The sequence below is a fragment of the Haliotis rubra genome, unplaced genomic scaffold (assembly GCF_003918875.1).
Source record: "Haliotis rubra isolate DU_JTF1 unplaced genomic scaffold, ASM391887v1 Scf4, whole genome shotgun sequence".
Taxonomy (NCBI): Eukaryota; Metazoa; Mollusca; class Gastropoda; order Lepetellida; family Haliotidae; genus Haliotis; species Haliotis rubra.
Genome location: NW_025767079.1, coordinates 1,821,510 through 1,893,598, shown reverse-complemented (window position 1 = coordinate 1,893,598; position 72,089 = coordinate 1,821,510). Strand labels below are relative to the sequence as shown.

General features: G+C 43.8%; 4 protein-coding genes and 1 long non-coding RNA gene across 5 annotated transcripts in view; 4 read left to right on the top strand and 1 right to left on the bottom strand.

Annotated features, from left to right (window-relative positions):
- Window positions 1-19,597, bottom strand: part of LOC124287075 (trifunctional purine biosynthetic protein adenosine-3-like) — a 48,632-nt gene extending 29,035 nt beyond the window's left edge. Inside the window, 8 exon segments of the mRNA XM_046723554.1 lie at window positions 9,905-10,030; window positions 10,374-10,442; window positions 11,235-11,294; window positions 11,296-11,350; window positions 12,247-12,394; window positions 13,691-13,813; window positions 15,761-15,905; window positions 19,383-19,597. Coding sequence (XP_046579510.1) covers window positions 9,905-10,030; window positions 10,374-10,442; window positions 11,235-11,294; window positions 11,296-11,350; window positions 12,247-12,394; window positions 13,691-13,813; window positions 15,761-15,905; window positions 19,383-19,385 — 729 coding nt within the window. The 5' untranslated portion in view covers window positions 19,386-19,597.
- On the top strand, window positions 15,959-17,606 carry LOC124287167. The gene is made up of 3 exons (XR_006901198.1): window positions 15,959-16,713; window positions 17,217-17,275; window positions 17,569-17,606. It is a non-coding gene; the product is annotated as an uncharacterized LOC124287167 (long non-coding RNA).
- A 4,550-nt stretch (window positions 19,598-24,147) lies between the features above and the next one.
- LOC124287074 lies at window positions 24,148-43,715 on the top strand. Its single transcript, XM_046723553.1, has 11 exons — window positions 24,148-24,266; window positions 26,291-26,483; window positions 27,837-27,973; window positions 30,173-30,236; window positions 31,691-31,920; window positions 33,641-33,821; window positions 34,649-35,040; window positions 36,182-36,391; window positions 36,817-36,901; window positions 38,311-39,906; window positions 40,063-43,715. Exons 1-11 carry the CDS (start codon window positions 24,231-24,233, stop codon window positions 41,685-41,687), a joined length of 4,749 nt encoding a protein of 1,582 aa, XP_046579509.1. The 5' UTR covers window positions 24,148-24,230; the 3' UTR covers window positions 41,688-43,715.
- A 4,506-nt stretch (window positions 43,716-48,221) lies between these two features.
- LOC124287073 (AT-rich interactive domain-containing protein 1A-like) lies at window positions 48,222-53,244 on the top strand. Its single transcript, XM_046723552.1, has 4 exons — window positions 48,222-48,264; window positions 49,244-51,073; window positions 51,808-52,026; window positions 53,101-53,244. Exons 1-3 carry the CDS (start codon window positions 48,222-48,224, stop codon window positions 52,017-52,019), a joined length of 2,085 nt encoding a protein of 694 aa, XP_046579508.1. The 3' UTR covers window positions 52,020-52,026; window positions 53,101-53,244.
- Window positions 53,245-61,985: 8,741 nt separating this feature from the next.
- LOC124287072 (AAC-rich mRNA clone AAC11 protein-like) lies at window positions 61,986-65,720 on the top strand. Its single transcript, XM_046723551.1, has 3 exons — window positions 61,986-63,206; window positions 64,342-64,504; window positions 65,497-65,720. Exons 1-3 carry the CDS (start codon window positions 62,061-62,063, stop codon window positions 65,718-65,720), a joined length of 1,533 nt encoding a protein of 510 aa, XP_046579507.1. The 5' UTR covers window positions 61,986-62,060.
- Window positions 65,721-72,089: the final 6,369 nt, after the last annotated feature.

Genomic DNA, 72,089 nt, shown 5'->3' with positions numbered 1-72,089 from the left:
TTGGGGTATGGAAAGACCCCCTCACTGCCCTGCACTACATTGGGGTATGGACAGACCCCCTCGCTGTCCTGCACTACCTTGGGGTATGGACAGACCCCCTCGCTGTCCTGCACTACCTTGGGGTATGGACAAACCCCCCTCATTGTCCTGCACTACCTTTGGGGATGGACAGACCCCCTCGCTGTCCTGCACTACCTTGGGTTATGGACAGACCCCCTCACTGTCCTGCACTACCTTGGGGTATGGACAGACCCCCTCACTGTCCTGCACTACCTTGGGGTATGGACAGACCCCCTTGTTGTCCTGCACTACTTTGGGGTATGGACAGACCCCCCTCAATGTCATGCACTACCTTGGGGTATGGACAAACCCCCCTCAATGTCATGCACTACCTTGGGGTATGGACAAACCCCCCTCATTGTCCTGCACTACCTTGGGGTATGGACAGACCCCCTCGCTGTCCTGCACTACCTTGGGGTATGGACAGACCCCCTCACTGTCCTGCACTACCTTGGGGTATGGACAGAACCCCCTCAATGTCATGCACTACCTTGGGGTATGGACAGACCCCCTCACTGTTCTGCACTACCTTGGGGTATGGACAGACCCCCTCACTGTCCTGCACTGCCTTGGGGTATGGACAGACCCCCTTGTTGTCCTACACTACCTTGGGGTATGGACAGACCCCCTCACTGTCCTGCACTACCTTGGGTTATGGACAAATGCCCAGACCCCCTTGCTGTCCTGCACTACCTTGGGGTATGGACAAATGCCCAGACCCCCTCGCTGCCCTGCACTACCTTGGGGTATGGACATACCCCTCACTGTCCTGCACTACCTTGGGGTATGGACAGACCCCCTCGCTTGTCCTGCACTACCTTGGGGTATGGACAGACCCCTCACTGTCCTGCACTACCTTGGGTTATGGACAGACCCCCTCACTGTCCTGCACTACCTTGGGGTATGGACAGACCCCCTCGCTGTCCTGCACTACCTTGGGGTATACAGACCCCCTCGCTGTCCTGCACTACCTTGGGGTATGGACAGACCCCCTCACTGTTCTGCACTACCTTGGGGTATGGACAGAACCCACACTGGACCCCCCTCACTGTCTGGTATGGACTGACCCCAGATCCCCTAGCTGTCCTGCACTACCTTGGGGTATGGAAAGACCCCCTCACTGCCCTGCACTACATTGGGGTATGAGCAGACCCCCTCACTGACCTGCACTACCTTGGGGTATGGACAGATCCCCTAGCTGTCCTGCACTACCTTGGGATATGGACAGACCCCCTCGCTGTCCTGCACTACCTTGGGGTATGGACAGACCCCCTCACTGTCCTGCACTACCTTGGGGTATGGACAGACCCCCTCGCTGTCCTGCACTACCTTGGGGTATGGACAGACCCTCACTGTCCTGCACTACCTTGGGGTATGGACAGATCCCCTAGCTGTCCTGCACTACCTTGGGGTATACAGACCCCCTCACTGTCCTGCACTACCTTGGGGTATGGACAGACCCCCTCACTGTCCTGCACTACTTTGGGGTATGGACAGACCCACTTGTTGTCCTGCACTACCTTGGGGTATGGACAGACCCCCTCACTGTCCTGCACTACCTTGGGTTATGGACAAATGCCCAGACCCCCTTGCTGTCCTGCACTACCTTGGGGTATGGACAAATGCCCAGACCCCCTCGCTGCCCTGCACTACCTTGGGGTATGGACATACCCCCTCACTGTCCTGCACTACCTTGGGGTATGGACAGACCCCCTCGCTGTCCTGCACTACCTTGGGGTATGGACAGACCCCTTCACTCTCCTGCACTACCTTGGGTTATGGACAGACCCCCTCACTGTCCTGCACTACCTTGGGGTATGGACAGACCCCTCAGCTGTCCTGCACTACCTTGGGGTATACAGACCCCCAGCTGTCCTGCACTACCTTGGGGTATGGACAGACCCCCTCACTGTTCTGCACTACCTTGGGGTATGGACAGAACCCACACTGGACCCCCCTCACTGTCTGGTATGGACTGACCCCAGATCCCCTAGCTGTCCTGCACTACCTTGGGGTATGGAAAGACCCCCTCACTGCCCTGCACTACATTGGGGTATGAGCAGACCCCTCACTGACCTGCACTACCTTGGGGTATGGACAGATCCCCTAGCTGTCCTGCACTACCTTGGGATATGGACAGACCCCTCGCTGTCCTGCACTACCTTGGGGTATGGACAGACCCCTCACTGTCCTGCACTACCTTGGGGTCTGGACAGACCTCCTCGCTGTCCTGCACTACCTTGGGGTATGGACAGACCCCCTCAGCTGTCCTGCACTACATTGGGGTATGGACAGACCCTCACTGTCCTGCACTACCTTGGGGTCTGGACAGATCCCCTAGCTGTCCTGCACTACCTTGGGGTATACAGACCCCCTCACTGTCCTGCACTACCTTTGGGGTATGGACAGACCCCTCACTGTCCTGCACTACTTTGGGGTATGGACAGACCCACTTGTTGTCCTGCACTACCTTGGGGTATGGACAGACCCCTCACTGTCCTGCACTACCTTGGGGTATGGACAGACCCCTCGCTGTCCTGCACTACCTTGGGGTATGGACAGACCCCCAGCTGTCCTGCACTACCTTGGGGTATGGACAAACCCCCTCATTGTCCTGCACTACCTTTGGGGATGGACAGACCCCTCGCTGTCCTGCACTACCTTGGGCTATGGACAGACCCCCTCACTGTCCTGTACTACCTTGGGGTATGGACAGACCCCCTCACTGTCCTGCACTACCTTGGGGTATGGACAGAACCCCCTCAATGTCATGCACTACCTTGGGGTATGGACAGACCCCCTCACTGTTCTGCACTACCTTGGGGTATGGACAGACCCCCTCACTGTCCTGCACTGCCTTGGGTTATGGACAGACCCCCTTGTTGTCCTACACTACCTTGGGGTATGGACAGACCCCCTCACTGTCCTGCACTACCTTGGGTTATGGACAAATGCCCAGACCCCCTTGCTGTCCTGCACTACCTTGGGGTATGGACAAATGCCCAGACCCCTCGCTGCCCTGCACTACCTTTGGGGTATGGACATACCCCTCACTGTCCTGCACTACCTTGGGGTATGGACAGACCCCCTCAGCTGTCCTGCACTACCTTGGGGTATGGACAGACCCCCTCACTGTCCTGCACTACCTTGGGTTATGGACAGACCCCTCACTGTCCTGCACTACCTTGGGGGTATGGACAGACCCTCGCTGTCCTGCACTACCTTGGGGTATACAGACCCCCTCAGCTGTCCTGCACTACCTTGGGGTATGGACAGACCCCCTCACTGTTCTGCACTACCTTGGGGTATGGACAGAACCCACACTGGACCCCCTCACTGTCTGGTATGGACTGACCCCAGATCCCCTAGCTGTCCTGCACTACCTTTGGGGTATGGAAAGACCCCCTCACTGCCCTGCACTACATTGGGGTATGAGCAGACCCCCTCACTGACCTGCACTACCTTGGGGTATGGACAGATCCCTAGCTGTCCTGCACTACCTTGGGATATGGACAGACCCTCGCTGTCCTGCACTACCTTTGGGGTATGGACAGACCCCCTCACTGTCCTGCACTACCTTTGGGGTCTGGACAGACCTCCTCGCTGTCCTGCACTACCTTGGGGTATGGACAGACCCCTGCTGTCCTGCACTACCTTGGGGTATGGACAGACCCTCACTGTCCTGCACTACCTTGGGGTCTGGACAGATCCCCTAGCTGTCCTGCACTACCTTGGGGTATACAGACCCCCTCACTATCCTGCACTACCTTGGGGTATGGACAGACCCCCTCACTGTCCTGCACTACTTTGGGGTATGGACAGACCCCCTCACTGTCCTGCACTACATTGGGGTATGGACAGACCCCCCGCTGTCCTGCACTACCTTGGGGTATGGACAGACCCCCTCACTGTCCTGCACTACCTTGGGTTATGGACAGACCCCTCACTGTCCTGCACTGCACCTTGGGTATGGACAGATCCCCTCGCTGTCCTGCACTGCACCTTGGGGTATACAGACCCTCCCTGTCCTGCACTACCTTGGGGTATGGACAGACCCCCTCACTGTTCTGCACTACCTTGGGGTATGGACAGAACCCACACTGGACCCCCTCACTGTCTGGTATGGACTGACCCCTAGATCCCCTAGCTGTCCTGCACTACCTTGGGGTATGGAAAGACCCCTCACTGCCCTGCACTACATTGGGGTATGAGCAGACCCCCTCACTGACCTGCACTACCTTGGGGTATGGACAGATCCCCTAGCTGTCCTGCACTACCTTGGGATATGGACAGACCCCCTCGCTGTCCTGCACTACCTTGGGGTATTGACAGACCCCCTCACTGTCCTGCACTACCTTGGGGTCTGGACAGACCTCCTCCCCTGTCCTGCACTACCTTGGGGTATGGACAGACTGTCCTTGCACTACCTTGGGGCTGACCTGCACTGTCCTGCACTGGCCTTGGGGTATGGACAGACCCTCACTGTCCTGCACTACCTTGGGGTCTGGACAGATCCTAGCTGTCCTTGCACTACCTTGGGGTATACAGACCCCCTCACTGTCCTGCACTACCTTGGGGTATGGACAGACACTATTTTGGGGTATGGACAGACCCTCACTGTCCTGCACTACCTTGGGGTATGACAGACCCCCTCACTGTCCTGCACTACCCCCCTGCACTGCCTGGGGGTTATGGACAGACCCCTCACTGTCCTGCACTACCTTGGGGTTATGGACAGACCCCTCACTGTCCTGCACTACCTGGGGTATGGACAGACCCCCTCACTGTCCTGCACTACCTTGGTTATGGACAGACCCCCTCACTGTCCTGCACTACCTTGGGGTATGGACAGACCCCCTGTTCCCACCTACCTGGACAGACCCTCGCTGACCCTCACTGTCTGGGTATGGGGTATGGACAGATCCCTAGCTGTCCTGCACTACCTTGGGGTATGGACAGAACCCTCACTGGACCCCTGCACTGTTGGGTATGGACAGACCCCTCTAGCTGTCCTGCACTACCTTGGGTATGGACAGACTCCTACTGGACTTCTGCACTCACATACGGTATGGACGGTAGACCCCTCATGTCCTGCACTACCTTGGGGTATGGACAGACCCCCTCACTGTCCTGCACTACCTTGGGGTATGGATAAGACCCCTCTGTCCTGCACTACCTTTGGGGATGGACAGACCCCTGCTGTCCTGCACTACCTTGGATTATGGCACTACCTTGGGGTATGGACCACCCTCACTTGGGGTCTGGACAGACCCCCAGCTGTCCTGCACTACCTTTTGGGGTATGGACAGACCCCCCACTGTCCTGCACTCAACCTTGGGGTATGGACAGACCCCTCACTGTCCTGCACTACCTTGGGGTATGGACAAATCCCCACATTGTCTCCTGTACACTACCTTGGGGTATGGACAGACCCTCCCCTCACCTGTCATGCACTACCTTGGGGTACTGGGACAAATGCCTTGGGGATGGACCCCTTGTTGCTACCTGGCACAGACTCACTGTCCTGCACTACCTTGGGACATGGACAAATGGACAGACCCCCTTGCTGTCCTGCACTACCTTGGGTATGGACAAATGGACAGACCCCTCAGCTGCCCTGCACTACCTTTTTGGGTGTATGGACATACCCCCTCACTGTCCTGCACTACCTTGGGGTATGGACAGACCCCTCACTGTCCTGCACTACCTTGGGGTATGGACAGACCCCTCACTGTCCTGCACTACCTTGGGTTATGGACAGACCCCTCACTGTCCTGCACTACCTTGGGGTATGGCACTGCACTACCTTGGGGTATACAGACCCCTCAGCTGTCCTGCACTACCTTGGGGTATGGACAGACCCCTCACTGTTCTGCACTACCTTGGGGTATGGACAGAACCCACACTGGACCCCCTCACTGTCTGGTGGTATGGACTGACCCCAGATCCCCTAGCTGTCCTGCACTACCTTGGGGTATGGAAAGACCCCTCACTGCCCTGCACTACATTGGGGTATGGACAGACCCCTGCGGCTGTCCTGCACTACCTTGGGGTATGGACAGACCCCTCGCTGTCCTGCACTACCTTGGGGTATGGACAAACCCCTCATTGTCCTGCACTACCTTTGGGGATGGACAGACCCCCCTCAGCTGTCCTGCACTACCTTGGATTATGGACAGACCCCTCACTGTCCTGCACTACCTTGGGGTATGGACAGACCCCCTCACTGTCCTGCACTACCTTGGGGTATGGACAGACCCCTTGTTGTCCTGCACTACTTTGGGGTATGGACAGACCCCCTCAATGTCATGCACTACCTTGGGGTATGGACAAACCCCCTCAATGTCATGCACTGCTTGGGGTATGGACAAAACCCCTCATTGTCCTGCACTACCTTGGGGTATGGACAGACCCCTCGCTGTCCTGCACTACCTTGGGGTATGGACAGACCCCTCACTGTCCTGCACTACCTTGGGGTATGGACAGAACCCCTCAATGTCATGCACTACCTTGGGGTATGGACAGACCCCTCACTGGTCTGCACTACCTTGGGGTATGGACAGACCCCTCACTGTCCTGCACTGCCTTGGGGTATGGACAGACCCCCTTGTTGTCCTACACTACCTTGGGGTATGGACAGACCCCTCACTGTCCTGCACTACCTTGGGTTATGGACAAATGCCCAGACCCCCTTGCTGTCCTGCACTACCTTGGGGTATGGACAAATGCCCAGACCCTCGCTGCCCTGCACTACCTTGGGGTATGGACATACCCCTCACTGTCCTGCACTACCTTGGGGTATGGACAGACCCCTCAGCTGTCCTGCACTACCTTGGGGTATGGACAGACCCCCTCACTGTCCTGCACTACCTTGGGTTATGGACAGACCCCCTCACTGTCCTGCACTACCTTGGGGGTATGGACAGAGACCCTCGCTGTCCTGCACTACCTTGGGGTATACAGACCCCTCGCTGTCCTGCACTACCTTGGGGTATGGACAGACCCCCTCACTGTTCTGCACTACCTTGGGGTATGGACAGAACCCACACTGGACCCCCTCACTGTCTGGTATGGACTGACCCCAGATCCCCTAGCTGTCCTGCACTACCTTTGGGGTATGGAAAGACCCCCTCACTGCCCTGCACTACATTGGGGTATGGACAGACCCCTCGGCTGTCCTGCACTACCTTGGGGTATGGACAGACCCCTCGCTGTCCTGCACTACCTTGGGGCATGGACAAACCCCCCTCATTGTCCTGCACTACCTTTGGGGATGGACAGACCCCCCGCTGTCCTGCACTACCTTGGGGTATGGACAGACCCCCTTGTTGTCCTGCACTACTTTGGGGTATGGACAGACCCCCCTCAATGTCATGCACTACCTTGGGGTATGGACAAACCCCCCTCAATGTCATGCACTACCTTGGGGTATGGACAAACCCCCCTCATTGTCCTGCACTACCTTGGGGTATGGACAGACCCCCTCGCTGTCCTGCACTACCTTGGGGTATGGACAGACCCCCTCACTGTCCTGCACTACCTTGGGGTATGGACAGAACCCCCTCAATGTCATGCACTACCTTGGGGTATGGACAGACCCCCCTCACTGTTCTGCACTACCTTGGGAATGGACAGACCCCCTCACTGTCCCTGCACTGCCTTGGGGTATGGACAGACCCCCTTGTTGTCCTACACTACCTTGGGGTATGGACAGACCCCTCACTGTCCTGCACTACCTTGGGTTATGGACAAATGCCCAGACCCCCTTGCTGTCCTGCACTACCTTGGGGTATGGACAAATGCCCAGACCCCTCGCTGCCCTGCACTACCTTGGGGTATGGACATACCCCCTCACTGTCCTGCACTACCTTGGGGTATGGACAGACCCCCTCGGTGTCCTGCACTACCTTGGGGTATGGACAGACCCCCTCACTGTCCTGCACTACCTTGGGTTATGGACAGACCCCCTCACTGTCCTGCACTACCTTGGGGTATGGACAGACCCCCTCGCTGTCCTGCACTACCTTGGGGTATACAGACCCCCTCGCTGTCCTGCACTACCTTGGGGTATGGACAGACCCCCTCACTGTTCTGCACTACCTTGGGGTATGAACAGAACCCACACTGGACCCCCCTCACTGTCTGGTATGGACTGACCCCAGATCCCCTAGCTGTCCTGCACTACCTTGGGGTATGGAAAGACCCCCTCACTGCCCTGCACTACATTGGGGTATGAGCAGACCCCTCACTGACCTGCACTACCTTGGGGTATGGACAGATCCCTAGCTGTCCTGCACTACCTTGGGATATGGACAGACCCCTGGCTGTCCTGCACTACCTTGGGGTATGGACAGACCCCTCACTGTCCTGCACTACCTTGGGGGTATGGACAGACCCCTCGCTGTCCTGCACTACCTTGGGGTATGGACAGACCCTCACTGTCCTGCACTACCTTGGGGTCTGGACAGATCCCCTAGCTGTCCTGCACTACCTTGGGGTATACAGACCCCCTCACTGTCCTGCACTACCTTGGGGTATGGACAGACCCCCTCACTGTCCTGCACTACTTTGGGGTATGGACAGACCCACTTGTTGTCCTGCACTACCTTGGGGTATGGACAGACCCCCTCACTGTCCTGCACTACCTTGGGTTATGGACAAATGCCCAGACCCCCTTGCTGTCCTGCACTACCTTGGGGTATGGACAAATGCCCAGACCCCCTCGCTGCCCTGCACTACCTTGGGGTATGGACATACCCCCTCACTGTCCTGCACTACCTTGGGGTATGGACAGACCCCCTCGCTGTCCTGCACTACCTTGGGGTATGGACAGACCCCCTCACTGTCCTGCACTACCTTGGGTTATGGACAGACCCCCTCACTGTCCTGCACTACCTTGGGGTATGGACAGACCCCCTCGCTGTCCTGCACTACCTTGGGGTATACAGACCCCCTCGCTGTCCTGCACTACCTTGGGGTATGGACAAACCCCCCTCATTGTCCTGCACTACCTTTGGGGATGGACAGACCCCCTCGCTGTCCTGCACTACCTTGGGTTATGGACAGACCCCCTCACTGTCCTGTACTACCTTGGGGTATGGACAGACCCCCTCACTGTCCTGCACTACCTTGGGGTATGGACAGACCCCTTGTTGTCCTGCACTACTTTGGGGTATGGACAGACCCCCTCAATGTCATGCACTACCTTGGGGTATGGACAAACCCCCCTCAATGTCATGCACTACCTTGGGGTATGGACAAACCCCCTCATTGTCCTGCACTACCTTGGGGTATGGACAGACCCCCTCGCTGTCCTGCACTACCTTGGGGTATGGACAGACCCCCTCACTGTCCTGCACTACCTTGGGGTATGGACAGAACCCCCTCAATGTCATGCACTACCTTGGGGTATGGACAGACCCCCTCAGTTCTGCACTACCTTGGGGTATGGACAGACCCCCTCACTGTCCTGCACTGCCTTGGGGTATGGACAGACCCCCTTGTTGTCCTACACTACCTTGGGGTATGGACAGACCCCCTCACTGTCCTGCACTACCTTGGGGTATGGACAGACCCCCTTGTTGTCCTACACATCTTTGGGGTTCAGACAGATCCCCCAGATCCCCTTGCTGTCCTGCACTACCTTGGGGTACAGACAGACTCTCCCAACCTCCTTGCTATTATTCATTACCTCGGGGAACTGACAGACTGCCCCCAGACGTCTTGCATAACACTAGGGAATGGATAGAGTACCCAAAACCCCCTGCTGTCCTGCATAGCCTTAGGGTGGGGACAGACTGCTCCAGACCCCTCCCCCCAAAAAGCCCTAGTTGTCCTGCCTTACCTTGGGGTAAGGACAGAGAGCCCCCATGCCTCCTGTGTTGGGTCCACCGTCCCCGTCCTCCAACTGCTTGTGGTCCTGTGCCGGTGGCATCACACACACATTCTCACCATCAGTGAAGGCCAACACCTGTCACAATACATATATACACACGTCAGTCCAAACATCCTGCCTGGGTGAATAAACTCTGTAATATCAGCCTAACAAACACATATCTTAACATGTTAATAAAACATGTTTAAATCAAAAATAACAACGATTATCATTCTGACTAATACTAATTGCTTATCTCTTCTCATTGCATTTATTGCTGAAACTGTACACACTACTTCTATTTTCTTCACACATGATCTGAAGAACGACAAACCAATAGATGGCACCAAGTTACTTCATCTTTGTATGGTACATAATGAAAACTTAGCATGCAGTTACTCATGTTCCCTTGCTGACTAGTTATACATTACCAACTTACCGACACCTCGTCCCCCTTGAGGAACTCCTCAACCACTACAGTATCCCCTGCATCTCCATACTTCCTCGCCTGGTGGATAAAAAATAGTAAGGAAGATCCAACACTCAATTACCCCCCAAACATATCGCACAAAATGTTTCCCACATTACAAAAATATTGATAATTATTTCTGAACTTCTCATGAATTCCCCCAAAATGGATGTATTTAAACAAAGATGAAAATGTTCTGACAGTGATCAAAATGGCAGTATACAGGCAGGGTTTTACATGACACATGATTCCTGCGTATTTGATGCAACAATTTTGTAAACGACTCTCAAAATATCATCATATATGAGTCAAGCTTGACGCAAGTCTTATGAATGGCACTGACAATTCAGTTCAATAAAATCGATTTGATAAGCAAAAAATGATATTATTCGATGATAGTTTGACTTTTACAGAGCTGTCAGATTAATCCAGAGTACTCAGAGGAGACAGTGATCCTGGCTCTTTGCTCTTTGAATTGAACAATGCTGTAGTTTGATTTGGTGGTGTGACATACACAGTTACATACCGAGAATGATTAACATAAAGAAATATTAAAATTTTCATGACTCCCAAGTATTGAAAATGACTCCCAAAAATAAATATTGTGAGTCACCATGACTCCCATTTTCAAAAGTCTGTGTAAAAAACTGATACAAGTTTACATGGAATTAACAATTAATTGAAATGACATAATTATTGTCATGTTTTATGTCTGGATAATCAAAAGGTACAGGCAGAGTTAATTTCAGCAGAAGAAAATCTGTCACACTTTGAAAAATGGAGAGTACATGTCGCGCCATACTGAACCATGCTCTGCTCTTGCAAGATTACCTGCATGATGGTATTAACTGCATCACAAGCTTCCTTCTTGGAGGCAGCAACCACAACCCCCCTTTCCCGCCGCCAGCCCGCTCGCCTTCACCACAACAGCTTCACCTAGCTCACCCCTGTAAGAGTGAGTGAGTTTAGTTTTACACAGCTTTTAGCAATATTCAGCATTGGGCTTCACACATTATACCCATGTGGGGAATCAAACACGAGTCTTTGGCATGACAAGCGAACGCTTTAACCACTAAGCTATCAAACAACCCCCACCCCTGTAAGAAAAATGTGGAGAAAAATGTGGAGATGACTGGTGACAAGGAAATACATTCATAAAAGTTGGATAATTTGACACATTTGCAGTCCCATCTTTTTCCATATTTCTGAATCATTTCATGATTTAGCACACATCGCCTTAAATCCTGTAATCATTTTAATATTCCGTCATATATTTAATATATAATAGGGAGAGAGTAAGAGATTATCAGCCTTGATCTGTTGGCCATTACAACCCTTAAGTGTGCATGTAAGCTATCAACACCTTCAATCTGTGACAGTGATTATCTCCCTTGGGCTGTAAAATTATGTGTCTATTTATATAGTGCCAAACTCCACACCAGGTATGTTCATAGTGTTAACAATGAATAGCACAGCACATTATTACTCTGGATAACCGAAGAGTTGTCACTTGTGAGTGAGTGAGACTGCTTTTAGCAATATTCCAGCAGCGGACACCAGAAATGGGCTTCACACAGGCAAATCGAACACGGGCCTTCAACATGACGAGCAAACGCTTTAACCATGAGGCTACGCCACCGCCCTGATTACAGTTAGGGAACTTTTATGACAACTGCCGCCGCCTTGGGACATCAACCTTCGTACTCCTGTATATTCAGCCTTCCTACTTGTTTTACATCTCATCTAGAAACCTTGGGTTCATGTTAAATGGATGATAACCATATTCTATTTTCAGAGTCTGGGCTAACAATCACTTAGAAGACCAACCATTTGAATAACTTACTTATTTATGTATTCACAAGCCTCATCTGCAGAGTTGAAAGTCTTGTACTGAGCTGTAGGAATTCCTTGACGGGTCATGAAGTCTTTGGCAAAAGCCTTGCTGGCCTCAATCTCAGCTGCTTTTGCTGATGGTCCAAAACATGCTATACCTGAGGAACCAACAAGATCCAAGTAACAATAATGATCATTTATGTAATCTGAGTAAAAATGTGAAAAAGGAAATAGAACTGAACTTGGATCATGGAACATTTAGGTTAAGGTTAGGTGAGAACAACAATGGAATAAATAAAAAATAACAACAACAGTGCGGTTTCATAAACACAGGCCAAAGTAAAAATGGGTTCCAAGTTAATTATGTCAGAAACAGTAGATGTATGCTTATACCTCCAGCAATACATCACTTAAACCTTTCCTACCCTGATACGTGATGAGCTAGAATCAAATGTAAAGTTCTATTTTCATTTCCTAAGTTTTGATTATTTTTCATGTTTTGCATTTGTGAGGTGAGGTGAAATTGGGTTTAACGTCGTGCTTGAGAATATTTCGCTCACATGACGACGTGCATGCATGTGTATGTGTATGTGGGGCTGCTTGTACTAGCCCAGACTGAAGCTGGTTTTATAGTGCTAGCCCACTCAGATACCATGCCGCAGTGAAGCATGAATACCCCACTCGCACACATTATACTGACTCCGAGCCGACCAGTCCTTGTTGTAACCATTAATGCTGAGCGCCAGGCAGGGACCAACAAATACCATATTTTAACGTCTTTTTGGTATGATGCGGTCGGGGATCGAACCTGCGACCTTCCGCTCTCCCGGGCAGATGCTCTAACCACTACACCACGGAGGCGGTGTTTTGCATCTGTAAAGGTATCAGTACCATATCAGCTTTAACACATAATTTTCAAACTTAGGCTATTCCTATTAATGACAACCCATACTTCCCATCAAAAGTTTAGACTCACTTAAAACATTCACTACATGTTATGTATGTATATATGGTTACAGCGAAGATGAATTTCTCCACTAACTTGGGGAAACAACTGCAAACCTTATGCAGATTAATTGCACGAGGATCATGCATCAAACTGCTAAAATGTATATGCAAATATCGTGCATGTGAACAGCTGCGTTTGGGGTAAAGTTTTGATAAGAATTCACCATTTTTAACCAAGTTTCATCATTTATTGAACGCATGACAATAATCTTTTCAACATTATGAATTTGTTTACAATTCATCAGTTCATGTATAAACAGCACCTTTAAACAGTATGGAATATTTTTCAAAATTTAGAACAGTTGCCTGAAGTAAGTGGCTACATGTACACTAGTGAGTCTAAACTTTTGATGGGGAGTATATGTACACATTTAGAAACAGAATGATAACTCACAGTATCTTGAAAGTGTAAAATATAACTAAGTATCACATGTTACTATTGTTACCATTTGAATTGAGCGTGTCTGCAATTCCTGCAGCCAATGGATCCTCAGGACCTACTATCACAAGCTCCACACTGTGCTCCTTACACCATGCACACACTGCAGAGAAGTCTTTCACATTTACATCTGAAACATTGCATTAAAATATTAATATACCAAACAGTCTCAAAGACTTGAACCCTAAAAACAGGTAAACTGTCTTTTTCAATCTACAATCTACAATCTGAAGCAATAATAACCTGAGGTGTCTGTGTGTCATCCATGTCTACCTCGGCCACTTATATTAGTCTGAGCCCACCTATGGTCTGGGGATGATGTAGCATGAGGTTGGTATTCAATGAAAAGCCGGTGTGGCATTTTAAAAATATATTTTAAACAAAGCGGTCCTCAGATGTTCTCCTATCTTGCCTGACATTTTACACAAAGACAGATTCACAGAATACCTGGAAGAAGTTGATGATTTTCCCTCCTACAACACTTAACATCTGAGCCCAATTTCTAATCATACAGTGAGAAAATGCTGCATGACCCCTCTCATGCACCTCAATCCAGACAGCTAACAAAGTGTACTGATGATAATTTGGGCTCCCAACACTGAATTAATGTCCTAAGAGTTACAAAAATGAGTCACATGTAAATAAGATCCTTCCCAACCTTCCATTCCTTAGGAAAATATTTAGTGTCCCTAAATTGAACTAAAGTACTGTCGGAAATAGAAAAAAACTGTATTTAGGCTCTAACTCTGTATCCCTAAAATTTACACAATTGCAAGTAGCATATGTTGAAATAACCCACATAGGACTAACTGGGCGTTCAGTGGGATGTGTAATAGGATATCCAGAAATGCATGTTTACTCGTAAAATCGGGCAAAACTTAGAAAAATACCAATAGCTGCTGAAAACAAGTGATCAGACTATAGATGGCAATTAGGTCGCTCAGCCAGGCATAAAAAGCATGTGCTGCCTACAGACACAGGGGTCATCTCAAAGATATCTTATGCTTTTTCATGTGTATTGAATATGTCTCATCTATTGATTATCATCTCATGAGTCTTTCATAATGTTTATGTTGAGATATGTAAAAGAATATGATACCCATAGAAAAGCTTAAATCAACTATCGTATTAAATGTCTTACAATATATAGGTGACAAGACCACCCCAAGATCGACAGGACTAGATATTATTTGTTAATTGTTAAGACATGCCGTTTACTTCACCCAGTTTAATTTCCTTAGAGGATTTACTTATCTTAGCTGATATCTCTATCCCCCAGTACAACCCACACCACCGTCTGTGACACTCGTCCTGGTTTTGCTTTTGAGACGACCCCTCCTTCTGGTTTCTTTTTACAGTGATAGTGAGGCTCCATGGTAGCTACATCCTTAATAGTTTCAGTATTAAAGTTATTAGTATTTACGTCAGCTATCGTTTATAATGAAGCTAAGTCTAGTTTCAAAATAGGCATTTAAAAAGTGTCCTCTGAAATACAATATCATCGCACACTAATTTGCATAAAGCCATGGTCTGTCCTCAATAAGTCGCTTTGGACTTACAAAAAACCCGCATTGCTCACTTCTACACTAATCTCTCCTCAGTGAAGTCCTTTTTCACGTTTCCTATCTCCCTACCACTGAGTCTGTAGTTAGGCCGAACTTAGTTTAACAGATATTTCACACTTTCACATATTAACTTCATAAATTGTAGATGTAAATGTGAAAAAAAAGTTTTTTTCTATTTCCGACAGTACTTAAGAATTGAAGCAAGCCTCTTAGATACTGAACCAACCTTAACTTGGCAAGCATCTGAACCCTATTTCTCAATATAACAGAGAGAACCTCTCTTGTCATTAGGAGGGGTAAGAATTGTGCACCTCTCTCCAGACAACTAACAAGAGTATTGATGACAATTTTGGCTCCTACCACTAAAATAATGTCCTATGTCATACAAAAATGAGTCATGTCCCATGTTAATAATAATATTCATCTCAACCTTCCATTCCTAAATTGAGGAAAATATTTATTGTCCCTCGATTGAACAAGAACTGAAGTAAACCAAACTGGCTGTAACTTACCAACATTGCTGATTTTGCCATCACTTGCTGTTCCAGCATTGCCTGGGGCAACAAAAACTGACTTGACTTTTTCAGACTGGGCCAGTTTCCATGCGAGAGCATGCTCCCGCCCACCACTTCCTATCAACAACACATTCTCCATTCCCTGGAACAGATCCAAAGTGAAGATGATAGAAGAGATTTATTATAAAACTTAGTTTCAGTTAAATCACAGGGCTTCAGAATGTCCAAATTCAGCCTACATCTACATATCACAGAATCGCAAACAAAATTATAGAAGGGTCAACTTTCTTAAACATGAAAGAACAGTTTTATTTGCCATCTTCAAAGTTATTGTCTGATTTGGGGATCAAAATGAAGGTAGTGAAAAGGTCCATACACAATCGAGTGTTTTAAATAAAACTGTTTTTCGGATAAAGTGTTGTGGGAAACAACATATGAGCTTGCTCCCTTTTTACTAATTGGTAGGGCTGGCTAAAAGATTGATAATCAGAAAACTATTGGATGGAAGTCATTAGTAATGATTATTGATATGAAAATTGTGTCATAGTTAATGTGGCAGTGTCATATTTTACATTTTATTTATTTATTTGTGTAAATACGGTATCATTTTTAAACAGTTTGGTTGTGGTAGTTTTATTGGATTAGGTTTTTATTAGAGTATGTTTGGTATTTGTCTCCAGCTTGATTACCCCAAGCTGGACCTGGGCTCCTATTGTAGTATTGTGGGAGAGCAGGGTGTTCTATTGTTCTTAACTCAGAGGGCAAGCTATTCCTTGATCTCTGATTGGTCAGTTTGAAGTTGTATCTTTTCTTCTTTACTAACATCAGCACATTTTAGTCAGTTTACCACATACAGCTGCACAAGAAAGGCACCTCAAACATATGACGTGACAATTTGACAGACGTCTGATTTCCGCTCCTTTTTCGTCTACAACTTCTCTCTGTTCAAGGTTTAAACATTATGTAGGATGTAATATTTGTTACCTAAAGTTATATCATAAACATTATTCTTGCTTAGGTTATAATATTAAATGTGTGATGTGAAGGTATGAATGTGTTTTAAGAATATATTTTAAGTCAAATATTTTGTGTTTATAGGCATAATTTTCATGTTTACTGCATCAGCATTTTCATTATAAGTTTATTAGTAATAATTGTAATCTTTTATGAAGTCAGGTGACACACAAGCATGTGTGCCTGCTTAGCGGCCATCTTTTTCAGCCATGTTGTCTACTTGGTGGTACATGTAATGTTTGTGCCACTTGAGATATCATATTATTTTAACAATTGTTCATTGTATATATTTATAAGAATATCACAGAACACATAATGTTGTGCTGTAAGGTATATGTATATGTTTATTAAGTAGGTTTGTTTTAAAGAATGATATATGATAATGAAACATATAATAGGTTAGCATAATATACTTAATTGTGTGTTATATCACTTATAGATGGACATGCTGTTTCACTAAGGTGGACAATGTAATATCACCTGAGTACCATATATTTGGTAGGTATTTTATCCTTTTAATGTGTTTATATTTCATGTATATATCATTGCCACAGATATGTTTTCCCTTGATATTGTAATATTTTGCTGCTGCAATTAATCCATATAATACCTTTTCGGAACTGCATGTGTTTATTTCTTGGAATTGATGCAGTTCAAGTAATTTGTATTAAATTGAATATATTGTGATATATATATGACCATTATCAGTAATTGTAACTTTTATGTGTAATCTACTATATTAGTATAGATGTGATATGACTGTTTTATTGATTATTGTTATTATGTTACAGGGTGAAAACAAAACAAACCATATATTTGAGAAATAAAGTAGTGGCACAAGTCACAACTCATTCCCCAGCAGGCGTTGGTCTTCATTGAACGGAACCACCCCTTACCCTGCTACATTAAATATGGTACATTAACTGTTATTATTATTATTATAATCTATTTATATAGCGCCGAGTTCCAGCTAGGCTGCTCACAGGTTTTTCCCTCGATGATGGGATGTCAATCTCAACGGCACTTCGTATTATCAATCTCAACTCCCTTGGGATTATACAACTCTTGCAGCCACTAGGCTATGACGAAGTTATGTTTTAATTCAAATACACTAAGTTAGGTCTATTCATGGGCAGCTCATAAAATATGTTGAGGATGCCTTATTTTTGGTACCAGTAGGTAGGTAATCCAAGCCTAAATATGTTACTTCTTCGATATTTATTTTTAATAGATTGATACTCATTTAATGATGGTCTATCTCTGTAATCTACATAGTTAGCCAGCCCTACAGACTGGTTAACCTTCTTTGAGAGGAAGCATGTTGTCTCTCAGAATGGTGGATGTGTCAACCGCCCCTCAGGGTGGATACAGAACCACAAAACTGATAACTAAATGCATCTTGCATTTTATTTGTTTCTACACAGGCATCATAGGACACAACACGTAGATGTAATCAATATACAGGAGAGTTGTGTTATATTTAATATTCACTGTCAGGAAGGATAATATATGAATGAACAACTAATCTATTACAGTGACACTGACAGCAGTTATACGCTTCAAGGGTTCAAAAATCACATCGCCCGACGTCAGGTTTCATTTCATTTCGCTCACGGTTTCAAACTGCAAATAAACTTTCACTTCATATCTGCTCAAAATGTAGCTACTGAATTTCGCAATGATAATAAAGTACAGTTATCTTTCTTTGCTATTTATCACTTCTCGATAAATAGTCCAGTAAACATTAACATCAAATACCATGTTGATATATTCTTTCATAATTACATCATCATGATCATGTCATGAAAATCAGGGCAAGTGGAAAATTAGTCAGGACAAGTGACTTAAAAAAAATATTGAACCCCTGACGTTTGTCCATATATTGTTATCCTTTCTTACTGCACCAACTTTTAAATGCCTCTCAAAGAAGTTATTCACTATTAGCAAGATGTCAAAGGGGCAATACTACATTCACATATTCATGAAGTTCCTTGTTTCATAGTCACATATAAACAATGTGAGTGTGTGAGTTTAGTTGTATGCCGCTTTCAGCAATGTCATGGCTGGGAACACTAGAAATGGGCTTAACATATTGTACCCATGTGGAGAATCAAACTCCGGTCTTCGGCTTGACAAGCGAACACTTTAACCACTTAACTACCCTGCGACCCATTTACACAAAGGTGAGGTGAAATTGGGTTTTAACGTTGTGCTCGAGAATATTTCGCTCATATGAAGACGTGAATGCGTGTGTATGTGTATGTGCGGCTGCTTGTACTAGCCCAGACTTAAGCTGGTTTTATAGTGCTAGCCCACTGAGATACCATGCCGCAGTGAAGCATGAATACCCCACTCAGACACATTATACTGACTCCGAGCCAACTTGTCCTTCTTGTACCCATTAATGCCGAGTAGTGCTAGTATTGGCATGCAACCTGTGATATGATACATCTGATATATGATCATGCTTTGAAATAAATTTCAAGCAGTTTCTCTAACTTAACACAAAGTCTATTGCCAACAATTACATTTCCACTCAACAACGCGACAGTATAACACCAGTTAGACAGATTGAGGTTCATGCTTTTGACAAAACCTTTGTCACCATTCAGTGCATGTCATGAATCTAAGGGACTGGTTTCACCTCGCCGAGAGGAAATACGATGGTGTCCTGTAAACTGCCTGACCCTACTGCGGCTCTCGATGTGTTTCGTCCATGTGACAACGCTTTTCAGAACCGGGAAAGCGTTGACAGTTCATCATTCTCGCCTCCAGAAATGAAACTGCCACAGTTCCCATACATGTTGACGGGGACACTCGTGTTTCACTGCGCATGGTATGAGCAGTCAGCCATAACATTTCAGGAACAAAGTTTACTGTATTGTATTATAAAACAAAATATGGTAATCACTCTAGGAAACTCACTTAGACCTATATATAACGCTGGCAAACTCTACCTTGTCTATAGTGTCACGAACAAGAACTCCGAATCACCGTGTTTACGTTCTCAAACCTCGCGCTGTCGACCACGTGCAGTCGAAGTGTGAAGGGAGACAACTCAGTCATGTACAGTCATGGGACATAAGTATTCGTCAGTCGGCAAAATTCTCATAGACTTGCATGCTATTTTAGTGTAGCTGTAATAATTTTCATTAATTCAGCTTTCGTTATTTGGGTGTCAAATTTTGCAGTGTGTTAGGAAATCATCTTGGCCACAGATACATAATTTCCATGAAATGTTCCTTCCTTTCCACTCTGTAGTTACATGACCAACATATATACAACATTCTGTATTCTTTCCCCATAGACCGCCATGTTAAAAATTGTCATAACCATGACACGTATCAATCAAAGTGTGGTCATTCTTGAAATACTGAATGGAAAATATAACGGAAATTATGTCTTTGCAGCTGAGATGATTCATGGCATGTGTGCAAAATATGAATATGATCAAACGAAAAATAAATTCAAGATAATTTTTTCTAGAAATACCTCGTACGGGTGACAGTGCCCGGCATGGGCGAATGTTCATGACTGACGATGGATAAAACAGAATTAAAACACATTTAACAACTGATGTGTTTCCTCCAGTTTAAACTGAACGGGCCAAATGTTTTTTCAAATACATGCGTGGAAGCGCAAAGTTCCGTCCACAAACGGCTGTAGGGTGAGACTGATGAATGTTCTTCCTCAATGTAACTTTCAGCCAGTTTCAATGAAATAACAACATTAGCAAATATAAAACATAACCTAACAAATTTGTACGAACTGTCACATGTACAATCACTTTCTGGTCTATCTCACTGACATGGAGGGGAAGTTATAAAAGCTGAGTTGGTGCTATATTTTCAAGTTTGATATTTGGCTTTGCTGATACGGGCGGAAGTCTTTCCGAAATAGACACGGGATTTTATTCAGCAGAAATACTGTAAGGGTAAATTAAGGCGGCGTTAATTTATGGACGGCTCATCAGACTAAACATATTCACGTTCCTTGGAGAATCTCCAAGACATCAGACCTTGGTGATGACTAGAATCTAGTATTTTTCAATTTCCTGCACAAACTCTGAAATATTTGACTTTAGGCAAGAGTCTAACTAATGGGAGTACATGTCAACCTTCTTAATTGTCCATTGGCTGACGGGGGTCCACATGACACCCCCACCCCCGTCTACTTCTTGGGTATTTTCTAGTAGCCATGGGTCCCTCCTTCAGTAGAATGCATGTTAACATTAAACAAACTGGTTCCCGAGGTACCTATTACGAGCATTTTCAATGTTACCCGACGTGCTTTTTAAACACCTTTTTTGGGGGTAGGGGAAACAAATGTTGCAATATCTTCATGCCCTGTAGATCCACCGCACCAAACTACCACTCAATACGTTGGTATTTAAATTCCCTTTCACATGGTACATAATATATGCAAATCGGGTAGACAAGTAGGTCACCAGAGGTCAAAAGGTCACAGAATTTAGCCGATGCCCAAAATCTGACTCATGACCCTTTATGTCAATGTCCTGGGGCCAAATGGGGAATTTTATCATGGTAACACCCCAAGAGGTGAACAATGATGTTATTGTAACAAAACAAAAGGGCTAATTTTTGATCATTTTGCCAATTTTCGCTTCTACTGCATGTGAAGTAAAGGTATATGTCAAAGTGTCAAGCCCTAAAATAGGCTTTCATTAATTCACATGGTCAAAGTCATTCATTATCAGAGTTGTCACTCTCCTCACTAGACAAGTATTCTTCATATGCAAACTCCTTAAAAGAAAAAATCCATGATTTTCCCCAGCCTCAGTGAGGGCTGAGGCGTCACTTGAAATCAAACAAATTACAGAGGGTAAATTGATTATTACCAAAGATTTGGTATTATGTATTGTTGTTGTTGTAAGTCGACACATGTACAGTTTAAACACATGCACATGCATGCATGTAGATGCGTATACGTAACGTACATGGTGCATTTAGATTCATACAGTGAAACAGTTATTTAAAGTATTCATAGCAGTTTGTAATAAAACCCCTCAAGAATACCAATATACTATGCTATTTACACGGGATATTTTTAATCTACCAGACAATCCAGTGACCAACAGCATGAGCATTAATCTAGAGAGAGAGAGGGAGAGAGAGAGACCACACCAGACACATACACCCCACACATCTATTTCAATCTGTAAATAAAAACGAAACAGAACGATTCAGACGATCTGGATTTGATGACATTTGCTTATTATAGTATACCGTAAAGAACACCATATACGTGACAGTATAAAACACCATGTTAAAGGTCAAATCTTGACACACGGCTTTTCTTGACCGCTTTTAGAAATATTCCAGCAACATCACGGCGGGGGACACCAGAAATGGGCTTCACACATTGTACCCATGTGGGAATTCGAACCCGGGTCTTCGGCGTGACGAACCAACGCTTTAACCACTAGGCTACCCCACCGCCCCTACAGTATAGGAGGTAGGAATGCTGGTTCAGACTCGACTACTCACATGCCGATCAACCCCTTTCGTTTTGCGCCATACTAATCAGGGGATCCAGGAGAAGCGGGGAAAATTCAAGTCAAGTCAAAAGGACAGGGGGAATTGCTCCCCAGGGAAATGTTATTCGGGGGAAAGGAGGTGGGGTGGGACAACAACCCCCACCCCCACCCTCCACACACACACACTGCTAATCATGTAACCAAGGTGAATGTATGTTTCTATATCCCTGGAACAAGGAAACGTCTTTTATTGTAATTCAGCATGTGACACAACAATATAAACGAAATTTCTTCTTCTTCATTGCGAAAATCAATAAATAGGATTCAGCAACAATACTTTTAGTTGAACTATAGAACAAAGGTTGCGCTTCCTTCTGTGTGCTTATGAATGACAAAGTGGTAGAGCTCCAGAAATCATAATTAAAATTATAAAATTATCATTTTACTAATATTTTGCTGTTAATTTTGCATAAATATGGATGTATTATTACCAGGCTTTCTAATTAATTAAGTTAAATATTATTTGTTCATGATTGTGCTTATACATTGTAAATGAGTTTCAATATTCTTATAACATAAGCTAATACGGGGGAAAGGTTCATGAACTGTATTTTCGAGACAAAGTTTTAACAAACGTTTTATTATCTATATATTTCCCTCACGTTGAAAAATCCAAACTACCAAGTGTGTTGATTTGGGTTGGCCATCCAGGAAAATAGAGTCGAGGTCAGCCACGTCTGTTTTTGCATAACGGCCACTGGAACTTGTGTATGTGGGTATAATTTATTGTTGTCTTTTTTTAAACAGGAAATGTCGCCCTATTCACGAGATAATTTAATAAAAAAAAAGAAAAAGAAAAAGAAAATGAAAAAAAGAAGAAGTAAGATCTACACCGTGGACTATCTTAATCAGCTTTCTATTATGACAGACCTCATCATGCTATTGTAAACGAAACTCGAGCAATCGTTGTAATGAATTGTTTTCCCAACTTAAATTGTTGTTTCATTCTTCATCGGCATTGTTGGTGCAGATGTAGGCTGTTCTGGGATGGCATTTTCTGTGATTTCTCATAATAAATGAGGTAGAACATGAAGGTGTAATTTTGTTATCTTGAACTAGAATATTTATAAAGACATATTTTTTTTCAAAAAGAGATGAGTTCCTTAGATAGGCAGGCCTACACATAAGCAGACGATATTTATTTATAGCTCTGTCCACGATGTTAACTTAATAACTTATGCTGAAGTTTCTGAGGGTTCAATTTACCTGAACTGTTAAGGTTGGCGAGGCGCAAACTCATCATCACTGCTTTCTTCAAATTCCGGACCATATACATCGGTTAAACTGACAATTAAGAAAATTCCGAAATCATTCTCGTCTGTTCTGTTCATATCGGCCATGTTGGTGGTCAAACGGAAGTAGTGCGGCCGTGTTGTGTACGTGCGCAGTGAAGCGGTCATAAAATCATATCCTCTTTTCAACTCAATTGTGTTTGTGCCTGATATCATTAATTGATTAATCAAATTCAAGTATTTCACGTAGTCATGGTAGAATGTTTTATGTTTTCTGATGTTTGTATTATACATGTCAAAATCACCGAGCGACTCACGCACGCGCGCGTAGACACATGCATCTATAATTATTATCGTTTTATTTGGTACAAAATCCCATGGACATGAATTTGTTTGAGGTACAACAAAGACTTATAATCGATTTTTGGCACAGTAACAAATTTCCAACATATTGCACTTGAAATAGATCCGATATCCCACGGTCTAAGGGAGATAACTATGGTCGAACAATTCCCCTAGCCCAAGTTTCGTATAAATGAGCGCAAAGATGACGTCACGACATTTCGAGACTGTTTGAAGGACGCCATCTTGGAACATTGAACAACATAAAGAGATAGACTTCTGTTGATTAAGCGTTTTGTAATTTGAACACAGCGCATAAAAAATGACGGAAGAAGACCCCGAAGTGGTACCTAAATTGGTAAGCAGAGTTATCATTATCTTTTTCAATGTTTTTGACCTGTTGCCGGCTTAGTATATGTATTTATGCGGTAAAAACACCCATTTTTCAAACTATATTCCCAACAACTGTTACCACATATGTACTCAATAAACATGGTGTATATGTGTGGGAATTTTTTGGAATCGTAGTTTTGAAGTTTGAAGGATAAGGGAAGCGAAGGGAAAACCCCTGTAGAAGAAATTTTGTTGGAAATCAGACAAATATATTCTCGAACAATCTCCAAATTCAATGTCAGACGTCTTCCTGCCTGCATGGGCGAGTGGTCTTGAACTTTCTGTTTGTTTTGTTTTTAATTGTGTGTCTTTTTTATTGTGTGGCATTTCGTTTACACTTACCACACTGAGACCGTTATTCAGACTGCAGTACACGTATATCTGTCCTGAAAATTAAATGACTTGTATTATCACTGATTTCAAAAAGGCCACATCTTCTATTGAATCTGGTCAATAAGTGAGTCTTTTTATTAATTAATCGGCTGACTGTGTAGTGTTAGAGGTTTCTAGCCTTTAATTGTAAGAACCTAATACTGCATACAGAGAAATGAAAAAAATAGTAATACAACCCAAGACCTGGGTCTAAAACAAATAAATGAAGCCAAGCATGGTTCCACAGACACACAATCTCATTGGTGATTCAACATACAGCTTTAAAAGAACTGACATATCAATGCAGGAATTTTCACCGTTTGTCCTTTTCGAATCATAGGAAGTGGCAGCGAAAGAATTGTCTCCAGATTGACGAACCCTCTGATATCATCTCTGTGACTTGCAGTGTTAAAAAATATAGTTGTTTCATTAGGATTGCAGCCTTTCTGATAATTTGCTTTAGTACAGCCCTGGCAGCCAGATCAACATATTTACCAATCAGTCAGTCAGTTCTGATAATACTTAATCTAATTGAAACAATAGATTTTCACCCTGAAAGTTTTATAATTAATATAATAGACAACTGTTTCTTTAGGAATCATTGTCAGCAGGCATTTGTAAATATTCTGCATGAGATATTGATACTAATAATTCATTTATATAGCGCCTAGTATCCATCTGACTAGTTGCTCACTGGACGCTGTAATCAGAATCTGATTATTATTACCCCGGATAACCCAAGCTGCCTGTTAGGCGTTAGAAGGTTATAGTCACATGACTTTATCCCATCGGGTTCCCCTTTTCTGCTGCGTGAACAGAGGCTATTTTGAACAAAAGGTGAGACCACATGTATCAGACCGCCTCAGTGGTGTAGTGGTTAGAGCGTCCGCCCGGAGAGCGGAAGGTCGCGGGTTCGATCCCCGACCACGTCATACCAAAAGACGTGTTACTTGTTGGTCCCTGCCTGGCGTTCGGCATTAATGGGGACAACAAGGACTGGTCGGCTTGGAGTCAGTATAATGTGCTTCACTGCGGCATGGTATCTCAGTGAGCTAGCACTATAAAACCAGCTTCAGTCTGGGCTAGTACAAGCAGCCGCACATTCACATACACACGCACGTCGTCATATGAGCGAAATATTCTCAAACACGGCGTTAAACCCAATTTCACCTCACCTCACATGTATCAGATGTGCTTCGTTGTGGGGCAGGACTGAAGTCCTAGAAACTCTCCGGAGTCAAGCTGCCAAACACGGTCACCCATCCAAGGACTCTCCGAGCTCGACGTTGCTTGACTTCAACTGATTCGTGACCTGAGCTCTACGCACAGGACCACACACCGGCACAATATTCCAATACATTTTGACAACGTAATATAAATAATGGACTTTCTGTTCAAATATTAAGGTGAACAAGGAACACTTTTCTTTTTGTGATTGACATGATAAATATTTTTGGTCGTTGTTAGCAATGTGATGTCATAATACATAGAACCTAACCTTGTAAGATTTGTTTGGAAGTCGATTATCAGTGTCAATAATTGATATTTTAGATTAATTTCCAACTCAGAAATTTAATTTTCATTTTAATCTTTAACACATATCCTTTCATTTTCCAGGATATAATAATGCACTCAACGTTCGTGAAGGCAAGTGAGGAGTTTGTGTTGATGCGCTGTGAAGATGAGGGCTGTATGTGCGGGAAGGTGCACTGTCCGTTCTGCAACACTGACCACTACAAGCCCACCCAGCCAGCCAGGGTGCGAGACCACCTCAACCTCATGCACTTCATGCATGCTGTACACTATGATGGTAGGTATTGATTGTAGTGATTGATAAAAATAATCAGTCAGAGTCCCCTTTGAACCAGCAAAATATAACACAGACAAGTCTAAAATATTCAATAATATATTGAGCAAAACAATGAGCAAGCTACAGTTAATGAGTGAGTGAGTGAGTTAGTTTGGTTTTACGCCGCTTTTAGCAATATTCCAGCAATATCACGGCGGGGGACACCAGAAATACAGTTAATGAATCACAATACAGATTTCTAGTACAATGCAATTGAGTCACAAATCTAAAGTTATGGGTCACATATATGAAATATTAACTCACCAGAGTCTTGGCAACCACATTGAGATCAGATATTCTAAATGGAGCTTGTTTACAAATGAGAGCAGTCAGGCACGAAGTGTCAGGGTCAGATGATGGCGAAGGCAAACAACGATGGGCAACTCCAGTGATATCGAAAGTCTTGTGTCAGTCCTTGTGTCAGTCCTTTATATATACTGACACAGATTCTCGAACCTTCCAGCAAAGCATGGCTGTATCATTAAACACTTACATCTTTCTCGAAACATGTTGAACATACGACCGGGAGTTAAAACATAAACATCCGGCCAAGGGAAGTAACTCTGGAACGCTTTCCCAAAAGGCGTACCGCTAAAATACTATTGCCATTGAACATATATGACGCGAAATGTGACCCACAACCAACACTCAAAACTTTAAACATTGTGACTCATAATAACTATCACCTAACCAATGTTATTACAAATTATAAAAGACACACTCTCGTAACAGTAAACACAGAAGGACCATCTGGTCTACAAAATATGAAACCCTGTATCCTGGCAAGGAATATTTAAACGAGTTTAACACAGGCATAAAACATTATTTCAGTTAAATCAGGGCATATCCTTGAAAAAACAACAATATGTTAATAAAATCTCAAGAGGAAAGGATAAATTTATTACAAAGATAAAATGCCTTACAAATTTTGTAAGTTATGTCACTTTCAACATGTTCAGTGGCATTCAATAAATCTGGGAAAAATATTTGAAAAATGTTATAGGCATTTCTCATTAAAACACCCTGAATGTGACAAAGTTGGCTCATCATTAATGAAAATTGGCAAAACATGGGGATGTTTAGTGACAAAAGGTTGCCTTATTCTTCTCCTACAAAACAACAGCCCCAGAGTGTAAACAGGGTAGTGGTTAAAGTGTTCGCTTGTCACACAGAAGTCCCGGGGTTCGATTCCCCACATGGGTACAATGTGTGAAGCCCATTTATGATGTTCGATGTCATGATAATGCTGGAATATTACTTAAAGCAACATAAAACTAAACTCACTCACTCACAGTGTTACCTGCATTGTTTCAGGTATGATGATTGTAAAGTGTTTCCGCGAGTGTACAGAGGGCATCCCTGCTGGCCACTACCACTGCCCCCTGTGCCTGAAACAGACCTCCAAGAGAGCCGCCTTCTCCCGCCATCTGCAGTCACATCTAGAGAAAGTGGTATGTTCTCATCATGCTCATTGTAGTCGTAAGGATTCTCAATACATAATACTTGGAAGTTTTTTTAGATTGTGAAGAACTATGAGATGAGTAATGATTTGTAGAGAGTGGCAGAAGTAGCATGGTGCCACTTGTGAACATGGGGGAGACTAGGACATGGTGGTACAGGTGGTACATTTAGTGCTTTGTTACTTGCACTGGTGCAACCAAATGTTCCAAAGTGCAACCTAGTTATTAGTTTAACTTGCACCAGGTGCAAGTTCATTTTTGAGTGGGTAAACTTTTGAATAAAACATCTAAATAATTCAATATCATATTTCTTTCATTACATATTGCAATAAAAGCAACGCAACTGGAATTTGGCTGGTGTAGGTTTTTATCTTAGGTTGCACCTGGTGCAAATAGGTTTACATCTTTTAAGTCAAGCCCTGCTGGTAGAGAATGTGCCATCTAACTGTTACATTCCATAACCATCCTGTTATTTTAGAATGTGTTGGGTTTTTTTTCTCTTTAATAGTTTTGTTTTTGAGATATTGAGTAAATGTATGAAAAAAGAGATTTTAATGTTGTATTTCACTGATTTCATCATTTTGTAATACTTGTTGTTGTGAATTATGATACCAATTGCTATTGTCAGTCCATTTGGTAATAACCCATTTGGTAATAACCCATCAGGCCACCAACAGGATCTGATGGTCAGGCATGCTGACTTTGTTCACACGTCATCGTATCCCTACTGTGTAGTTCGTTGCTTGTGTTGTTGATCACTGGATTGTCAGGTCGATAGTCAATTATTTACGGACTGCCGCCATATAGCTGGAATATTGCTGAGTTCGAAGTTAAACAACAAAAAAACCCCCAAAAAACAAAACCAAATGGTAATACTATCAAATCACATGATAGCAAGTGATAAACTACTTCCTTGTTCTCATTGGCAAAACTAAATACAACAAGGAAGGAAGTTTCCTGTGGGATAATTAGCCTACTGACCAGCTAACCCATTGTTTCACGATCAGATAGTCACAATACTGGGGCTATTGAAATTCCTTCCTGTAGTATAAATTTGAAAGTACTCCTTTTCGGTCATTCAAATCATGGTTATGATGAGAACATGTTCACTACTGCTTAATTGTCCAAACTGCTGTTCGAATCCCCACATGGGCACAATGTGTGAAGCCCATTTCTGGTGTCCCCCGCCGTGATGTTGCTGGAATATTGCTAAAAGCGGCGTAAAACCAAACTCAGTCAGTCAGTCAGTCCAAACTGCTGTTCGACTTTCACACTGCAATGATACGCTCCAATATATTTTAACCTGAAATGTCTGGAATTTCTCTAGACAAGCAACTTGAATTCCAAATTTGGGTTTAGAATTTTCAAATTCTTGCAATATAGCTTACCTTGAGTTAAGGATTTGTAGAGGAGACTGGCATTTTACTGACAAAAAGATGAAGAAGCTTTTGATCTTAGTTCACATAAAATGCGTAAGACTAAGAACTTTGCAATTATCCAGCATATGTTCGAGCAACATATGTTTTTTCAAATTGCGTGGGTACTTCATTTTGAATCCTAGATACCTTTTCCTATACGTTTTACTGACTCACAGCATCAATATGTCGTAAACAGAGGTACAGACAAGCTGCGTATCTGCGTAAATTACGCAAATATTTATGTGAAAACTCAATTCGTATTAAGTCTCTTGGGTACAAGTACGCTTGATTTTTTGTAAATACTCAATACATTTGATCTTGCATGTGTACACACACAAGTGTCAAATCTTAGTACCAGTGGATAGATAAAGAAACAAAGGTATACTGAAAGGCTCTATTTGAGCACATGAACTTGGCAACTTGCAGTCTTTCTTATCTTTTCTCATATTACAGATCAAATATAGGTAAGAAGCACGTAAACGAACATTTAACCTTTATCATATTTTTACAATTTATGGAAAATGGCAAAATACACAGTTGAGTTTAGGTGAGGCGGGTACAATTTATTTGGTTACTCAAAGGAAAATTAGGATACCCAATTGAGATGAACACAAGCGAGTACACAACTCAATGACCCAAAAAGTTATCTGTAGCTCTGGTCACAAATATACCTTAAGTCATAATGTCTATGTATGAGAATATTGTATTTCATCATCACTCATCAGATATGGTTTTGCAAATGGAAACTGTAAATAATGTATTTATGTTTCAGGGAAAAGATGTCACTGCTGTACAAGCTCCTGATTTCAAACAGCCAGGCAAAATAGTGTTTGACGGTAAGTGTATTAACAGTTTATCATGTGGTCCTGCAAATTCATATAAATAAAAACGGATCCTCATTTTCAGGTAAATTATTATATTAAAAGCTTCACCATGAAATAACCATTGAATGATCTGACACTGAATGTAACCTAGACATGGAATGGAAATTTTGGTTTTTGCTGCATGAAATCAAAACTGCTGAAATATTGAATGGTCAGTTGGTTGCCCTGTAGCTGAGCAATCATCTGATTTGTTGGATCTTAAGACATTTCTTGCCATTCCTGAGGTATTGATAGAACTACAGTCAGGTGTGTTCTTACTAGGGGTGGGTATTGCAGAGAATTTTCATATTGCGATATGTATTGCAATATATTGCATGAAGTATTTTTAAACAAAAAACTACTTATAATCGAGGTAATGCTTGATTTATAGAGCAAATACACAGCAAAATCACTATGCTTGATTAAGCTTTAATAACAACTTTTATTCATGATTTAAAATAAAAATGTGAATAATATTTGGCTCAAATGAAAAAAGGAAATATCCGAAGATTTCCGAGTGTTACGAAGTTTTCCGAATGCAAGTCAAAATACCGGTTTTCGATCAGCGTATCGCAATACGTATCGTTTTCGTGTCTGAACCGGTAAATACCGGTAAACCGGTTATTTGCGCAGCCCTAGTTCTTACCCTGTGGCTGAACAACCATGAGGTGTTGTCAGAAATAGTCATGTGTGATCTTCCTCATTGGCTGAACAATTTGAATTGCAAGTTTAGGAATTGTTACTGACATATAGTGCAGACATGGCCTGAATATCTGAGCAGGATATATTAATGCATTTCGGAAACAGGGGTTCAAAAATCCCATCGCCAGACGCCCGGGACAAGTCAGGTTTCATTTCAGGCAATCAAATAATGGTATCTTACTTGTCCGTGGGCTACTAGAAAATTTCCACTTATGGTTTCAAACTGCAAATAAACTTGGATTTAATTTCATATCTGCTCAAAATGTACCTATTAAATTTCGCAATGATAATAAAGTAGTTATCTTTCTTTGCTATTTATCACTTTTCAATAAATAGTCCAGTAAGCATTAACATCAAATACCATGTTGATTTCTTCTTTCATAATTACATCATCATAATTATGTCTTAAAATCAGGGCAAGTGGAAAATTAGTCAGGACAAGTTACTTTCTTAAAGTCAGTTGCCCTGTGGCAAGTGGCTTTTTAAAAAAAATTTGAACCCCTGGGAAATACCTGCCTGCCCGACCACCCGGGATGGGTTATTTTCAACGCGGACTGCCAGATTCTCAAATTCAGCTGCCAGACGGACAGGTTAAGATTTAGACATGTATATGAAGATATTTTGTGGTCAGGGCTGGCAAGTTTTACATCTAACCAGCCCCGTGGTCTCACTGAATTTTTTTGGAGTTTCATACCCTGATTTCTGTATTCTCTTGTTTGTGCCAGGTCATGAGATCCCATTGTGCACAAAGGTGTGTCCTGATGCCTTGGGCAAGCACTACCACTGTCCTCTCTGCACAACCAAGAACTCCACGGAGCTGGGGCCTATGATGGCCCACCTGTGGCGGTGCCGTGAGGAGGAGAGGCAGGTTTCCACATCACCAGCTTCCAAACCCAAGTCCAAACGAGTGCCAAAGAAAGTCCCACCAGAGAGGGAAACACCGCCTGCTAAAAAGGTAATGGTTTGTTTTCAGAAATTTGTCTCACATTCCTGGTTCAGTTATGTAGGATTTAACTTTAAGGTAGTCTCTGTCATGGTATGGCTGAAATATTGCCAATGTAATGCAAAATATTAATTCACTCACTTTATGGTAGTCTCATTAAAATGAGATGTTTTATTCTGCTATGATGCTTCCATCATGAGGGATCCGTGAAGATCTGGGTTAGAATTGGTCTTCAGTAACCCATGCTTGTCGTAAGAGGCAACTAACGGGATCGGGCGGTCAGGCTCGCTGACTTGGTTGACACATGTCATCATATCCCAATTGCATAGATTGATGCTCATTCTGTTGATCACTGGATTGTCTGGTCCAGACTCGATTATTTACAGACCGCTGCCATATAGCTGGAATATTGCTGAGTGTTGTGTAAAACTAAACTCACTCACTCACTCACTACCGCCCCCATGGTGTAGTGGTTTGAGCACCCGGCGAGAACGGAAGGTCGCGGGTTTGATCCCTGGCAGTGTCATACCAAAAGCCGTTCAAATATGGTACTCTGCCTGGCGCTCAGCATTAATGGGTACAACAAGGACTGGTCGGCTCGGAGTCAGTATAACATTTCTGAGTGGGCTATTTATGCTTAACTGCGGCATGGTATCTCAGTGAGCTAGCACTATAAAACCAGCTAAAGTCTGGGCTAGTACAAGCAGCCACACAAACACACACATGCATATGAGCGAAATATTTTAAGTGCGACGTTAAACCCCATTTCACCTCACCTCACCTCACCTCACCTCACCTCACCTCACCTCACCTCACCTCACTCACTCACCAACCTCTTTGGGAAGTACAGCTTAGTGAGCTTGGCAGTTATCAGTCGCATAACCATCTCATCCTACTGGCTACCCATTTTTACTGCTGGGTGGACAGGGACATATTTCGAACAAAGTCACTTGCACAAGAGAAACCACATGTTATATGTGATTCAGTGTAGGGCTAGGAACTCTCAGAAACCTGTAAACCTAATATTACTGAACAGTTATTAAAAATGAAGGGTTGTCTTGCTGCCATTGAGGTGTTCTTCCATGGTTAAACTGCAACACATTTCTAGCACTGCTAAGTGGTGTTATATTGTCCTGTGTACAGGTCACAGATCAGGTGATATTGAGCTACACTGGTTGCTGAGAGTAGTTGGATGGGTGACCATGTTTATCAAGCTGAACTCCTTAAACTTTCTAGTGCTTTGGTCCTGTACATGGTACATGTGGTGTGTCCATTGGCAAGTGACTTTGTTCAATATATTATATGCCTCAGTTCATCCAGCAGTGAATGGGTACCAAGTAGGATGAGATTGAGGTGGGCTGGAAAGAGCTGACCTTTTGGTGCCTCACAGCTTAGGTAGTGTACTTTTAGAGGCTGAGAAAGAAAATCTCATGGTGACTGATCCGTTAACCGAGCAATCTACAGGGATGGCAATTTTCCGCCGATTTTATTTCAAATTGGTCAATTCTGTGACTGACTGACTGAGTTTGGTTTTACGCCGCTTTTTGCAATATTCCAGCAACATCATGGCGGGGGACACAATGTTAAATTTCAGCTGAAAATAGATTTTCCTGTTGAAATCCCTGAGTCTAGCTGGTAACTTTGTGCTTTATAAATATGTTACTATAGTGTTATTTTACTTCCTTGTAAGTTCTTCGTGTCCTGTTGTGACTCAGACAACTTGTTGTTTCAGCTGCACCTTTCCATAGTGAAGTCCATGGCTGACCTTCCTGTTCAGAGATGCAACTCGGACACATGCTGCGACAAGCGCTACCACTGCCCACTCTGCTCCAAGACCAAGTACAGGCCTGGCCTGGCCAGGGAGCTCCGAGACCACTTCCAGGTCCACTGGAAGGGTCGTGTGGAGTACAAAGGTAACACATCTCTGGATTTACAGATCAAGTGACTTGGGTGTTTTCATGCATATCTTGCACTATGTCCTTCCACCTGAATGTTGTTGATCATTGGTTATGCAGAAAACCACTGGTTTGCTTGTAAAGATTTGAAGTGGCATGTTAAAACAGCTGTTATTCCCTTCGTCTCACAGGTTTAAGCTTAAATGTTAATGTTTTGAAACTTGAAGTGTTCCTACCTTTAGGCTTTAACTCATAGCAAAGAGCGTGCCAAGTCTGTCCAAGTAACATCTCTGTAAAACTATTGTTGTTTTCATGGGAAGTCACTGCTCGTTTTAGATTTGTACATTAGTCTAACTTTACCACGAGAATCAAAATTAGTGCCTGTTGCATTTGAGATGCTTCCGAGATTTTGAGGACTCCTTCAGTCTGTGGGAACCTGGCACCTGAAGTACTTTTTCTTTTTTTATGCTTGAACATTCAGATTAGTTCTCATCAGTGGTTGTTGTAGAAATGGGTACAGGTAGCATTGGTATTAGTTATCTCCCCTTGTTCACCATTGGATTACCAAGACTTTTGAGAAAAACTTCAGATTACAGGGATTTATTCGTTCCAGCTGAGAGGCCAGAATTCATCCCCAAGTCTGCAATTGTTCCACATGAGCTGTATTTTTGTGTAAAAAAACAAAAACTAAATAACTATAAACCAATTATTTTTTAAGTGCTTTTCTTGAATGAGGAACCCCCCTAAATCTTTAACCTTTGCTTTAGTCTAAGGCAAAGACTACTCACTTTTATGATTAATTTCAAACACTGACAGGTAGACTCAATGCACATCTTGTTTCACAGATTTCATCATTGTGAGCTGCAACAACAACTGCCGAGACCGCCGCTCAAACCGAGCATTCACACACTACCACTGTCCCGAGTGTTCTGCGCTGATCTATGGCAAAGAGGTTTTTGAGTCCCACCTGGAGACCTGCAGCGACATTCAGGCCACAGCAGCCCCCACTCCTAGCCCCAGGGGGCCGGGGCGACCCCGAAAGTCAGAAAGGAGGGTAGTGGAGACGACAGCTGGTAATGACACTGAGCCACAAGTAGTGTTGCCAGAGGAAGAGGAACCAGCACTTCCTGCCTATGAACCCCCGCCCGTCCCCAAAGCGGCACGAGGCCGCATGACCATCTCATCCAGAGAGAAGGCAATGCTTGCCCTTGCTGAGTCATCAGATGATGATATGGGGGTAAGGTTTACCTTTGTTGTATTTGTCGCAATAATCCAGCTGTATTTTGGTGGTCTGTAAATAGTCAAGTCTGGACCAGACAATACAGTGATCAACAGCATGAGCATTGATCTACGCAATTGGCATTTGATGTAATGTGTGAACCAAGTCAGTGATACTGACCGACCGATCCTGTTTGTTGCCTGTTATGACAAGCATGGATTCCTGAAGACCAATTCTAACCTGGAGCTTCATGGGTAGCTTGTTATATGTATGCCATTAGCCCTCACACTGCACTACATGGTGATTCTGGGTTACAAATGGTCTCCTGCAACCTATGCTTGCCATACGGGTCGACTGAGTGGATTGGATGGTCAGGCTCAGTGGCTTGGTTGATACCTGTCGTTATACCCCAATGGAGTGAATTAGGGCTGGGAGGGGTAACCCGGACCCATTATGATCATGTGACTAATAGATTAAACAATGTAATATGTTACTCTTTCATGATTAAAAGGTTGTATTGTCTTTGAAGATTTAGACATTATTTAAAGTCACTTCTTTTGAATAAAATACATGGTTAAGATATTGAAAAAAATCGTTATTTTAGCCCCCGAACTGAGGAATGTATTGCCTTTTCTTGCAAATTTGATGTCAGGAATTAATATAACAGGTAGGGTAGGGTAGGGTAGGGTAGGGTAGGGTAATAGTGGGTGAGGTACTCGGGTATAAAATTTGGACCCATTCCAGCCCTAGAGTGGATAGTTGTCTGCCATTTTCCTCACTGGATTGTATAGTGCAGAGTTGATACTTTACAGGCCAGCATTATATAGCTGAAATATTTATACAATTAGATAACATAATAATGATAATGGTTTTTGTCTAACTGTTACGATTGGTTTTAGCCTAAAAATCTGCTTGTCCTCAGACAAATCATTACACATTGTTTTCATGAAGCATTTACCTACATAATATTTGAAAGAGAGCAGTTGGTGACATGAAACATTCTAGACTTTACTGACCAATGAGAGCCTTAATATTATTGACTTTACCTCAAAGCAACTTTCACTCACTCCCTTATTGCTCTCTACTCAGCTACATATCATATCCCATGTCTGCCCTGTGTTCTGTCACACTGTAGTAAGGATAGAGTTTTCTGTCACAGGCTTTTGATAAAGTGACAGCCATCATCTCCAAGAAGATCATCACATCGCTGGCCGCCAGCACCAGTGTTGAGGACGTGCTGGATGATGTTGCCAAGAACACCGGCATCAACTGGAGCTGGTCTCCTGGCACCGTGGAGCCTGTCTACGTCATGAGCGGCGACCTCATTTCACTTGTTAAAGCCAAGCGTCTGCTGAAGGAACTCAAAGAGGTGGGCTAGCAACACAGTTGTTTCCTTTGCCTGGATGATTTAGACGGTGATTGATGTTTCAGAATTTGTGAAAACAATTAAATTAAACATAGAAGTAAATGGAGCATGCCTGTCTGTTTTTGGTTCTTACATTTTAGACATCTCTAAAAGTGTGAGGCCTATTGACTCAATGACTGAGTTCAAACTTTGTGTAAATGTGATCATGACTTCTTTGAGTGGCATTTTAGAAGTTGGGAAGTACAATATAGAACTTTATGGATAACAATGGTACAAGATTCTGTATCGAAACGTCACACTCACGAATAAAAAGAAGTTCCCTTGTTTCCTCATAATACAGGTGAGGTAAAACGCCTCATGGCTGTTTCTATTTTATTAAAACTTCCTGTATTGTTACAAGTGTGAAGAGATCATGGTCTGTGTTGTAGGACTACGAGACGCGGAGACTACGTGAATTGGAGGAAGCAGAGTCTGAGGTGGAAGACTATGAACCCCCGTTACACTTTGCATCTTGTGAGTCTGTTAGATGCTATTAACTGATAAGATCATTCATGTTTAGAATGTTGATTATTGTAATTATGTCTCCCCTTTCCCTGGCTCACTTTCCATTGGAGCTGGTTGCTGGTCTCAGCAATGGTGTCTGCATCAGCAGTATCACCTCTTTCTTGAAAATTGTCAATGACATGTCTCACATGCATTGCCGATCTCCATGTCAGGTGTCATACTCTTGCACAATGATTCTTCATTTGCTGTTATTTTTCCTTGGAAACCGGGGCGGTGGGGTAGCCTAATGGTTAAAGCGTTGGCTCGTCCCGCCGAAGACCCAGGTTCGAATCCCCACATGGGTACAATGTGTGAAGCCCATTTCTGGTGTTCCCCGTCGTGATGTTGCTGGAATATTGCTAAAAGCGGCGTAAAACCAAACTCAGTCAGTCAGTCCTTGGAAACCATTTGGCTTCAGTCTCAAACAATTCCAGGGTTCCTGTTCAAGCCATTGCTCATACACATGTATTAGGGGTGGGTATTGCAGAGAATTTTCATATTGAGATATATTGCGATGCGAAAGCATATATTGCGATATGTATTGCAATATATTAATGGAGTAGTTTTAAACAAAAAACTACTTATTGTGGAGTTAATGCTTGATTTATCGAGCAAAAACACAACAAAATCACTATGCTTGATTAAGCTTTAATAACAACTTTTAATCATGATCAAATATAAATGTAAATAATATTTGGCACAAATGAAACAAGGATATATCCGAAGATTTCCGAGTGTTATAAAGTTTTCCGAATGCAAGTCAAAATATCGGTTTTCGATCAGCGTATCGCAATACGTATTGTTTTCATGTTTGAATCGGTAAATACCGGTAAACCGGTTATATTATGCAGCCTTAACATGTATATTATTGTATGAAACTGTACATATGCAATGACATACTCAACAAATGCCTTTTCATATTTTACAATTTTTTTATTTTTTTTATATCTTGTGTTTGACTTAGAAACAGTTAGGACTAATGTTTAAAATGAAACATAAGTTTTTATGATTGAAAACTCACTCTAGTTTAATGTACTTTTTTAATCTTTGCTGCATAATAAGGGTTATTGCCTAGTAAGATTCTAAGTTTAATTCTCAGTGTCTGGGTAATATCAGTATTCTGAAAGTTTTCTAACATGAAAATAGTATGGCTACAGACACAGTGATACTATTGTTTGCCTACAGTTTGCATATTCTTGACTTGATACTGAAGACCAGGATTCAATTCCCTACATGGGTGCAATGTGTAAAGCCCATTTCTCGTGTCCCCCGGCAAGACATTGCTGGAATATTGCATAAAATCATACTCACTCACTAACATTCACTCACTCTATTTTACAAATTTTCGCAGTAAGTAAATTTGAACTATTACCTTTCAGGTGACACCCCGAGTGAAGCTGCAGATGAATCGGCAGTGATACCTGAGAAGATCATTCTACCTCCTCCACAAACCGCTACCACAGTACTAGCACAGCAAGGTCAGCCACTGCAGATGGTGGTGGACTCCGTGTCTGGTGTTGCTCAGATACAGGCTCCTGTACCAGCTGCTGTCCATCAGCCCACAATGGAAGACATTGGCAGCGGGGAGCTTCACATCTCAGCGGAGGAACATACCGCTCCAAATACATATGACACAATCCAAGGAGAGGCTATGCTTACTGAAGACATACTACAACGGTCTGTCATAATAGCTGCTGACAACAACATCATCACCTTGCCTCAGGTCTCAGTGGAGTCAATACCCCAGACCTCTGTCAGTGACTTGCAGATCGGACAGAACTTCGCAGATTCTTTAATGGAGGCTGCTTCCGCAGAGCTGGTTGTTGAAGGGACCACACAACATCCAAGTGTTCAACTGTCCGAAAATATCTTTCAACCAGACTTTGAAAGCACCGAAACCTCAATCATTGAAATTCCAAATACTGTGGAAAGTAGTGAGATTGATTCAAAGGTTTTGACTGACGAGATCAGTGGAGATTTAACATCATTGAAAGAAGATGCGAAAGAGAGTGCAGAAGGAGAGACTGACCATTCTACGATAGAAATACCAGCTGATATTCCTTCTTCAGAGACCGCTGCTGGTGTGGAGTTGCAAGAGAAGATATTTGATGACCAGGGCAGTAAGGATGATGTTAAAGAAAGTCAAGATGACAAGGAGGATAGTGAACATGGAGACGTCATTGAAATTGCAGACTTGCCACCCATAGAAAATACGCCATCTCTGAAGAATGAAGTCACTGATCTGACAAACAGCAAGAGTGAGGAGAAGGAGAAAGTGACGCCATCTCCCAGAAAGAGAAAGTCCATCCCATTCACACCAGAAAGAAAATATTCCACAAGGGGTGTGAAAGTGAATTTCACTGAACTCCACACTGGAAGAAAACAGACTGTGGTGGCATCTAGTGATGATGACACTGATGATGTACCAAGTCCTTCGCCCAAACCAAGAGGTCGGGGTAGACCTCCTGGGAGCAGTGGCTTAGGCAGAGGTCGACCCCCAGGAAGAGGAAAGAAGAGAGGAAGAGGTCGTCCTCCCAAGAGGGGAAGAGGACGTCCTCCCAAGAGGCCGAGACTTGAAGAGATTGAGAGGGAAGAAGAGGAGGAGGAAGAAGAAGAGGAGGAGGAAGTAGAGGAACATTTTGATGAAGAAGATATGGATGATGATGATCCAGATTACGTTATGGTGGAGAGAAATAAAAGCAATGGTGGGGAGGATGACACAGATCCTGGGGAAGAAAGTCCAAAGAAGAAATTCAAAACTCCTCCTGCACCAGTTGAGACTCACATTGCTGCCATGCCTGTGGTTAGATTTGCTGGACAAACTAGGGGACAGAAAGAAAACAAGCCAGAGGAATCACCCCTCGACATGCTGTTGAATTCCATCAAGACAGAGGTGATTGATCCAGATTATATGATCCCAGTAAGGACTCGGGGGGAGAGGACGGGGCCGAGGAAGAGGCCGAGGAAGGAGGAAGGCTGACTCGTTTGACAACATGTTTCTGGAGGAGGCTTTCAAGCCTCAGCCTTGCCTTGATTGTCCATTCCTAGCCGAGTCCTTTTCTCTACTGACAGATCACATGATAGAAGTGCATAACATAACAGACCACTTGAGATGTGACATCTGTGAGAAGGCCTTCACACGCCAGAAACACATGACGCATCACCTGATCATGAAGCACGGGCCTCTAGCGCGCTGGCTGATGGACAGGTGTATCAGCATGATGGGGAGGAGATGGGGAACAAGTGCAGCATTTGTGGCTGGGAGTCACAGGAGTTTTCCGAACTCACAGATCACTACATCAACCATCATCAGGCCTACGACGTCCTGCGTTGTGATGTGTGTGAAATTGTGTTTAAGAAAGCTCGCCATCGGACTACTCACCTCGACAATGTTCATGGCCCACGCAACAGAAAGGGGACATTTGTCTGTGACCTGTGTGGTCACACATGTGACAAGCAGCGCTCTCTCAACTGGCACAAGAGTTATGCCCATAACATGAGCACGAAGAAAAACCCTGATATTTTGTACTGTAGGAAGTGTGACTTTGAAACCAACGAGCAGAGTGAGATGAGGTTGCATAAACGCACTCATCTGGAGGACAGGAAGTGGTGTGATCTGTGCAAGAAGTCGTTTTCTGCCACCACAGATATGAAAACTCATATGCAAGCTGTACATCTGAAGACCAAGTCGTGTACCTGTTCAGTATGTGGCAAGACATTCAGTCACTGGCGATACCTCACAGCTCACATGGAGCGACACACCGGGGAGAGGAAACACTTGTGTAATGTGTGTGGACAGCGCTTTAGCAAGGCTGCCATTTTGAAAGAGCATATAGAGACTCACAAGGTGATGAGTGAGCGAAACTACAAACACATATGTCCCTACTGCGACTCTCGTTACTATAGCAAAGACAAGTACATGGACCATCTTAATAAACACACAGGAGAAAAGCCTCATCGGTGTGAGGAGTGCAACAAGGGCTTCAGTTTCAGGAGCATGTTACTCAAACATAGGATCTACGTACATACCACTGATCGCCCCTTTAAATGTGACTGTTGTGACAAAGCCTTTAAGTTCAAGCAGATCCTCAAGAACCATATGGTTCTCCATACAGGTGAGAGTAAGTACATCTGTGACGGGTGCAAGAAACCGTTCTCCTGTAGCGCCACTCTGAAGACACATCGACCAAAGTGCCGCGGAGATCAGTCCTGGCAGAAGCGCAAGTCAGGCGTGGCCAAGGCTGTAGCAGCATCAGGACCACCGACGATGATGGTGCCGAAGCAGGAGTATCAGGAGTTGACGCAGCTGCAGCTTGACCCGCAGCAGATTCAGCAGGTGCAGGTGGACAGCGCTGCCCTACAGCAGGTGCATGTTGCTGTGTCTCAACCAAACCTCACCCAGCTTGTCGACACCATCGTTGTGGAGATGGGCGATGGGCAACGCAGCATCGTGGACCTCAACTCTCTTGAAGCTGCTACTCAGATGACTGAGACGGACAATGTGGCTACGGGTATTTACTTGTGTAGTGTATGTAATGCCATGTTTGATACAGTCAATGCAGCTGAGGAACACATCGCCCAGGCACATGCTCCAGGCAAACAGGATGTTGAAGATGCTCAGGAGAAGCTGGAGCTGGAGGAGGTGATGGAGGCAGAAGCAGACGCCAATATCACCAATCTCATCTCAGAACTTGAAACAAAGGTCAAAGCCAAGCTCGATCACTCGCTCTTGGAGGGTTTGAAGCCAACGCAATAAGAGACTCAGAAGTTGTTTGAAGTTGTTGGAATTCCAGTTATTTATTCTTCATGTTCTTATAACCTTGTTACTTGTGTATATGGTTTTTTCATTGCAGCAATAAGTGCCCACGATGTTCTCCATCAGAGCACACAAATCTTATCATGCATTGTATGTCTGTGTTAAATGGATGGAAAATAACACTAGCCTGCTTGCCTGGACCAGTTTCGTTAATGTTAATGGTATCCTTTGCACAAGAAAAACAGTAATTCATTTTGCAGGGTATTACTTTCAGGCTCTTAGACAATCTTGTTTTTTTCCCATCCATGCTGTATGTTATGTTTGATCAAGACCAAAAAGCTGAATTTTGATGACATGCTGTATGTAATATTTTTGTCTGCAAAAAATCTTTATTACTGTTGTCGTGTTTTACAATGATCATTCTGCTTCTGGGTAGCGTGATATAGTTTTATGTGCTTTAATGATTTCAAGTCTTGTATGACAAGACGAAATATGAGTATGTTTTCAAAAGATTATTGAGGTTGATTGGTCTCTCGTTCCAAAGAAATGACATCAATATCAAGTAAATTTCAAGAGATTTTAGACTTTTAATTGTGACCATATCTGACACTGAAACATCAAATGGCAACATTCCCCAAACTTCCCATGTAGTCAAAACCTGATTCCCTTATTTGCTACATATATCTTCCACTTTCACAGGTAAAGGTCCCAATATCTATACTAAAAGGTACTGCAGGTTGTTTCAGTGAAAAATAATTGCATATCAGTCAACTGTTATTATTCTTAGTAGAATCATAGATATTTGGAAACCAAATTCTAACCAATATAAAAAAGTGAAAGACATGATTTTAAAAATTAAATATCATCAGTAATAAAGACAAGTAACTGATATCACTGCAAATATTTTCACAGACAGAACACTACAATAATCATTACTTTTTGCATGTTTTATTGGACTTTGGGGAAAGAAGGCTTACTAATGGTTTTCCAACTATGAGATTTCATGGTTATACAGTCAATCATGCTAATGTTTATAACTAATGATTGTTTTTTAAAGTTTCATTTTTGGACACTTATGATTATCCCAAATATTTCTTCTAAGTTTAGTATGGGATTGATCTTTTGGCATGTATTTACTTCAGCGTAGGCTGAAGACAATACTTCATAACAGAAAAAAAACTAAACAAATACTAAGCTAGCAGAATATTGGAAACCACAGCAGTAGCAGTTTACACAAAGCCACATTTGCCCAACACTTGCTTGAGCTTAAGTTCATTTTCCTCTGTTCTAAAAGAGAAGTCCTGTCAGAATTATGGAATCAATTTTAAAGTATACTTAACTTCTACTTGTTTGGGATGGTCTTTGCAGTCCTTTCAAAGGCATTGAATAACAAGGATTTTACATTTGTGCAGTATTACCTTTATGATCCTATTACACAGTATTTAGAACTCAATATAATGTACTCCCATGTTAACAGTTATGAAAAAGAAGTATCCTGATGTAAGTTAAAGTCAGGCTTTTCTATATTTTGGTTTCAGACAAACTTTATGGATGAACAACTTCTTTATTCGGTAGATGCATAAAGTTTGTATATTACTCGCCAACTTCTAAAAAAAGCCATTTTAAGGAGTACATATTGGTTTACATATCGTTTCATTAAAAACTCATTTATCATGTGATAAAGACTAAACTCAACATGACTTTTCTAATTCTTTTTGAATTTGAGTGTGTTGCCTTCTGGGATATGTTTGTTGAGGTGATCATGATGTAGGTTTGATGGATCTGTATACCAAGAGATAAAAGAGTTAAAAACTACTTTTGTATCAGCGTTCTGTACATTTAGTCCTTTAATTTATAGGCATATAAATAAATAATGTTTGTGCTGTCCTGAGTCAGTGTGACTTGCCAGTGTATACATGTGTGAGAAAGCTTTGTGATGCATGGAGTTGAACCACCTAATTGTACAGTGTATATAGACAGGAATACAGAAATTCCATGAAGGTTCTTGATAAATCAAATAGACTGTAATGTGGTTTGTGTTATTTTTTCAATCAAAGGAAAGATTCAGGTAAGTCTTTGGATACCTGGAGAAATTAACTTCACTTGTTTCAGAGACATCTATTCATGACAATGATTAATAGGCCTATGCCTATCAGTAATATATAAATTAGTTCACGACAGGATTTTGACTGTGCAATTCAGAGCATTCATTATCCGGTTTTAGCATAGGTTTGAATCCTGGTTTGTCCCATTCATGGGGTGGTGGGGTAGCCAAATGGTTAAAGTGTTCGCTTGTGATGCTGAAGACCCGGTGTAGCAGCCAAGAATAACCCCCAACCAGTTTATACCCTGGGGTGTATTCTTGACCAGGCCAAAGTATACCCCTTCAGCCCAGACTATACCCCTAAAAGATTATGTTTACAAGTGTGTGACTCCGGGCAATGAACTCGGTGTCATGAAAAGGTATTTGTAGGTGCATTTCATTTATTTTTCTGCATAATACAAACTTTATGAAATATTTGTTGATTCCCTCAATGCGTTGTGACATTTTCAACTTTGCGTAAGCCAGCTATGCTGATATATCATCAAGGTGTAAAACCACATGCACATAATTTCTTAAGGGTTAGGGGGGCGGTTGGGTAGCCTAGTGGTTAAAGCGTTCACTCGTCACGCCAAAGACCCAGGTTCGATTCCCCACGTGGGTACAATGTGTGAAACCCATTTCTGGTGTCCCCGGCCGTGATATTGCTGGAATACTGTTAGAAGTGGCGTTAAGCCATACTTACTCCTCACCCAGTCTTCCCATTTATGTTTCTAGGTTGGACAGCACCTCTGTGCTCATAAGTTTGACTAAAGTGGTTAGGGCAGACAAGCTGTGATATAACTGGAATACTCTTCAAAGCTGTGTTAAAACCCACTCTCTTTTGGGACTGTATTCCAGATTCCTTGTATGTGACGACCAATTCTGTGAGGCATTCTTCCATGTTTGATGTTCGTTGACAATCAGTTCTGTTGGTGCTGTGTTCTGCATTTTGTGTATGTTGACAATAATTTCTGTTGGTGCCACTTGTTGATTTGTTGTAATCTGACGATCCATATTGTTGGTGCAGTATTCGACACGAGCAGTATGCTAACGGTCTATTGTGTTGGTGCAGTATTCGATACAAACAGGGGGCGGTGGGGTAGCCTAGTGGTTAAAGCGTTGGCTCGCCACGCCGAAGACCCGGGTTCGATTCCCCACATGGGCACAATGTGTTAAGTCCATTTCTGGTGTCCCCCGCGTGATATTGCTGGAATATTGCTAAAAGCGGCGTAAAACTAAACTCAGTCAGTCAGTCGATACAAACAGTATGGTGAAAGTCTATTATGTTAGTGCAGTATTCTACACTTGCAGTATGTTGACACTCGTTTATGTTGTTACAGTATTCTTAAAAGGAGTATGCTGACTCCGAAAAACTGATACCCTATTTTATTGGTGCAGTATTGTATACAAGCAGTATCCTGATGGTCTATTGTGTTGGTGCAGCATTCCACACAAGCTGTATGCTGACGCCATGTTGTATTGGTTCAATATTCGAAACTAGGTAATTCTAGGTATATGGAGACCTATAAAGATCAGGGATAGAATTGATCTTCAGTAACCCATGCTTGTCGTATACGTAAGAGCCAACTAACCGAATCACTTAGGATTCCGTCAGTGAAGACTGTAAAAACTCGGTAGATTTTCATGTATTGATACAGGGCCAGAACCGATTAACCGCTTGTAAAAATCCACAAAAATGGCCATCTGGTCGTGTGGCTGCAGACCCCGTTGGAACGTTGCTCAAATTTTAAGTCACTGATTAATACCAAACTGAGTGCGTTTTGCTTCCACTCACCAGCCATACAAAATTGGACCCGTGAAGATCCGGGTTTGAATTGTCGTCAGTAACCCATGCTTGTAGCAGGCGACGAACGGGATCGGGTGCATGGTCAGGCTCGCTGACTTGGTTGACACACGTCTTCGTATCCCAAATGCGTTGTTCGATGAGCATGCTGTTGATCACTGGATTGTCTAGTCCAGACTCGATTATTTACAGACCGCCGCCATACAACTGGAATATTGCTGAGTAGGGCGTTAAACAACAACCAAACCAAACCATACAAAATTTAAGGGTATGTAATGCACGCACTGAAACGTTAACCGGGGCTGTGGTAAGTGTTATAGTTCATTCGTACATCCCAGTTTGATTTTAGACATGGCTTCAAATGTGTAAGTCTACGTTTCATTTATTCTTAGACGCTTACCGCTTTGGATTACGGCTTATTATAGTGAATGAGGGGGGTTTTACGCCGCTTTTAGCAATGTTACAACAATATTAGATGAATATTACGGCAGGGGACACTAGAACGGGCTTCCCACACTGTACCCATGTGGGGAATCGAATGGCTTAATATTACTTATCACAGGCAACATGTGCTGGTTTTATGAGTCGACCAAATGGTTAGGATCCGTGTCGTTATTGTTGAGTGTCATCTCAACGGAAGATGTTGACTGCTCATAATATCAATCAGTTTCTGTTCCAGACTAGATTTGGACAGACCGCCGTCATATTACTCAGAAATATGCCGACTGCAACGCTAAACAGCAAACAAACGTTATGACCATTGGCTAATAATCGTTAAAAGCGACACAAAGAAGTACTGACCTCTCCACTGGACGCTGAAAAAAATAATTGGAAATTAAGTGATTACATGAAAATACAAGTTTTCCTTCATTCGTTCCCAAATTTCCCCACAGAGTACAATACAAAGCATGCTAGGAAATATCACGGCAGGGGACATCGGAAATGGGCCTCGCACATTGTACCCATTTTGGGATTCGAACCCGGGTCTTCGGCGTGACTAGCCGAGCGCCTCGATGCGGTCCTATATATACAGTGATGCAACGTCATGTCTTGAATGTATGGGACCGCATCGCGACAAGCGAACGCTTTAACCACTGGGCTACCCCACCGCCATAGGACATAGGAACACTCGTACATTTTTGTGTTCGCTTATCTATTACCTTCTGTACATGATAAAAATATACCAGTACATGTATTAGTTATAATAAAGCAAAAATGCACCAACGGCTATCTCTATACTCAACCTCTTACCCTTGACAACAACAGCTGCCCCAATCACCGTGTTCTGACCAGAATTGTAGGTATATTCTCCAACTGTCGTCAGGCAAACGAGGCATGCCGCGTTGACATGTTCTCGCTCGTATGTCGTCGCGACGATGTGACAGCCTTGACGGTGTCGTCACGCACGTCCATGTTGCTGTATTTGCACTACTGGTTAGATCCCCCCTCCCACGTCACGTCTTAACGCTGTGGTCAGTGGACTGATACAGTCGATGGACACTACTACTTACTGAAACACGGCGCGTCAACACGCTCGCACTATTTTTTTCAACAATTTCGTTTGACTTTCGTATTAGCACGAGTTCGAACCTACGGAAAAAATGTGTCGCGCCAGCTCGGTATTTGGGCTTCTGTATGAATTGTTACAGTAGTTCTCGCTGTGAAAAAAACTGAAACAAATGTTTTGTTTATTGTGTTAATTAGGCTTCTGAAGAGACGCGAGGCGTTTGTGCAAAAGGATTACGGTATAATTGTCATATAAGCATATCATAAGCATATTCACAATGGTTATGTTGCTGTGTAATTATAAACAAGCAAACCACCAACACCACCCAAAAAAAGACCCGAAACACTACCCCCTCCCCCACAACTTCCTAGAAACATAAGAAAAACAAACCCAAAAAAATAGAAAAGAACAACTACAAACAATTTTAATTTCATCGTTAATTTATTTTCATATTAAATTGACTCGACCCAACAAAAGAACTAGAATCTGTACATTACTGAGAAAGTGTAGTCTCAAATGAAATAAATGTAACATTTAATTTTAAGAGTTTAATGTATCCCTATTAACTGATGTGTTAAAAACTAAAGTTTCCGCGGGGACAAATAGTAAAATATTGAAGCATATTCCCATAATCATGCTGAAAATATTCATATACAAACTTCTACCTCAGAGCAATGATTAAATAGGATATATTGTAAAAATAGTGAGGTGTATTCCTATACAATAATGCTTTAAGAATCACATCCAAACTCTCTGCTAAGTTTTAACATGTAATTTATCACTAAAAAATAAAAAAATAATAAAAATTGGAAATATAGTCAAATCGTAATGAAATGTATTCGTATTCATTGTTTGTTTCTACAGTCCATGCTCAATTGGATGGTTTTGATTTCAGGTATATTGTCATAGTCCTTATCCCTCCTCTTGAAACTCCGGCAAAGCCTGTATCTAGAGTGTGACATTTAGTAACAAGTTGACATACCGGGTCCGTCACAGGGGACAGGCTCCAAGGTTGTCACCAGGTCACGTGATGTGACACCCTGGCTTGATGTCCGGTCCGGTCCGACAGAACTTAGTACGGCGGGGAGAGCAAGTTTGCATAAAAACCCAGACCGACAGAGTCTGCCATCAGTTCTCACCATGGCGATTCCCTGGAACACTTGTGGATTCCTGCTGATACTAGGTAGGTGGACTTATACTGAACATACGATGTACATGTAGTACTGTAGCAGACTGTACACTTGAGGTCGCATAGGAACTTAGAGTTTTTGTTTCAAGTCGGGATAATTTTTCGTACACCCCAAGGCAAACACCCGGTTTATTCCCTATCAAGTTTTCATTTGTGAATGACTTTTTCCGGACATCCACTATTGGGGTGAAGTGTAAAATATTATTTCCTATTTTATCAGGAACGAAATATTATTATTATTTTAAATTAATGTCCTTTCAACCGAACTACCCGTATTTGCTCGCCATCTCGTAAAATGTTCAGTTCTTTTTTTTTTTACATAATGGGTGTTTATACCCATTCAGAAACTGAAGCGTCTGACATCTTAGAGCTCAGTACTTTAGAACTTACAAAATGACGATTTACAATAACTTGACGTCTGGATGTCATACTTATATTTGGGTATTTAAGACGATCCATTGTTTTCAACGGGGGCGGTGCGGTAGCCTAGTGGTTAAAGCATTCGCTCGTCACGCCGAAGACCCTGCATTGGCGGATCCAGAGAGGGGGTGGGGGCGGTTGTCAGGGTTTCTCTTATCTCTCTCCCCCCCGCTCTCTCCCTCTCCTCCTCCCCCCTCTTTGAAAATTCCTGGATCCGCCTCTGCCTTTTATGAAAGTCATGTCACTGGGGTTAAAATCCCTGATTGACCTGGGCGGTGCGGTAGCTTGGTGGTTAAAGCGTCCGCTCGTCACGCCGAAGGCCCGGGGTCGATTCCCCACACGGGTACAATGTGTCAACTTACTGTGAAGCCTATTTCTAGTGTTCCCCGTGATATTGCTGGAATATTGCTAAAAGCTGCGTTAAACTACACTCACTCACTCCTGGTTGACCATTCAAAGTACAGTATGCATCAATGTCAATGTATGATGAAACAACACAGTTCTGGGCCATCCTGTCAAATAAAACAATTGTCATCTTCCTTTTCTTTTGCAGTCAGCGCCGTTTCAGCTGGGTCGTGGAGCTCCTCCGCTCAGTCCAGTTCTATCGAGTGTAACGAACACGGTTTCGCCCGGGACCCCGACGACTGTGGGGCTTTCTACAGGTGCGCCAATGGGAAGAACTACTGGTTCCAGTGCCCCGCCAACCTCAAGTTTGACCTGACCATCAGTGTCTGCAATTGGCCTGCAAGTGTCGATTGTAGCTCATCTTACCCAGCCAACAACGGTTATGAGCCTCAGTACCCCTATGCCCCACCCCCGACGTACAAGCCGACGTACCAAGAGCCCGCCCCTACATACGCCCCTCAGCCCACCTACACATCGAAACCAGTATACAGGAAGCGACCCAGGAAGCCTTCCTACAAATCACATTCGCAGCCAGTGCCCCAGCCAATGCCCCAGCCTCAGCAACCAGTTTACCAGCAACCAATGACCCAGGCCCCAGTCTACCAGCAACCAATGACCCAGGCCCCCATGTACCAGCAGCCGATGACCCAGGCCCCCATGTACCAGCAGCCGATGACCCAGGCCCCCATGTACCAGCAGCCGATGACCCAGGCCCCCATGTACCAGCAGCCGATGACCCAGGCCCCCATGTACCAGCAGCCGATGACCCAGGCCCCCATGTACAGGCCACAGCAGCCTGTGTACCAACCCAGGAAGCCTGTGTACCGTCAACCCATGACCCAGGCCCCGAAGTACCAGCAACCAACGTACAAGAAGCCCACATACAGCCAGAACAATCAGAACATGTACGCCCAGCAACCCCAATACGGCGGCATGAACGGCGGTATGAACGGCGGGATGAACGGCGGTATGAACGGCGGTATGAACGGCGGCATGAACGGCAGGATGAACGGAGGCATGAACGGCGGTATGAACGGCGGTATGAACGGAGGCATGAACGGCGGGATGAACGGAGGCATGAACGGCGGTATGAACGGCGGTATGAACAGTGGATGGGTTTACCAACAGAAGAAGCAACAAAAGTCAGGAGGATCCAACTGGGGCAACAAGAAGAACCTTTTCCCCTCAAACATGAACGGAGGCATGAACGGCGGTATGATGAGCGGTGGGTGGTCCACAGGAAAGAAGACCGGTGGCTACGGACAGGGCCTGTTCCCGTCCAGCATGAACGGCGGTATGATGGGAGGTATGCAGGGCGGTATGATGACCGGTGGATTTTCCAATGGGAAGAAAATCGGCGGATATGGACAGAGCTTATTCCCATCTCAGTTGAACGGTGGTATGATGGGCGGTGGTATGATGGGAGGCCACATGATGGGCGGCAATATGATGGGCGGTATGATGGGCGGCAACATGATGGGAGGTGGTATGATGGGTGGCCACATGATGGGCGGCAATATGATGGGCCAGACCACCCTCTTCCCTCCCTACCTTCCCCAGAAACCCAAAGCCAACAGCCTCCTCGGGATGCTGATGCAGATGCAACAGCAACAGAAGAACCCCGGCGGCGGAATGAGCCCCATCCTCATCCCCTACCCCTTCCCCCCAGAGTGGTTCAACATGAACACCGAGTCCACCACCATGTCCACGACGGAAGCAACGACAACGACGCCAGCTGGAGGCAAGAAGGGCAACAACATCTTCTTCATCTCCATGGTACCTCCTATGTTCCCCCCACCGTTCCCAGGTCCACCCTTGGACGGACCTTGCGGAGGGTTCCCTGATTCTCCTTTCCCCTTCAACAACTCTGAGCCAGCCTGCGGCCTCATTCGCGCCTCCCTCGGCGCCACCAACCCCTTCGGCGGTGTTCCCGGTCTTCCTCCAATTTCGTCCGCCGGCGTTAGAAGTCAGGGTTCAGGTACGTCCGAGACACTCCCCCCTTTATTGGCAATATGTCATAGACCTTCCCACTTATGAAGACCCGAGCTAGGGTTGGTCTTCAGCAACCCATGCTTGTCGTAAGGTTCGACCAACGCTGACTTGGTTGACACATGTCTTCGCATCCCAAGTTTGTAGATGAATGCTCATGCTGTTGATCACTGGATTGTCTGATCCATATTCGATTATTTACAGACCGCATAGCTGGAATATTGCTGAGTGCGGCGTTAAACAACAAACAAACATCATAGACCTCATAGATATAAATGGGGCGGTGGGGTAGCCTAGTGGTTAAAGTGTTCGCTTGTCACGCCGAAGACCGGGTTCGATTACCCACATGGGTACAATGTATGAAGCTCATTTTTGGTGTCCCCCCGGTGCGATATTGCTGGATTATTACAAAAAGCGGCGTAAAACCATACTCACTCACTCACTCAGAATGGCGAGTGAATTCACGGCTAAAAAGCAGCAACAGCGTGACGACATCGACATCATAGCTGCTTAATAATTTAAATCATGATATTTATCAGTAAGGCTCCGGGTCCCGGTCAACAAAGCGTTCGTAACGCTAGGCCATTCGTAAGCCTATGATGAACTATAGACTTACGACAGGTCGTAACGTTACGATCTCTTTGTGGATCGGGACCCTGTGCAATACAGAAACACAAATACAGCTGTTGGCATGGTGATGATATGGTTTATACTCCACTGCAGGTTGCCGGACCATCAGTTCGGGACAGAGGTCAATGGACATCAACTTCGTGGGATCATCCAACCGTTTGTCTAACCCCCAGTGTATGGCGTTTGAGGCCCTTCTTAACAGCTTCACTTCAACCTACCTGGAAAAGATGGTTCAGAGAGACAACACCAGGAGCAACGAAGCCTGCACCGTGTCCGTCCCCGACATCAGGGTCAACTGTAACTAGAGCTATGGTGGGTATTGTGTACTACAATGTGTACAGCGATTGTTGGTACTGATTAAATCAATGTGTCATGTATTTGCAAGCGTATGTACATATTAAACCTGGACGAGTGGGATGGGAATTTCAGCGTTTGGTCCGTATTCCAGGGCGGTGGGGTAGCCTAGTAGTTAAAGCGTTCGCTCGTCATGCCAAAGACCCGGGTTCGATTCCCCCCCCATGGGTACAATGTGTGAAGACCGCCTCCGTGGTGTAGTGGTTAGAGTCTCCGCCCGGAGAGCGGAAGGTCGCGGGCTCACCTCGACCGCGTCATACCAAAAGACGTACAAATATGGTACTTGTTGGTCCCTGCCTGGCGCTCGGCATTAATGGGTACGACAAGGACTGGTCGGCTCGGAGTCAGTACAATGTGTCTGAGTGGGGTATTCATGCTTCACTGCGGCATGGTATCTCAGTGGGCTAGGACTATAAAACCAGCTTCAGTCTGGGCTAGTACAAGCAGCCACACATACACGTACACACGCATGCACGTCGTCATATGAGCGAAATATTCTTAAGCACGACGTTAAACCCAATTTCACCTCACCTCACCTACAATGTGTGAAGCCTATTTCTACTGCCCCCGCCGTGATATTGCTGGAATATTGCTGAAAGCAGCGTAAAACCACACTCAGTCAGTCAGTTATCCTCTGCACGCCGAGCTCAAGGCGGGGTAACAACAAGTCGCATAGTTTAACGTTTCAAGGTACTGATGTATTTGAATACTTTCGTATGTGTGCTTACATTTTTTGGGCACGTGTAAATTGGTTGGGGTAAGTGAGGGAGATGTTTTAAATGTGAAGTGGACAGATTTCACATAGGTTCTTTACAATAGACAGTACCCCCTGAAATCGTATTTTCAATGCTTGTCTTCAGCCGTTTGCGATCTATAGACTGTTCTATATTGTATTGTTTGTAGTTTTCATGCTAGTTTTTCTGGATTATGCATGTACAACTTGTTTTAGTCATTATATGGCTGGAATATTCCGATGTAACAAGCTCACTCACTCACTCACTCACTCACTGATGCTTGTCTTAATACTTTCAGGTCGATGTCTCGTCTCATTGTCATCACACATCGCGAGAGTCTCGCGAGAGTCTCTTTCTCGCCTCTCACCAGAAATGTCGAGAATCTCGTTCTCTGGCTTCATCAGACATTTGGAGCGTGTTACTTACGCTTCTCTTCACGTCCAACATGTTTCGTGGTTGTGTGTACATTTGTGTAAATAATAAAGTATGGATGTCGTATTTCTGTGTATGTTTTATGTATTTACTAAATATAACGTATTTAATCTGACTGGAAGGTATAGGAGGTTTACTTCCATCCCTTTGGAACCCATCCTCGATAATCTCCAGGGTATACGTTACGATAACTCTCAACTATACCCTTAACGCATCTACAGTTCCGCCAGATAATTTCATTACCTCCCTTGGCTGGCTTCTTATCCAATCACGTGTCTACGCTGGGAAGTTGAGCGGACCAATCACAACTCACTTTCGCTTCTTAAATTATCTAACCGATTAAACTTGGCAACACAATTGATGCAGAGGTTCTCTGAAAGAGGTTGAAGGAGTCATATATTTTTTAAAGTTTCAGACCTGTAAATTTGTCTGTATGATTTCCCCCATAATCCGAGTCGCACTGCGAGCAAACCTTCGCGGCTGCGACCGCTATCTATGTTGACACTGGCAAGTTAGGTTGTAACGGCGGCTTAGTTGATTGGCTACTGTGAGAATGCGGAGCCAGCCAAGGGAGGTAATAAAATCATCGGGCCAAGCCGTAGATGCCTTCCAGGGTATGGTGGAGAGTTATCGTTACCTATACCCTGGAGATTATCGCGGATGTTTGCAACCACGTCCTGGTGCTATCACCTTGATGTGTCATTCCCGCCTTTTGTGCGTACGCGTGTTAGGTGTGCGTGCGTGCTTGGTTTATCCTCTCTTATGCCGGTTTTCAGTGCTAACCCTCTGAGATACCATGCCGCATTTGACCAAGGACTCGCTCGCATGTATGTTTTATCCCATAAAAGGGACGGTGGGGTAGCCTAGTGGTTAAAGCCTTCGCTTGTCACGCTGAAGGTCCGGGTTCGATTCCCCACATGGGTACAATGTCTGAAGCCCTTTTTTGGGTGTCACCCGCCGTGATATTGCTGGAATATTGCTAAAAGCCGCGTAAAGCCATATTCAGTCAGCTAGTCAGGCAGTTATCCTCTAAATGCCGGGCTCCAGACGGGGTAACAACAAGTAGCATAGTTTAACGTTTCATGGTATGACGCGCCAATGGGATCGAACCTTATATGCATTTAGTGCAGGCTCTCTATCCGCTACATCACGGGATTGGCGTGACCTGTCAATAACATAGTCAGTATGTTTAGAAACTTGTGTTAAAATACTTCGACATAAACAGCAAAATTGCTGATGCAGCGTTAATAAATATTCGCTCACTCAAGTTGAAGTTAATACAAACATATTTCCATAGGTGTTTAGCCTTTGCGATGTAAACGATATATTCAGACATTTGATCTTATCGACACATGAATGGCATATCATACATACATTTAAGTTTGCACAGAGAGCTGTATGCATAGACAACAGTGGACAGCTATTGATTGGCAAGTAAATATTTTACGAACGCATCATTTACTGTCATCGAACCCGAATGAGTGAGTGAGTGAGCAATTTAGCAATATTCCAGCAATATTCCAGCAACATCACGGCGGGACACTAGAAATGGGCTTTACACATTGTACGTATGTGGGGAATCGAACCCGGGTCTTCGGCGTGACGAGCCAACGCTTGTACCACTAGGCTACCCCGCCGCCTTAGTGTACCTCTCGAACCCTCTTGAAGAAAAGTAGAGTTGTGGCTTATCTTGCTATGTGTCGGTTCTATTCCCTTTACAACTGAAATCGTGCCCCAATTTAAAACATAAATAATAAAATCAGATTTTTGCGTCGTGAATGACTGGTGTCTGACTTCGGAAAGTAGGTCGCTTGTGTGATTTTACACAGGAATGTCGTTTATGCCAGTGTCAACCTGCTTGTTTGAAATCGGTTAAACAATTAGAAAAACCGAGTCATAGTCAGGGACGAGCGACTTTGCTGTTTGGACAATGCAGGCATGTTTTATGCTTGGTGGACCCGATGATAGTAACACTGTATTGCCCAGACAATCGAGTTTAAACGTGCGCTTTTATAATCTACGGGAACGTGAATACGCACGAAATTATCAGTACAACTTTGTTTCAGGCCGATTGGGTCGTTCGTTACATATGTTCCATTGTCTTCAGTTTTTGCGAAGAGTCGTGACGTTTAATGAACCAACTGCTGAAAATCAATTACCATGTGATATTGCGCTGAACGATTTCGCCAAATTCCTGTCGCAGTGTTTGTGTATAGTGTTGTTGATTTAATCATATTTTTTCATACGCATTGACTTCAATGTATGTTTGGTTAATGAAGGTAGGAAGGTAAAACATTCCGTGATTTGTTTATCATTTCAAATAATTCCAACAATGTATTCAGTTTGTCAACGATATCAATCAGTATCTAGTGAAATAAAATAATGGGAAAGCAGCTTCAGTGGCAGAGAAATCAGTGATACCTTCCAATGTCCGTTTTGGTGGTTTTATTGACATGCGATGGTCCTCAGTACATTCTTACCGATTCTATCCTATGTTTGCTAAGGCACATTAATACATTGTGTTTACAATGGCTGCTCATAGAAAACGTGATTCCAAAGAAGGTATTGTTTATTAAAGCATAACGAAGGTAATTTGTGTCATAAACACGTCGAATTGGTGACATTTGAATCATTATTAAGTCAAATTATTTCCCGGATGGTATAACAGTATTGCAAAAATTGAGGACTGTTTGTGATTTTGTGATGTAAATTGACATCTTTATCATGTTTGATGTCTGATGCTTTGTTTAAAGGATTTAACAAGCCATCCGAGAGATATTTTGGGTATATTAGAAGATATTAGTATGTTTACGTTATTCACTCTGTTTGAATGGTTATTTGTTTCCAAGAACGGCATGCCTCCTTGTCTCATGCTTCAGAAACGTTTGCCCACTCACTGTATACAAAGATATTGTTGGAAATCGGACATCATATATACACCACAGTCAGACCTTGGTGTCTAGTTTCATTCAGCCTTCTGTATTTCCTTTTGTACAGGGGCGGTGGGGTAGCCCAGTGGTTAAAGCGTTGGCTCGTCACGCCGAACACCCGGGTTCGAATGCCCACATGGGTACAATTTGTGAAGCCCATTTCCGGTGTCCCCCACCGTGATGTTGCTGGAATATTGCTAAAAGCGGCGTAAAACCAAATTCAGTCAGTCAGTCCTATAGTACATTTACCCAACAGCTTTCCTACAGTAAATTCAGCCTACTGTATTTACTATAATATATTAAGCCTACTTTATTCACTATAGTACATTCAGCCTACTGTAATTGCTATAGTATATTCAGCCTATTGTATTTACTATAGTACATTCAGCCTACTGTATTTCCTACAGTACGTACAGCTAGTCTGTCTCACAGTCCCTGAACCACATTAATTTCCCTACTGCCAAGTGCGGTGTAAAGCCCTAAATAAAGCAAGTCTAGATTTCCTCAGGTTCAGGTTCGGAATCTCTGGTCTCCCTGGGGTTCCTTTTCAATATAAATGGGCTTGTTTGTTACTATCAAAATTATATATATTCAGAGACTAAGCCTTAGTCTATACGTACAGCCTACACTATTTACTATAGTACATTCGACCTGGGACGCTGTCCGCCTGCTGTGCCTTCAACACCCTCAACCTACTGCTGTGAAATAACACGAATCACTGCGATCAGCGATGATAAAGATCTACTGAGCCTACAAACCAATGGATGTGCTGTTGTATAACAACACGATTAGTTACACATATATTGTTTGTACACAAATATCAGTGTAACTTTATAATGGACAGGTTTTACATAAGAACTGTCAACTGGAATATTTCCACTCTAGAAACGAAGTACAAAGGAACAACTTCTCTTCCTGAGCATATTCTCTTAGTACAGTTGGCTTAGATCCGATTTGGGGGTTGATCGTTACATGACGGACTAAAGCATGAAACTTTGCAAAGTGCTGGGGAAAATCATGATAAACATATTTTTGGGGGGTGCCCGATTCTTTGGGCCCACTTTCCGAAAAATTCAAGATGGCGTCCAAGATGGCCGCCAAAAATCAAGGATTTCCAATTTTAACACTATATGTCTTTCCCTCGCTGGATTATAGCAGAAAATCTTGCACAGTGCTAGGGTATATCATGATAAAACATACCTTTTGGGTGTGCCCGATTTTTTGGGCCCATTTTCCTTGCTTAGTGCTTGCTGTCAAAAGAATTGGAGTGATACCCACGTGCATGAGTAGGGGTTTCTGTCAAACCAATCAGAGTGATACCCACGTGCATGGGTAGTGGTTGATGTCAAGCCAATCAGAGTGATACCCACGTGCATGGGTAGTGGTTTCTGTCAAACCAATCAGAGTGATACCCACGTGCATGGGTAGTGGTTTCTGTCGAACCAATCAGAGTGATACCCAGGTGCATGGGTAGTGGTTGATGTCAAGCCAATCAGAGTGATACCCACGTGCATGGGTAGTGGTTTCTGTCAAACCAATCAGAGTGATACCCACGTGCATGGGTAGTGGTTTCTGTCAGGGTGATACCCACGTGCATGGGTAGTGGTTGATGTTCAGAGTGATACCCACGTGCATGGGTAGTCAAACCACCATCAGAGTGATACCCACGTGCATGAGTAGTGGTTTCTGTCAAGCCAATCAGAGTGATACCCACGTGCATGAGTAGTGGTTTCTGTCAAACCAATCAGAGTGATACCCACGTGCATGAGTAGGGTTTCTGTCAAGCCAATCAGAGTGATACCCACGTGCATGAGTAGTGGTTTCTGTCAAACCAATCAGAGTGATACCCACGTGCATGGGTAGTGGTTGATGTCAAGCCAATCAGAGTGATACCCACGTGCATGGGTAGTGGTTGATGTCAAGCCAATCAGAGTGATACCCACGTGCATGAGTAGTGGTTTCTGTCAAACCAATCAGAGTGATATCCACGTGCATGAGTAGTGGTTTCTGTCAAACCAATCAGAGTGATACCCACGTGCATGGGTAGTGGTTTCTGTCAAACCAATCAGAGTGATACCCACGTGCATGGGTAGTGGTTGCTGACAAACCATTCGGAGTGATACCCACGTGCATGGAGACTAAGGGCGGACAGGCCCATCGGAGTGATACCCACGTGTTTGGAGACTTCGGCGAACAGACCCATCGGAGTGAAACCCCAGTTTAAAAGGCCTTGGACACTCATTAGGGTGAAACCACGTGCATGGTTTGGTTGATGTTCACAACGATTAGTATGCATGGACCTGCAAAACCTTGGTCAATTAGCTGCCAGTATTATGTTGGAACGCTAAGGGTCAGATGCAATCTTCATAATTATACTCATTTCCCCTATACTGAGGAGTACTTAACAGTAATGATAAACTGAGACAACTCAAGTTTCAGTTACGTTGGATGTGAGATGAAATACGGTAATTACAGAGAGACATTTTATGCTTATACTCGTTCTATAGAACTAGCCCATTTCGATACCACTCTGCAAACCCCGAAGGTCCCCTTTAGAATTGATCGTCAGTAACTCATGCTTGTCGTAAGAGGCGACTGACGGGATCGGGTGGTCAGGCTCGCTCACTTGGTTGACATATATCATCGTATCCCAATTGCGTAGATCGATGCTCATGCTGTTGATCACTGGATTGCCTGGTTCAGTCTCGATTAGTATTAGATCATTTACATATAGCTGGACTATTGCTGAGTGCCGCGTTAAACAACAGACAAACAAAAAGTTTTCCAAATATCTTGAAATTATACAACCTGTTTTTCCATTTGTTAATACCTTATGGTAGCCTTGGAATAACAGTGTTTCCTTTGATTTTAGACTTTTCTCTTATAGTCTTTTGTACCAAAAGGGGGAAAACATCAACTCTCACATGGAAGAAAGAATACTAAAAAGCAACAACATGTAATTCAGTGATACAGTTTGGGATGATGCGCTTAGTCAAAATCATTGAAATGTCATCGTATCCCAATTGCGTAGATCGATGTTCAGCATGTTGATCTCTGGATTGTCTGGTCCAGACTCGAATATTTACAGACGGCCGCCATACAGCTCGAGTATTGCTGAGTGCAGCGTTAAACAACGACCAAACAATCAAAACAAAACAAAAACACCTCTCCGCAGCTTTACATACACACCACTGGATACACAGTATACAGATAGAAGTACCGCTTACCAATGGAGTCGAGATGACGTTGGTGTCGGACAGTGTTGTAACGGATGCCGGTGTCGTGAACGTACAACTACGCCACCATAATTAATGGTTTTATCCCCCTCGTTGCAACACCACAAACTCATTCTAAATGAAAGTCAAATATGACAACTTGTGTATTACGACATCATATCTTTATCCCCATGTAGTGTGTCACGTAACATCTGTGACTTCATTCAACGTTCAATCAACAACATCGTGAATTACAACCAGCATTGCTTCAAGTTTCCTCCTTGGAGTGCGACCTAGAAGCAGTGTCACGTGGTCTTGTTGACACAAAGGTCAGAGTTCGCACGTAATTCCCTTCCACTGGCACAGAGCAGCAAATCCGTCTATGTCGTGTAAACCGGTGTCCTTGACACCTCCACGTTAACGCCAGATGGACAGGGACCGGCTTGGATCGAGGACTGGAAAGTTCCTGTTGAAGCGGAGGTGTGAGATATTGTCGCTACTTGCTGATGTTGTTGGCGGAATAGTCTCCATGTGGATGACGACAAATTGTTAAAAAAATTATTAACTTCCTTACCCACACATGAAAAAAACCCATACATGTATTTCACCCCCCGAAACAGGAAATAGTGACAACGAAAATCAGCTTCCGTATTGAAAGCATAACTACACAAATCCGTTGCCATAGTGATTCTTTTTCCAATTTTAACACGTATGAGATCCACACAAAAAGTCAATAAACAGATAAATTATAAATAAACAGGTGATTTACTGAAATGTTTAATTCGCAATTGCTCGCCTAACATCAAGCGTGTAAGTTCCTTTCCAATTCCGCGACATCGAGGCCATGAGCGACCAGGAAGCCAGTGGTCAGTGATGGGCAGGGGCTGATCGGCTTGATGGTCAGTGATCACGTGACAGGCGCTTTTGGGTCTTATAAGAGAAAAAATTGATGAAACAAGTGTAGTAACCTAGACAACTGCTGACTGTACATCATGATGGACACATGGAGGAGGCGATGGCTTTCCGTCATAGGTGAGTTACAAGGACGTTGTTCATTGATTCTTATTGATCTCTCCGGAAAGTAAGATACAATTTATTGTAATAATCTGGATAATAATAAATGATTACGTGGCATTTGGGTGGGTAACAAAGCAATAATTTTTGCGTTTATCTACAAACCTAAACATACACAGTATTTTCCTCCATAAACGCCAAAAATATTAAGGTCAATTCTCAATCATTCTAGGTCAATTACATATTTGAAAAGAAAAACTAACAGCGCCTTTTCGATTTACTTTCTTCTCCCTTTTCAAACAGCATTATTTTAAGATTTTGATTTCACATTTATGCGTATTTGTATATCTTTTTGAGAACTGTGTTTTGTGTCATTGAATGAAGGGTAATGTTTTGATATGAATATAGGGCATTTCAACTAGTGTTAGGGTTTTGAATGCTTTCCAATGTTTAAAAACTCTTAACTCGTCCCCAACTTGCTTTTGAAAATACATGGTTGTGAAAGGGGCTTGTACATCTTAATGGCACAGGCACGGCTAACACTGTATATGTGAGTGGGGCGGTGGGGTAGCCTAGTGGCTAAAGCGTTGGCTCGTCACGCCGAAGACCCGGGTTCGATTCCCCACATGGGCACAATGTGTTAAGCCCATTTCTGGTGTCCCCCGCCGTGATATTGTTGGAATATTGCTAAAAGCGGCGTAAAACTAAACTCAGTCAGTCAGTCAGTATATGTGAGTTTGTTGTTTAACGCCGTACTCAGCAATATTCCAGCTATATGGCGGCGGTCTGTAAATAATCGAGTCTGGACCAGACAATCCCGTGATTCACATCATGAGCGATGACATGTGTCAACCAAGTCAGCGAGTCTGACCACCCGATCCCGTTAGTCGCCTCTTAAGACAAGCATGGGTTACTGAAGACCAGTTCAAAAGGGGATCTGTTTATATGCACTGCTCCCGTATCCGTTGCTTGTTTCTGGTGTCCCCCGCCGTGATGTTGCTGGAATATTGCTAAAAGCGGCGTAAAACCATACTCAGTAGGTCAGTTGTTACAAGAACTGCCTAATAAGCATTGGCATGACAAGAAAAGATATCGTGCTGAAGGCGAGGATCGTTGCCTATACTTTCGCTCACTGATTGCGTGGTCCGTAGTTGTATATTGACAGCCATTCAGAATCAATGTTGACTGCGGCGTTAAGCAGCATTTACTCACTGCCCGTATCGCCATCTGTTGCTGAGAGTGTTTGAGGGATTCTAGACAAAAACAACACTTTGTTTCTTGCTTGTTTGTCAAGTATGTCAGTGATGTACCGTTGTCATTCAGATTTTGCCTGATCATCACAAGCTCAAGTTTACAATCATACCGCCCAACAGTATTTGTACCAAGATATGCCATCGTGCATATGAAGTACAAATCTTAAAACAATGGCTTATAAAAGAAAAGACTTAGAATTTCTGATTCTTGGTTCTCACAGGTGTGGTCCTGGCTGTGGCGTGTTCTGCGACTGGACAACAGGGGGTCACCTGCACTGAGGGTCTGGCTGCGGATCCCAACAAATGCGAAGCCTTCTTACAGTGTGTTGGAGGCAAATATGTCCGTCTTATGTGCCCTGCTAACTTGAGGTTTAACCCTGCAACCAGCCAGTGCGACTGGCCATCCAAAGTCCCATGCGACAAAAATGCACCAAGAAACACCTTTTCTCAGCCAAGGCAGCAGCCAATGCAACGGCCCATGCAAAGACCAATGCAACAGCCAATGCAACAGCCCAGACAGCAACAGCCAATGCAACAACCAATGCAACAACCAATGCAACGGCCAATGCAACAACCAATGCAACAGCCAATGCAACAGCCCAGACAGCAACAGCCAATGCAACAACCAATGCAACAGCCAATGCAACAACCAATGCAACAACCAATGCAACAGCCAATGCAACAGCCCAGCAACAGCCAATGCAACAGCCAATGCAACAACCAATGCAACAGCCTATGGAACAACCAATGCAACAGCCAATGCAACAGCCAATGCAACAGCCAATGCAACAACCAATGCAACAGCCTATGCAACAGCCAATGCAAAAAATGCAGCAAATGCAACAGAATCTTAAACAGGGGAGTTGGAAAAAGCACCAGTCGTCCATGAATCAAGGCTTGGGGATGGTGAATACTGGTCTGATGGGAGGCATGGGGATGCCAGTGAATGGTGGTTTGATGAGCGGGGGAGTCGGCATGGAGATGAGGAGTATGAACACCAAGGGTTCCGGGATGATGGGCTCTGGAGTTACACTCTTCCCATCCTTCTTGAACATCCCCTCGAAGAAGACGTCTTTCAACATGGGCATGAACTCAGGGATGATGAATGGCATGATGAATGGTATGATGAATAATGGCATGATGAATAATGGCATGATGAATGGTGGTATGATGAATGGTGGTATGATGAATGGTATGATGAATGGTATGATGGGTAACGGGAATAACCAAAAGAAATCCAACTCCCAAATGAGCCCAATCCTCATCCCCTACCCATTTCCTCCCGAGTGGTTCGGCGGCAAGAAAACGACGACAGCATCCCCAACCTCAAGCACCACCAATGCCACCACCACCACAACGTCAAAGAAGAAGGGCAACAACATCTTCTTCATCTCCATGGTGCCCCCCATGGTACCCGTGGACCCCCTCCTGCCTCCCTGTGCCCTCACGTCCTCCTGCTCCGGGATGCCGCTGTGTAATGAGACGAGAAGCAACAACTGCGTCAACCCCACCCTCAGCAATCTGCTCTTAAGAAGCGGCAACACCAGAACGTCTTTCCAGGTCAGTTTTAGACATACCTAAAACGGTAGCACGAACACAGCATCTGGTGTATGTTCTAAAACAATACTACCCTTTACATGTTCACGTCATTTGCAACTTTGACGTAATATTGCTATATCCTCTGAAACAAACTTACCTTCGTGAAGATCCGGGTTGAAGTTGGTCTTCAACAACCAATGCTTGCTGCATGAGGCCACAAATGGGATCGGAGGCCTAGGGTCAGATCATTGTTCCCCAGTTGCGTTGATAGATGCTTAACACAAGTTTTGTTTGTTTGTTAGTTAAACGTTGAATAACATACGAACATTGGAACCTTCCGATGTCAAACGCTGGAATGTTCGTCCTAGACTTGTTTATCTACACACCGTCATTATAAAGCTGGAATATTAAACAACAAACAAAGAAAGGAACCCAAATTAAGGTCTCCTGGCAAATATGACATTACGCTAGCTGCAAAGAGTCTCCGCAGTGGTTGGTTAAAGCATTCAATCGTTTGACTGCGAAAGACGGGTACAATTTCTAGCGACCCTCGCTCTCTCGTATGACAAAACTGACGTACTCCTAATCAGTGTTTAAAACTCCCAAAATTCTAAGCCAGACAGCCGGACTAGTAACTTTAAACAATTACCAGTCCGGATACAAACTTGCCTGTCCGGTTTTTTAACAATAAAAAACCCAAAATTAAATCAAGTTTCTGAATACTTTACCGCATGTATTGTAACGTTAAGGCTAAGGTACATGGCCTGGTTGCATTTTCTGCCCCACCATCACGATCCGAGAAATATCTACCAGACCACCGGACAGGCTACTTTTGAAATTTGACCGTCCAAGATGATAATAGACCGTTCCGGACGGTCGAGCAGGCGGGAATTTTAAACGCTGTCCTAATATTGTTACTACACTTTCAAGATCACCCCCCCTAGGCCAACTTATAATATAGTGAAGGCCTTGATGATATCTCCATGGCTAGAAAACATCATGACTGTTTTGAAAGTCGTGTTTATGATAAAGTAACTGGTAAACATATCAAACAGGTAATTTAAACAGTCAGTCCGAGTTTGATCCGACCTGACTTTGAAAAGGCTAAAGAAATATGATATACACACTGATATATGTTTAATGTTGTTTCCTGAAGGGGGCTACGTCTATAAGCAGCAGTGCAGGACTCAGGGTCGGCGCAGGTCTTGGCGGTCTCAGCGGTTTCAATACTCTTGGTAGTCTGAGTGGTCTGCCTGGTCTAAGTGGCCTCACTTCCATCCTTCAGTCAACCGGAAGTACACGTCAAGGTCAAGGACAGAGTAAGTTGCAGTCGGCTGAAGTTTCGTAAAATATCACAACATAACCGAAATTGCATGCATGTGGTTTTTCGCCGCTTATAGTAATGTTACATCACTTCCGCACTATATATCAAGATAAGTTCATTCTACTGCCTGTATTCTTGTTTGGTATGGGGCGTGGGTTAGCCTAGTGGTTAAACCGTTCACTCGTCACGCCTAAGATACGGGTTCGATTCCCCACAAGGGTACAATGCGAGAAGCCCATTTATGGTGTCTCCCGAAGCGATATTGCTGGAATATTGCTAAAAGCGTCGTAAAACCATACTCACTCATACTCTCTCCTGTTTGACGTTGACCGCCTCCGTGATGTAGTGGTCAAAGCGTCCGCCCGGAGAGCGGAAGGCCGCAGATTCCATTCCCGGCCGCGTCATACCAAAAGACGTTAAAATATGGGACTTGTGAGTTCCTGCCTGGCGCTCGGCATTAATGGGTACAACAAGGACTGGTCGGCTCGGAGTCAGTATAATGTGTCTGAGTGGGGTTTTCATGCTTAACTGAACTTAGTGAGAACTATAAAACCAGCCTAAGTCTGGGCTAGTACAACCAGCACACATACACACACATGCATGTCGTCATATGAGCGAAATATTCTCAAGTACGACCGTAAATCCCATTTCACCTGACCACACCTTGTTTGATATTGCAAGATGTCGAGTGTTGCACGGGCCGGTGACGAGAGAATCTGCATGGTTATCCCACCGCCTTACCTTCTATAGATATAAATGGGGCGGTGGGGTAGCCTAGTGGTTAAAGCGTTCGCTCGTCACGCCGAAGACCCGGGTTCGATTCCCCACATGGGTACAATGTGTGAAGCCCATTTCTGGTGTCCCCCGCCGTGCTATTGCTGGAATATTGCTAAAAGCGGCGTAAAACCATACTCACTCACTCACTCTATAGATATAAACCTATTGTATTCAGGATACACAGGATACACTGCGGAACTTGTTTTACAGACTGCCGGGCTGTGAGGAGCGGACGAGTTGAGATCCCGATTACTGCACTTGGTTCCAATCGCTCATGGACGACGGAAGAATGTCTGGCTATGGAGACTTTGCTGAATGCTGTCATCACGACCTCGGCAGAAAACCGATCAAGCCAGACGTCTCAGGGACGCCAAGTGACGCAACGTACAGCATGTACTGTCACAGTTCCCAACGTCGCAGTCAGATGCGCGTAAACATCTCGCCGACCTCCTTTGGTATTAGGACAACGGACATGCGCAGTTACATGCATCGGATGTTGTAGACAAGTTTTTTGTTCTTTCTATAAGTGATGCAAGCGTTGATAGCATTGTACTGAGAAGTATCACAACGGGATTTTTCACCATAATTATCAACATGAAAGTCCGACGACTTAATGATATACTTGTTTATTTGTTTAACGTAATATGTGGGGCAGCCTCGTGGTTAAATCGTTCGCTCGTCACACTGAAGACCCGGGTTCGATTCCTCATATGTGAAGCCCATTCTGGTGTTCCGCGTCATGATATTTCTGGAATATTGCTAAAAGCGGCGTACAACCATACTCACTCACTCAGTAATGTGTCTGCTTTATCATGGGGGTTTTCATGGGCGGATCCAAGAGGGGCCGGGGGAGGTGTGCTTGGGGTTGAGTCAGGGGTTCGAACCCCCCCTTTTGAAAATGACTTAAGACCGCATTGAAGATTTTTTATTTTGCGTTGGCGGAGTCGGGGGGTCAGAACTGCCCCCTCCCCCCTTTCAAAATTCCTGGATCCGCCCTTGGTTTATATCATGATCATCAACATGGACGACACAATTAGGATATGAGGGCATGCATGACCCAAGTCGACGAGCCAACACGTCTAGGATGGTTTGCTGGAGGCAATTATAACCCGGATCTTTACCAAGAGAAAACACGTTTGAATTTAAGATTATTTTTCATTTTAATTTAAAATTCTCCCTTTGGCTGAACACGGACTTCCGTTTTAAGAATTTAAGTTGGAATTTTAACCAGGACGTGAAACATTGAAGACAACTTGACAACAATGGCTATTATTCACTGTATCTTCACGCAGACCACTCTTAAAGATCCGGGTTAGAGTTGATCTTCTTCGCGCTAGTCGTGAGAGGTGACGGGATCGGGTTATCAGGCTCGCACACTTCGTTGATGCATAATGCCAATCATTAGTTTGTCTGGTCCAGTGCGCATTCTTGTTCGACCAATGCATGTACTTCATATTGTCTTACTTTTGTACGTATTTATTTTCAAATAAAATTGAATTCAATTATGGGTTGTGATTATTAGAGTGATTTTCAGAGTGCTTTCAAGTACTTATTTAAAGCTGACAAGGCCTTGAAACTGTTATTAACTGAGTGGATGCACATGTGGCCCAGTCGCTGTGCTGCAAGTTGCTTCCCTTAGACGTGTCAGAATCCTATGATCTTGGGTTCGAAGGTTTGGCACCAACATACGGTGCTCGTGGGCTTCGACAAATTGTTAACCGTGTAAATTAAGCTGAAAGTGAACCGACTCACTCACTAACTTGGGGCATGAACAGAGTATGCATGTCCCCTAAATAGAGTGTTCGCATGCATATCGTCTGTATAGGGTGTCATCTATGCATATCGAGTGTATAGGGTGTCATCCATGCATATCGCCTGTACAGGGTGTCATCGTATGCATATTGCCTATATAGGGTGTCTACGCATGCATATCGCCTACATTGGGTGTCCGTGCATGCATATCGCCTATACAGGGTGTCATCCATGCATATCGCCTATATAGGGTGTCTCACCATGCATATCGCCTATATAGGATGTCTTCGCATGCATATCTCCTATATTGGGTGTCCTTGCATGTATATCGCCTATATAGGGTGTCATCCATGCATATTGCCTATATAGGGTGTCTCCCCATGCAAATCGACTATATTGGGTGTCATCCATGCATATCGCCTATATAGGGTGTCCTTGCATGCATATCGCCTATATAGGGTGTCATCCATGCGTATCGCCAATATAGCTTGTCTTCTATGCATATCGCCTATACAGGGTGTCTTCCATGTATATCGCCTATCTAGGGTGTCGTCCATGCATATCGCCTATATTGGGTGTCCTTGCATGCATATCGCCTATATAGGGTGTCCTTGCATGCATATCGCCTATATAGGGTGTCATCTATGCGTATCGCCAATATAGCTTGTCTTCTATGCATATCGCCTATACAGGGTGTCTTCCATGTATATCGCCTATCTAGGGTGTCGTCCATGCATATCGCCTATATTGGGGGTCCTTGCATGCATATCGCCTATATAGGGTGTCCTTGCATGCATATCGCCTATATAGGGTGTCATCCATGCGTATCGCCAATATAGCTTGTCTTCTATGCATATCGCCTATACAGGGTGTCTTCCATGTATATCGCCTATCTAGGTTGTCGTCCATGCATATCGCCTATATTGGGGGTCCTTGCATGCATATCGCCTATATAGGGTGTCCTTGCATACATATCGCCTATATAGGGTATCATCCATGCATATCGACTATATGGGGTGTCTTCCATGCAAATCGTCTATATTGGGTGTCCTTGCATGCATATCGCCTATATAGGGTGTCCTTCCACGCATATCGCCTATATAGGGGGTCCTTCCATGCATATCGCCTACGTAGGGTATCTCCTATATTGGGGGTATTCCATGAATATCGCCTATATACGGTGTCTTCGCATGTACACTAGACGCCAAAAGAAACGTAACCCTCCCACCTTTACGAATTACTGAAAGAGTATCAAAGATATTTTAGAAGGTTTTAATTTACAAGAAAGCTAAACAACACAGCTTTACGCAAATCACGAAAAACAATTCTCAAATGCATTTATATTTGAGTGAAATGCATCTTTTTCAGAAGAGTTAAATTGTCCTATATTCGTCCATGCCGAAATAAACCAATAGTAGTGATTTTGATGTCCAAAAGAAAGGTTGAAATAAAATTCTGCTTAACAGCTGAAGGGAGAGAAAGAACCATTGGGATGGTGCAGATGGGGGCGACATACAATGCTGTTGCCAACGCCCACGATGCCACCGTATCACGGTTATAAGACTTATTCAGGGCTTCAGACAGACTGGGGTCACCGTAGACAGACCAAGAAGTGGACGTCCACGCATCACAACGCCAGCTTAAGATAGGTACCTCCGTCATTAAGGAAGGAGGGTAACGTTTATCTTTGAATTTAGTGTATGTCTCCTGTATAGGGTCGTTGCATGCATATTGCCTATATAGGGTGTCTACGCATGTATATCGCCTATATCGGGTGTCCTTGCATGCATATCGCCTATACAGGGTGTCATCCATGCATATCGCCTATATAGGGTGTCTCACCATGCATATCGCCTATATCGGGTGTCCTTGCATGCATATCGCCTATATAGGATGTCTTCGCATGCATATCTCCTATATTGGGTGTCCTTGCATGCATATCGCCTATATAGGGTGTCTCCCCATGCATATCGCCTATATCGGGTGTCCTTGCATGCATATCGCCTATATAGGGTGTCCTTGCATGCATATCGCCTATATAGGGTGTCATCCATGCGTATCGCCTATATAGCTTGTCTTCCATGTATATCGCCTATCTAGGATGTCTTCCATGCATATCGCCTATATTGGGGGGTCCTTGCATGCATATAGCCTATATAGGGTGTCCTTGCATACATATCGCCTATATAAGGGGTCATCCATGCATATCACCTATATAGGGTGTCTTCCATGCATATCGACTATATGGGGTGTCTTCCATGCATATCGCCTATATTGGGTGTCCTTGCATGCATATCGCCTATATAGGGTGTCCTTCCATGCATATCGCCTACGTAGGGTATCTCCTATATTGGGGGTCTTCCATGAATATCGCCTATATACGGTGTCTTCGCATGCACACTAGACGCCAAAAGAAACGTTAGCCTCCTACCTTTACGAATTACTGAAAGAGTATCAAAGATATTTTAGAAGGTTTTAATTTACAAGAAAGTTTAACAACACAGCTTTACGCAAATCACGAAAAACAATTCTCAAATGCATTTATATTTGAGTGAAATGCATCTTTTTCAGAAGAGTTAAATTGTCCTATATTCGTCCAAGCCGAAATAAACCAATAATAGTGATTTTGATGTCCAAAAGAAAGGTTGAACTAAAATTCTGCTTTGGCATAATGATAAACCATTTAAAGTCACCATTTTTCAACTATTAAAATAAGAAATAACTGTTGTAGAGAGTGTAAAATTGTAAAATGATCATTGCTATGATTTCAGTCTTTTAAAACATTTTCTTCTGATTTGCATTAGTGAAAACAAGTAAAACGTGTCTTTGATATTGTGAAAAAATGTTAAGGAACATCTACAATTATCTTTGTTAACATTTTTTCTCGCAAAGTAACATTTTTCCATTTCCATTTTACACATAGCAATATCAATCGCCAAAACGCGGCAATATTCAAACAGTATTTACATCCATTTCACATGCAGAATCTTTCTATAGGGTATAAAGAGACACTAGAAGACATGATCTGATACCCAAGTACGAGAAATATGCCACGATTAACAGTTGAAGGGAGAGAAAGAACCATTGGGATGGTGCAGATGGGGTCGACATACAATGCTGTTGCCAACGCCCACGATGCCACCGTATCACGGTTATAAGACTTATTCAGGGCTTCAGACAGACTGGGGTCACCGTAGACAGACCAAGAAGTGGACGTCCACGCATCACAACGCCAGTTTAAGATAGGTACCTCCGTCATTAAGGAAGGAGGGTAACGTTTATTTTGGCGTTTAGTGTATGTCTCCTGTATAGGGTCGTTGCATGCATATTGTCTATATAGGGTCTCCTTGCACGCATATTGCCAATATAGGGTGTCTAGGGCATGCATATCGCCTATATAGGATCTCCCTGCACGCATATTGCCCATATAGGATGTCTTCGCATGCATATCGCCAAAATAGGATCTCCTTGCACGCATATTGCCTATACAGGGTGTGTTCGCATGCATATCTCCTATATAGGGTCTCCTTGCACGCATATCGCCTATATAGGGTCTCCTTGCACGCATATCGCCTATATAGGGTATCTTCGCATGCATATTGCCTATATAGGGTGTATTCGCATGCATATCGCCTATATAGGGTCTCCCTGCACGCATATTGCCTATATAGGGTGTCTTCCATGCATATCGCCTATATAGGGTGTCTCCCATGCATATCGCCTATATAGGGTCTCCTTGTACGCATATTGCCTATATAGGGTGTCTTTGCATATGTATATCGCCTATAAAGGGTGTCTACGCACGCATATCGCTTATATAGGGTGTCCTTGCATGTATGTCGCTACATAGCGTGTCATCCCTGCATATCGCTATATTGCTTGTCTTCCATTCAATCATCATTAGCGTGTCTTCCATGCATATGGCCTATATAGCGTGTCTTCCATGCATATGGCCTATATAGCGTGTCTTCCATGCATATGGCCTATATAGCGTGTTTGCCATGCATATGGCCTATATAGTGTGTCTGCCATGCATATGGCCTATATAGCGTGTCTGCCATGCATATGGCCTATATAGCGTGTCTTCCTTGCATATGGCCTATATAGCGTGTCTTCCTTGCATATCGCCTATATAGCGTGTCTGCCATGCATATGGCCTATATAGCGTGTCTTCCTTGCATATCGCCTATATAGCGTGTCTTCCTTGCATATAGCCTATATAGCGTGTCTTCCTTGCGTATCGCCTATATAGCGTGTCTTCTATGCATATCGCCTACACAGGGTGTCTTCCATGCATATCGCCTATATAGGGTGTCTTCCATGCATATCGCCTACACAGGGTGTCTTCCATGCATATCGCCTATGTCTTCGCATGAAGGCTCGGTGCACATGGAAGTTTTTCTTGCTTTAACTGTGTTTATTAAAGGAATTATCATTGAGTGGTTGTTTGAAAGACACATCGGGGTTCCCTGCTATGGTTACCCCATGCTTGTTGTAAGAGGCGACTATAGCGGGATCGGGTGGTCAGGCTCGCTGACTTGGTTGACACACGTCATCGTATCCCAAATGCGTAGATAGTTCTCATGCTGTTGATCACTGGATTGTCTGGTCCAGAGTCGATTATTTACAAACCGCCACCATATAGTTGGAATATTGCCGAGTGCGGCATAAAACTAAACTCACTCACTGCTGAGGTGACCGTCGAATGCCTAGGATATTGATTCGACTGTTGAGAGCAGTTCTTCCTTGTCCTTCCCTGTCCGTCTGTGATACAGACCCTGAAGCAGATATATCCAAGAAGGCCCACGCAAGTCTAGGATATGTGGCAAGTCTAGATATGTGGGATTGAATCGAGAAAAGATGTTTTTTAAGAGCGCAAACAGACATTTTTAGTTGAAAAAAACCCAGGAAAAGGCAACAAAATAATTTTTGTTAACAGACAATTTCTTTATTTCACTAGTTTGGCCGGATATTACAAGAACAAAAATGCTTTCAAAACGTTTCGCTTTTCAGGTATAACAACCTTATGTTCAGTATCGGAAGCAGCGTCA

Excerpts from the sequence above, each read along its gene's own strand:
- LOC124287074 (XM_046723553.1), top strand. The coding sequence starts at position 24,231 with ATGACGGAAGAAGACCCCGAAGTGGTACCTAAATTG. Across the intron at positions 31,921-33,640 it reads AAACACCGCCTGCTAAAAAG|CTGCACCTTTCCATAGTGAA; the intron begins GTAATGGTTTGT and ends TTGTTGTTTCAG. Across the intron at positions 36,392-36,816 it reads TGCTGAAGGAACTCAAAGAG|GACTACGAGACGCGGAGACT; the intron begins GTGGGCTAGCAA and ends TCTGTGTTGTAG.
- LOC124287073 (XM_046723552.1), top strand. The coding sequence starts at position 48,222 with ATGGCGATTCCCTGGAACACTTGTGGATTCCTGCTGATACTAG. Across the intron at positions 48,265-49,243 it reads TGGATTCCTGCTGATACTAG|TCAGCGCCGTTTCAGCTGGG; the intron begins GTAGGTGGACTT and ends TTTCTTTTGCAG. Across the intron at positions 51,074-51,807 it reads CGTTAGAAGTCAGGGTTCAG|GTTGCCGGACCATCAGTTCG; the intron begins GTACGTCCGAGA and ends ACTCCACTGCAG.
- LOC124287072 (XM_046723551.1), top strand. The coding sequence starts at position 62,061 with ATGCGACAAAAATGCACCAAGAAACACCTTTTCTCAGCCAAGGCAGCA. Across the intron at positions 63,207-64,341 it reads ACACCAGAACGTCTTTCCAG|GGGGCTACGTCTATAAGCAG; the intron begins GTCAGTTTTAGA and ends TGTTTCCTGAAG. Across the intron at positions 64,505-65,496 it reads ACGTCAAGGTCAAGGACAGA|ACTGCCGGGCTGTGAGGAGC; the intron begins GTAAGTTGCAGT and ends CTTGTTTTACAG.